Genomic DNA, 72,089 nt, shown 5'->3' with positions numbered 1-72,089 from the left:
TAAAAAGGGCAAATGTTAGATTCCGCACATGGGACAGGGCAACTCTGGTGGTGTGTATAGGCTGAGGAATGAGAGGCTGGGGAGCAGTGCCACAGAAAGGGACCTGGCAGTCCTGGCTGATGGCAAGCTGAACGTGAGTCTTTGAGCCCTGCCAGCCAGGAGGGCCAAGCACCTCTGGGGGGGGTCAGGCACAGCACCAACAGCAGGGCAAGAGCGTGGGGGATTGCCTCTCTCTGCTCTGCACTGGAGCAGCCTCACCTTAAGCATTGCATGCAGTTTTAAGCTCCACAATATAAAAAAAAAATGTACTAAACTATTTGAGAGCCTACAAGGAAGGGCCACAAGGAGGGTGAAGGGTCTGGAGGGGAAGCCATATGAGGAGCAGCTGAGGTCACTTGGCTTGTTCAGCCTGGAGGAGACTGAGGGGAAACAGAGTAGCAGACACTGATCTCTTCAGTCCTGTGACCAGTGACAGGACCTGAGGGAACAGCCTGAAGCTATGTCCAGGGAGTTTTAGGTCACAAATCAGGAAAAGGTCCTTCACCCAGGGAGTGGTTGGGCACTGGAACAGGCTCCCCAGGGAAGCAGGCACAGCACAGCCTCTCCAAGTTCAAGATGCATTTGGACAATGTTCTCAAGCACGTAATGTGACTCTTGAGCCAAGGGTTGGACTCAATGATCCTCATGGGTCCCTTCCAACACTGCATGTTCTATGCCTCTGTGGTGAATTGCACTGGAGTCATTGTCCACTTTCTTTTCCAAAGCAATGATCACGCTAATTTTACATGCAAAACTATGCTTTGACTTTTCTATTAAAAAAAAAAATCTATTGAAGAGAATAGCCTCTCCAGTAAGTAATATGCAATTAGCCCAAACACAGCCAATGTCTCTGCTAAAAGGTTGTAATAATATATGTCAGATATTGCTTCATTGCATTTCATTAGAGCATTGCATTTCATTAAACATTACTTCCACTGCAGTATTTACTTATCTCAATGTGTAGAAATAAACATAGGCCAAGCTGCTAGAACATATCATTGACAGAATGATTGCTTCAATCATTAGTTCACAGACCCCATAGCTTCAGGCTAGAAGTTCCTTCTCATTACACCTCTGTGCTCATAACAATTCAGAAAACATTTACCCCTACACTTCCACAGGAAATATTAGTTCACACTACATGAACAAAATTTGTAGCAAGTAAGTTTATTACCATAGATTCAGACAGGAATTAGAAAATTATCTTGCAACATTTACCACAAAATAATATTCTGCAATGCAGAAGAGAAGTGCTCTTTGCCTTTAGTTACTAGTCCATGGGGTTAAGTTGCTACCTGCTTTTTCTACTGACCTGTCCACACAGCATAATCTACAGACAGAAAAGAAAATATTCCTCTTCCCTCAAAGTCGCACAAAGCAACTGTCAGCATTCAGCTACACAGTTAGTGTGCAGCAGCAGCCAACCAGGCTTCAGAAGCCTTTCTGGTAACCATTTGGACAGTCTTTGAGGTACTGTGAAGGACATGTTGGCAATCCAGAAATTGATGCATTAGTGCTGTCTCTTTACATACAGCTTTACATGTATTGACATCAACTACCCATTCCAGGAAATGCAGGCTAAGACCACTGCAATGAATCTATCATCTGTCAGGTATTTTTTCACTCTGCCAAGCAACTGACAACACTTCATATAAATCCATGTTTATTGAATAAAGTGCACTGGCCACTAAAGAAAAACCTGAACTGCAATTTAAACTTTCCCATACTTTGGAGTTGGACTCTTGACTACTCATCTTCAGCTGCTGCTTCATATCATGGTTGGTTTTCAACACTTTTTCACCTAGTATTTTGTGAGGAACAGAGGGAGTTGGCAACACTAAGTGCTGAAGAAGCAGCAAGCCTAAGGCCAGGCCCTGTGGTTTGTCTGTAGGATGATATGAAAGATCTTCAGCAACAGGATTTGAAAAGTGACCATCAGCCTCCTACACAAAGGCAGAGATGGACAGGGCTTCATGCCAAGAAATAGGGCTTGTGGAAAATAATCTATTCTTTTATCTTGCCAACAAATAATCAGAGATTAAAGGGAAGTGGCAAAAAAAGGATTAATTTTTTTTTGCTCACCTAATCTCCTTCAGTCTACTCACCAGCTTCTGTATATTCTTTATGAAGAACTTTGATCTGCTCCAGGTTAAAAGAGACTAAAGGCATATGAAGTGAATACAAATCAGATAATTTCATTCAGAGCTAACCAAAGGAAGAGACAAAAAGCCCTAAAAGTTCTGACCATTACAAAAAAACAGCTTCAGTTTTCAATGATTTAGTGGATTTGATATCAAGGCAGACTGTGATGGACCCAGAAGCTAATGGGACTTTGAGAAAGAAAGTCCCATTGTCTAGGTGGGACACAAGTCCAAGTTTTAAACTTCTTATGACTTTTTTGCCTTTGAACAAGTAATTTCAGATTTTACTCAGGATTCACTGCAACATTTAAAAGCAAGAATTCAAACAGAAACTTGAAATGCTTTAGAGGACTAAAGAAGACTGAGACTTCCAGCCGGTGTCCAAAATGACAGGGTTCTATCTGCTACCTGTGAACAGAGGAGGCCTGAATTTGTCTACTGTGTAATTCAAATTACAACTTAAGTTTTTTCTAGTACCACATGGCTTGGTGCAATCTGTTTAGAGTATTGTTACTCTTACCTTTTGGTTAGGTATGAGAAATTAATGGCTGAGAAGTAAAAGACTCTGAATCTTATTCCGTGTTCCCCAACTGTACTAAGACCCTCATCCATAATTATTATATGGATGGTAATATATATGTCTATATCCCTGTGTATTTTTATACAAGAATTTATTTCTTAAGGCAACAAAGTAATCATTTCAGGGAAGAAGAGAAGTGACAGGTGCTACATACAAAATCATGAAGTTTTCCCTTCAAAGATCTAAAATTCTACGCTCATATATACGCAATTTGGGAAATGACAGCATTCAACAGAACACATCAATTTAGGCAATGACCTCTTAAAATAATGTTACAGATGTAAGATTGCTGCAGCTATTTGGAAGAATAGCCCTCCGAAGACCAAAGTATGCCTTCAGGACTTAGGAGATCTTGTTATAAATCCCTCTTTAGTCAGAGGCTCTCTGTAAACAGATTCACAAAATTATTTAGTAAATCCAAATCAATGGAATAAAGACATTTAAAAGCATCTCAGCTTCAGTGCCTCATTTTTTTCAGTGTTCTGTCATCTAAACATTCTCCCATTTCACCAGTGCTGGGAGGGAATAAATATATCAGAGAATGAAAAGTGTTCATATCCTTGTGGACACATTATTTTTATGTATAATAATAGGAAGAGGCATTACATGTAATTTGGAATCTTACACATGTCCCAATGCAGAGGAAATAGCAATTAGAGCCTTACTGTGAAATGCTGTAAACAGACAAATAACAATATGGTTCTCTATTAAAGAATTCCCAGTGCCAGATGATGCTCCTGCCATTATTTATGCACAGCCATAACTCTAAGAACATAAGTAGTCCATTGACTGATTTATGACTACAACAAGTGTTTCCACAATCAAACCCAAACTATTTGATGACAGGCAACAAGTGGATTACCACCGAGACAGGGAAAAATAATTTCTGAATAACTTCTGAGCTGAAGCACATTAAAACATTTAATTTTGATTAAAACATTTTCATTTTGATTTCCCAAGAGACTACAAAGTTAGGCACCCAGGTTTTGATTTAACAGGATTCTACTAACTAGCAGTCTCCCAAATGCAAACATGGAATTCTCTAGCATAGAAGCTAATTATCCAAAATACTGCTAATTGTGACTTTTATGCTATGCTAGTCAAAACGAGTTCTAATTAATTCGTATTGCCCTGGAACTTGTCTGCACAGAAGCAACGAAGGAAGGAAGATGCCATATAGCACCAATGAGCATGAAAGGAGAATTACAGCACCCCCAGCTGTTCATCCACAGACAAGCTCTGCTCCTCAGGACACAATGCCGCATGGGGACTTGTCCTCTGACACTTGGTTGACACCAATAACACCTTTATCCTCCATAACTGATCCTCAGATGTCAAAGCCTAACAAATCTCATGAGGAAAGAGGCTAGGAGTTCTGTTAATAAGACTCTTTACTGCTCTATTTATACTCATGAAGAATGATGCAATCCCTAATTTTCACACCAAGCTTTTTCAGTAATATCATTGTAAAACTAACATACCTTCACATCACATAAACTACAGTCAGTCAATTTTCATAACTTTTAAATGCATAGATGTTTTATTACTTGTCACAGGGAGCTGTATTAGTGTATTGGTTCTGTGATGCTTCAGATACAACTCAAGAAATTCTGTAACACAGAGGTATCTAATAGCATCCATGTACAGATGCTTCAGGTTAGTTTATGTCACCAGGAACAAGGTCTTCAATTTAAGCCAATTCAACTGGTCTTCCCACAGCTTTTCATCACCAACTCCATATGCTTCACTTTCTCCACCTTTTCAAAATGTAGCTCACATAAAGCTGTAACTCAGCCTATCACATTAAGGCATTTCCTTGCTTTCCTTCCTGTCTTTCAAGTCAGGATTTTATCCTAAATAATTCAAAATACATGATCATCTTTTTTTATTGTTTCCAGTGAACACAACAGAAGGTCTCTAAAAATAAGACCTCTAGACTTCCATCTCCAAGTGTGATACTTTAAAAAACAAACTCACTCAACTCCTGTTGCAAGATGCAACCAGTTTGTGTATATGACTACCCACTGAAAATTTTTTCATTTATATTTTTCATACTGTTACTGCTTTTCGTGTAGACTATTAGTCTGTTGTTTTTCTAGTATTTACTTCTCAAATTACCTCTTTTCAATTAAAAAAAGTTACTGAAATATAAGGAACCAGGGATGGAGAACCATCATACATCTCAATATACTACTTCAAGGGTGCGTTTTTGTTAAAAAAAAAAAAAAAAAAAAGAACAACTACAAGTAAATAGGTTACTCCAGAGCTGTTAAGTGCCTTGACAACACAAACACACCAGGCCTTCCTTTTCCTATGTTTTCTCTCTCCCTGTTTGGCAATTTTACTTTACAGACAGCTACAGAACCACATCCATGTGCAGCGTGGTCACTGCAGTGGCTGCACAGGTCAGCAAGAGAGGACCCCAAATGTGACTTCAGGACTCTCAGATGATTCAGGACAAACCTCCCTGGAGCTCATTCTCGTGGCTTCTGGTGCACCATGGGCTACATCTCAGTGAATCCAGTCTCTGCTTTGGGACACAAATTAAGCACAATTCTGTGCTTACCAAACCTTGCTGGGACTGATGTTTGTTCTGTTACTCACCTCAAATGCAGAGCTGAGATCTTGGAGTGCCTGTGGCTAAGAGCCCCCCAGATTCCTTAGCAGCATGCTTAAATCAATCAAAACATTGCCATATGCAGAGAACAGAATTTTAGGGCACTCAGCAGAGGGAGTATAGATAGGAATTGGGCTCTACATCTCTGTAAGAAATTTAGAGTGTGGAAAACTCTGCAGCTGACTTAGGATCTGTTGATAAAAGACTAGAAAGTCATGGAGAGACCATTCTCTTTTCAACCTCAAGATTTTTGTGCATTTAAGTGGCAACAACTTAAATGTTATAATATGTTAAAATAATTACACCCAAAAGTATCAAATATATATTATCTTGATAAGACAGCAAGTTTACCACATGAAAAATATTCACTGTAATTTTTCCAAAGAACATTCTTGAAAACATTATAAATTAAGTATGTTTACAGCTGAAAGGTGCCAAAGCAAAACAGAGCAGAAAGGTTATAAAAGACTAGCAAAATTAAGTCCTACCAAGTACAGCCAGTAGAATCTCATTATTTCACAATTTTTACCAGAATTTTGAGCTTTCTAGTGGGGAAACAAACCACTATCGGATCTGGACATTTCAGAGAGCGCCTTCTTTAGTCCAGAACTGATTTCTACTATTTGTAATTATTCCATCCAAAGATCTCAGTAACATTTTCTGGAAATAGTGAGTTCTTAATATGCCTCTTCCTCTCCCAGGCAAGCAGAAAACCATGAGCTTCAGTAATCAGTTACATGTTATGACTTTGTTGCATTAAAAATTCATTCCTTGCAACCAACCCTAATAAATCTTACCTTCCAGTATGATCAAACCATGGTCAGCTCCAATTTCTGTCTGTTATCCAACCTCCCCTGGTGTGAACATCCAGAAACATTTAAAATTCCACCCTAGCTCACTAACCAAGTGAGGAATACAAGGCCACAAAAACTGTAACTGAAAAGTAATTCAGTACTAACACTGACAAATAATCACAAAGACCAACACAAAACTTCCACCTTCTTTTATCCATGGACAAATACAAATAAACACACCAAATATACACTATTTTAGCTGCCTGCTGGCACACCACAATCAATAATATACCACAATGCACAACATTCAACACATACTCTGGAGCAACCAATGGCAAACTCCATCCAAGTATTTGGCATAATCTGACTGCTGTCGATCAAGCTGAACTGAGACTTAAAAATGTGAGAGAAAAGCCTGTTTGTTTTTAAACACTTCATTTTCTTTGCATATTTATTAAAGTCAAAATGTGTTAGGTAGTCATTCAAACATGGAAATGAAATATGCAAGGAAACCTGAGCAGCAGAGTAGGTGCAATCTGCTTTGACATGCCCCTGTCTTAGGGGGGCATCTTTCTGAGGAATACAGGTTGCTTTAATTTAGTTCAAAACTTGATAAATCTGGTAAATAGGTGATGCAATTCCCATTTCTTACACAAAGTAAAACTACATTGAAAAAAATCAGAGGTCAAATTTATGTATTAGCTTTATGTTTATGTTTATGTCAAAGCATAATACAACCTGAAGCTGACAGTGCTTATCTGACATACTTTTAACATGTCCAGGGGAGCAGAGAAAAATACATTATTATACTGATTTTTCAAACAGTGTTCTGTTCTCCTCTCCCTCCATACTGCAAGGGACTTCACAAAGACAACATGAAGGAAAAGACTACTAACTTTCCATGAGTCTGGATCAAATCTCACTAAACTTTCACAGTCTTTTGCTACAAACTCCACAGCAATATCTTTAGAAAGCCAAGAAACAGCAATAAAACCATTTTCCCAAGTCACTGATAGCCAAACTCAACAGCACTGGAGAAACAAAGAAAACAGTAAATCAGACTCTGTGGGTGAGAAGAAACACCTGAGTTTAACACGACTTTAGCACAACTACTGATATCTTTTATTCTTTCCTTTCAGCAGCATGCAGCAGTTTATAGAATCAGAACCTGAGCCAAGGATAATGACAAAATGCTGTTGCACCAATCACATTTTGGCAGAAGGTCTTCACACCTTTTCTTATCAACTTAGCCCAGATTCTTGGCACCCTTTCTCACAGGCTCTTTTATATTACATTTCTCAGCTTATCCACTACTATTAAAAAGAATCATCCCAGCTGCAAGCTCCAGCTGAAGGTCTCATTGAGATCTATTTGCTTTACACCACCACTAGGCATGAATTCATTAATAGCAGGGATGAGAAAGCAACCTGTATGTGATCACCAGTACTAACTGTGTCTTGCGACACTTCCACATTCCAAGGCAAGATGACACCACGAATATGACTTAAATGACTCCACACTTTTACTTTGTGTGGAGTCTAAAAGCACCCAGCTATGAGAAAGCAGCAAAGCAACACTTTTTTTCTAAGCTACATGTATAGAGAAGAAATTACTAATAAATTTAAAAGGCTGTCATCTACAGACAAAAAAAGGTAAAAAAACCACCACCAAAACTGCTGTATCTGTATGTGTTCTTTTGAAAAAACGCATCTCTAAATTTGAAGATTTGATCAAATATCCCACCAGCTTTACACAAGATTTGGCAATTACAGAGCCTGAAAGCTGCAGCAGATAAAAAAAATATCAGCATTATTTTGTATTTTACACCTCTTCTGAGAAAACTCAGTTTGTATCTTCCTTGTCTGAAAACTACCAAAACCCGTGAAGTCTCTTCAGGAGACTCTTCCTGGGAATCAAAACATTCTTTCTCAGAGTAGTAGAGTACTTTGGTGGTGGAGCAGGGAAGAATCTGGATGATAGGTGTGTTATTTTAAAGTTTTTTATTCCTACCTAAGATCTAGTCAAAACTAGGTTCCAATTTTCTAGCAATTAGGACATTTAGGATATGTTTTCTTCCCCTTTCCTCCTCCCCAAGACACTATGTGGCTAGTTTTCTTCAAGCTTCCAAGTCCTCAGCTGAGTGGCCATGCTATGCCAAGTAAACTGCACATAATCATTTTATGCAACTCAAAAGCAGCGAGGTGATCCATCCTCCCTATTCTGCAGGAAAAATGAAATATAACGTGTAGTGTATAGTGGTTAACAAGTAAAATTTCCCTACAGCATTTCTATCTCAACACAAGAAACAACAATCGAAGATTGGCCATGGCTCCTGGTAACATAGGAAACATGTTACCATAGGCTTTATTTGGATAGGTAGACTAGCAACCAAGTACTGATTTCATTTTTACCTCATCTGTCCTTTTGAACAATAAGCACTTTCAGCAAAAAGACTGGTTTATTTCCAAAAGGGAAAGAAGGAGTAAAAGCTACACAAACAAAATGAGGCAGTCACTGGACAATGACCTTATTTGGTCTAGTATTCTTTATGACCACACTAGAGAAATACCCAAAACCTATAGTCATGGTGCCACAATATCTGTTCATTGCAGCACACTGCTTCAGTGGAATTATTTCCATGCTTCAATTTGAGTGAGGGGATGCCTGACTGATCTCTCCCAAGCTGACATTCTACTCTGTCTGTGCTCTCTGGACAGTTCTGCTCACATTAAGCCAATTGTGCTATGCGTAGCTGTGTGGGTGCAGCTTCCAACCACAGCCTGTGTACCCCTGAATGAGGATTGTTAGCTCAGTCTCTGAGCCACCATCATGGAAGGAGATTGGTTTGGACAGCTTGAAGGGCACGTGGGGTGAGACTATCTCCAGGCAAATAACACCATGGACAGAGTATTATGTTAGATTAAGACCAAAGATCTGGCAGATCTACACTCTAGTTTTCATACATCTTGCCCCACAGGCAAAACTGTACATACATCTAGAGTTTATAGATGTAAAGCCTTCCTTAACAATCTTGGAAAATTACCTGTCAGTCCCAGGACAAAACTCATGACGGTCTTAACTTTCTTGCTGGAAATACTAATCAATCCTATGGCTATAACTTATATATTTTTAAATTTCTACCTATCAGTTACTGCTCAGTGCTGCTCTGTGCTATCAGAATTGCAGCCCTACCCTATGAAGAAGTTTGTCGGAACTCAGGAAATTCCTCTGGCTGCCCTGGAGGACTCGGGTCCCTTCCCAGAGGGCTCAGAGACCTTGGCACAGAGCCCAAAATGCCTGTGGTTTTGATTTAGCCCTTGGAAAAAACAATTACCAACCTTATATGAAGAATTACAAGCCACGAAAATTTAAGTAGAATGATAGCGAATTTATCACGGGTGAAAAATAGATTTTTGGGGGGTTTTTAGAATGGGGGTTCAGGGGAGGGGGCAAGATGGAGGGAACTGGGCATGTGCAGCTTCTCTCCTTCTTCTTGGCCTCCATCTTCTGCTGTGATGCTGGCAGTTACAGATTGGTTTAGAGTAGAAGCTCACTGTCTAACATAGGTGATGGGTATTGGAAAGCAATTGTAAACATTGTACATGTAGTTTTTATTATAAAGACATAACACTGCCCTGGGGGCAGGCAGAGTGCCTTAGGCTGTCTTGCTGAGCGGACCTCAGCTGGACAGGAGAAAATATTTTATAGATCGGGAACAATAAACAACCTCAAGACCGAGAACTGAAGAGCTCTGACTCCTTCTTTGAGCACCTGGGCTGGGAAAACAGACTTTGTAACTTTTCTCAGGGTCACTCTGACCAGCGAGAGGCCCCGAGAGAGATACACAACCACATGTATCTCAAATTCAAGGAGAGCACCCAGATAAGCTTATGAGTCCCTGTTTGATTAAACAATCACCATGATCCACACACGACTAAAAAACTGCTAATTTTGTTTAGGGAAAGTTTGAACTTGGAAGGATCTATTACATCAATTTCTCTAAATTAAGGAGACAACATAATGCACACCAGCAAAAACTTTGGCATTGGAAACAAAAAAACCAAGAGGTTTAATTCAGCAAAAATTTTTAAATCATATAACAATCAATCAAGATAATTAAGGACCTAAAAGACTGCATTAGTGAAGCTCAGGAAAATTTAAGAATTGTCTTCTTTCAGCTGGTATTCTAATAAATTCAGCGTGTTCATAAACAAAGTCAGGATCCATACTATTATCCAAAAAAAAAAAAAAAAGCTTGGAACTAGATTTGCACAGAAAACTTAAGCTATAGGTGTAAAAAAAAAAAAAAAAAAAACACAGCAGTCACCTGATGCTGCTAGTGCCATTTCTCAGTGTGACAATCAGATTAATGTTCCACACATGCAGAGAACTGAGCAAGGCAGTTCAAAATTTTTGTACAAAGCCCAGGCAGTAACTGTGAATTTGCCTGCCACTAAAGTCCTCCGTGAAGTCTCATGGGGAAAAGTATGAAAGGAAAAAGAAGATACATTAAATAGATTTTTTTAATTATAGGGAGAGAGTGCTTTCTTCTATATTGATCTTCTGTCAGGGTTCTTTTATTCTACACCAATTTAAATTCAGAATCAGTTCTTAGCCCTGCCAGAGCTGACTATAAGGGAGACACATTAAATTCACTGCTGAGACTCATAGGCACAGATGGGACCTGACATTTTAAAAGCAAAACAGAAGTTTAGTGTGTTCAAGTGCAAAGGCTTCAGGACAAGCTTAGACTTAAGCTTACACCCCAAACATCCATGAAAGATACAGCAAAAGCCTCCTCTCCTCCCCAGCAGAATTAGGGCTCTAAATTATGCTGGGAGACTATAACCAACACAGCTAAGAACAGAAAATAATCATGTCATTCAAACTCAAACCAACTGAAAGTGTTAGAAGGCAGATATTCTCTAACCAGAGCACAGCTGTGGACCGAAGAAAGGAAGACCAGGAAAGAATCATCAAATGAATTCTCACATCATAATGGTACAAATAAATAACATCTGGCCACCCAGATCTGATTTTTGTGGAAGAAAAATGTTTTCCTTCTAAATACTTTCCCCAAAAAGAATAGTGTTCATATCTCTTTTAATGCTTCTTTTATGTTCTGTGACAGCATTCGATATTTGTACAGACAAATCAAGGATCCTCAATATTGGATTAAGGGATTACGTGCAGCAGGTTTTGCAACCATTTTCATTTTCTCACTCCCATCATACCAGAATTTGCCAAGCTGATGTGGGCTGTAGGCAAGTTCAATTTCCATCTCTGCTCAGGGGAGTGATTAAATTTAGCTGATACTGAGAAAAGGAAATTCAGTGTGATGAACATAGCAAGACTTGACTTGCAAGCCTGTGAGACAGGATTAGTCCACAAGCAAAGCAGAGCTACTAAAACACCAGCAAAAAATATGGGGACTTACACTTAAAAATGACAGGGCAAAGTAGGAAGGAAATAGAAATTTAATCTTAAAAAAAAAAAAAATCAAACCCCAAACACTATCAGCCCAGGACTTAAGCATATTAAATTCAAATCTGTATTTCAATATCAAAGAGCATTCCAGCAAAATTTTAGTTTCATGAGAATCCCCTTTAATTTTGAGACAGTTTGGAATACAATGTGAGCTTTGGATTGTGTGGCTAATACGCATTTTTTAACAGAACTGAAATGGAAATCTAAGTGGGTTCCACTAGTGTTTGGAGCTAATTCAAATTTTACAGGATTTATTTATTCCTGGCAATAAGACATTAAATAGCTGCCTCTGTTAGGAAGAACTATTCAAACATTTGCTTGTAGCAAACTGGAATAACCTTTCCTATAAACTGAAACTTTCCCACCAACTGAAACAGCAGGCATCTCTTCCCTCAGAGAGATGAATGAACACTTCAAAATTAACCATGGCACAAAAAAAAATTTCTACTCATACAGCCAACTGTACACCTTATTTTGGAGTTATATATTAGTCCAATTCCTTTTTTTGTAACTTAAATTCAGCTGAGAGCACCACCTTGTTGAGACTGACAAAAAAAATTTACTGACCCAGCACAACTATAGTCAAAAATTTTCACCGCTTTTACTATTTAGAGCATGGTGTCATTTTAACAACATGATGTTATCCCTCTTGTCAGAATGAAGGATTAGAATGTATTTTCCAAGACTGAATCAAACATATGGAAAGAAGGGATTTTCTTGTTTTAAACCCTGCTTTTCCTCAAGAAGGAAAGCACAAAGGTATTTTGGGATTCTCTTAGCTTTTTTTCTTTTTTATGAAAACAAGCAGATCTTCTGGAGCTGAAGCCTGTTAACTTGAGTAAAAGCTAAGGAATAAAACAGGTCCAAAGTTATTTAATTCAATTTTCACTAACTGTTGATTTTGAATCAGTTCAAAACTTTTCAGTTTTGCATTAGGAAAAAGATATAAGTAGTTCAGCTTAACTAAAATATAGTTATATATTATGTAATATTTTTTATATTATTATAACAACTATGTCAGATACCAGCGCATTAATATCAACAAAATAACCCTGTTCATCACAAACTGCACAGAACCATTTCTACTTAAAAGCAGCTCAATTTGATAAATTACCATCCACAATATGTGTGTGGATTTGTGTGTGCTTTAGAGAAGGATCATATCCACAACTAATTTACTAGTTCCCTGGTTTAATAATTTTAACAGTAAAACTGTATTACTGCATGGCCCACCTGCCCTAAGCAGAGTTACATTTTTTGTTTTCATTTATTCATTTTAGCAAATTCACTTGGTATGGGAAAAAACAATTAGCAGAGAAAAATGTTCCGTTCAGCTGCACCTTCCAGATGGTTAATGTTAATATCAGCACATTGATACTATCTGCTCTTCACTTAAGACTCAAGAATTAGACTTGAAGATGCTCAAAACATTGACCATTGATCAACCATAAATCAATTCTTGCTACCGTTCTGAGAATCTTGCGCTCAAAAGTAAAGCTATTTCACCTGAAACTACCAGACAAGTAACAGAAATTATATATATCAAATATAAAATATCTTCTATAACAGGAGCTGAGTATATTAGAGCATAATTACACAATCTCAACACAAGAAAATGCCCCATGCTAACACAGGTGCCAGTTGGCCCAGCACCTGCTGTAAAAATGAATTCCTACCTTCTACAGGCAAGATGTGGGCTGGTGTTCCCACCTGCATGCACATTACCACCAAAGAATAAAGCAAATACGCCTGTAATCACAAGACAAAACTGCTTAATGACAAAAGGATAAGAGCTCCTTGATTTTGCATGCAGAGCCATCGCAGAAATGATGTTTGTTCTTGCAGCTCACCAAAAGCTACAGAGTTTTTCTAACTGCCCTCTCTATGAAGTTCAGAAGTACATCTCTAAAGAAATGTCTCTAATTTCTGCAATTCATCTTGTTGGAAAAGAATAAAATATTTCAATAATGAATTCCCTAGTCACAAACAGCACCATCAGTCAGATCTTTCGCTCCTTATTTTATCTCACCAGTGTCTCATCAGACAGCATCTAGATTATATGCCATAAATATATAAATCCCAAGTAACATAAGGAAATCTCCTTTCACTTTTCCCAGGAGGTTGAGTGAACTGTCCACTGGTGAGGTTTTTACAGCATAAACATTTGTGACATCAAACCAGGCAGCGAGCAAATGCTGCCCGGGTGTGTGATATTTACAAAAAGGTGAAGGACAGAAAACATTTATTTAGTTTCAGATTTGCTTTCAATTTCCAAACTCATTCAGTCACAGCAGAGTCAGCCCACACTTTTAAATCTAGAACTAGAGCTAATCCTCACAAGGCTTTACTCTCTTTGGGAATTCAAATCTCCCATACAAATAGGCATACAATTTGCCAGCTACTCCTTCATATTAAGCAAATGGGCAGTGTCCAATCTTAGAGAAACCCAAAACAGCGATTACAATGAAGTCAGGGAGGGAACTGTAAGGGCAAACATTCTAATTGGCTAAAAATCTAGACTAAATAAAAACTAAAATAAAGGCTGACATAAAATCCATAACAAGCAAACATTCTCACACATAACTGTTTCCTGTCATATTTACTCCTGTGTATGTTAAATGAAGATTGAATACTTCCAAGCAGCTGATTTCTGGGGTTTGAGTTTTGGGAATCAAATAATTTATTTACTATTCATTTGTTAAAACATTTTCCACTCTTTCCCTAAAGGTATTAGCAAAACAATCTTTCAAGATTTTCCTTTCAAAGGCCCTTCTTCATAGATGAGATGTAAAAGCTCCATTAGGACAAGCTTTTGATACACAGAAACTAATGAGCTATTATTTAACTTCATCCTAAGTGTCAGAAGCCTAAAGCAAAAAGGCTTAATTAAGATGATGTGTGCCCCAAGTCTTCTCCCAGGAAACAGGTGAATCACAGCAGATTCCCTTCACTGCCAGATACATGCACAGAATTATCTGAACACATCTGTCATCAATATATGAATGGCATGACACCTCCTGCTGTTAATTCAGACTGATTACTTGTTAAACACATTTAATTGAGGCAGAAGGGAGCTTAACTGATGTTCACATAAATATATTTAAAATAATGGAGAAAAAGTACTTGCAGCATTTAAAGAGAGATTGAAGGACTGTTTGAACATCAGATCTTACACATGTTCAGATGCAACACATGAAATAACCATAACCAGGTAATAACCAAATTACCAGGACACTAATGTTTCCTTTTTCTCTTTTACTGTTGTGTACCTACTGATTTAACAGATCAGTAGGTACACAACAGTAAAAGAGAAAAATGTTTGAATAATATAAACTAGACATGGTAGACCCTTTATTGTTTCTGACAAGAAATAAATTATATTCCTTCATCAAGCAATGACTTCTTCTAAACCCTATTACTTCACTCTACAGGCTGTTTACAGAAACAGATGCATTACTAGACAAAACTTATGCTCCTGAAAATACATTACACCTAACTAGAGAAATGTTTTCTAAAACTTTTGTGTCCTGTGTTCATTGCCCTTCCATTCAATCTCAGAACTAGAAGGGATCTAGCAAGCTGAAACTGAAAGACTGCAAACACTCAGTGAGAGTCAAACCAGGTCTTTTTCAATTTTTGTAAACTCACCACGATTTTGCCTTGATCCGTCTGGGAAACCTACCAGAAAAGTCTCAGCTTCCTCTCTGGTAACTGTTGTTTATGTAGAAAGCTCTGATTCAGGAAATCCATTTTAGGAACACAGCTATTGTCACTGCAACCCCAACCTCTTTCACCAATGTCCCCTCTGGAATTAAAATAACCATTGCCTTTATCTGCTGGCTTTTAGGCAGAGTGTTTCAATGTCTTCTGGAATATTATTAGTCAAATCTGTTTGCCTTTCCTGAGACTTAATCAACTTCTTGATTAGTAAAAACATCCATTGCTTTTGCCCCTTGAATCTTATCTGCTCATCTCAAAACACTCTTGATCCTTCATTTTAGAATTAAAATAGGTCAAGAAAGTTGGAAGGGAAAAAGATAGCAAGACAGTATTAAGAATGCCACAGATATCACAAGAGAGATTTTCATCTACCAAAGGGAGACGAAGTTTTACAGATTGCAATAGAGCAGTTCAGATTCAAACCTGTTGAAAATAGCCTTCTAAGTACAGCTGTATCCATTAAGAAATTATTACAGCTGTTTCTCTTCCTCTCCCTATCTTTGTCCAAAATAAAATGTATAAATTAATTTCAGTTACAAATGGGACTTATTAAATACAGTATCTTCAAATAGTGACACATTTTGTGGTTTTTTTGCTAAGAAGTGCTCTTCTCTTTTCCCCATAATTCAGGCAGTAACCTCTGTATAATTAAACTAGAATGAAAATAGGCAAGCTTTCTGAATGATTTTTCTGTTAACACTGGACCAAAAATTTCAGATCAGGGCAAAATGTAACTTGTGACCTTACTGCAGGAAGAGACGAGAGAGGACAAACTCCATATCCGAGTAACCCAGTTCCCCCTAGCAGGAAATTAATTATTAAGCTTCCATTCCTCTTCCCACAGACCCCAGGTGAATAGAGCTCACAGACCCTGAGTTATAAGCTCTCAGACTCAATCGAGGGCAAGTTCCACAGCCAGGAAGAGGAGATGGAATGGAAGATAGTTGTTGGTAAATGAATTTATAGCACATGCTTAGAGGAAATGAACAGCCTATCAGCTGCGGATGGAAGACACACCTGGGGCAAGAGAGGCAGCTTTCAAGAAATGCCGAGGGCCACAATTGAAAAGGGGAGCAGGTAAGGCTTGGGAAAGAAATACAACTTCTGGAAAAATCCAGAATTTCAGAAGCTACACTGTTTCCCAAAAATTAGATACATGGCAATTTTGCCATTACTGTGTCTTGATTGTTATTGTATTTGGATTTCTGTGTTTCTCATAACACAGTCAGAAACCTGTAAAAATGTTAGGATTGAGAGATGTAAAATTCAAAGTACTAATACTTGTATTTAGAAGCCTTCCCCCCCCCGCCCCCATTTTTGTTGTACAGCAGTATTAAGCAAATGAAGAGTAAGGCAACATGAACTATACAATTTAATACTGGACCTGATTTTTTTTTTCAGCACAACATTAAAATAATCCCATTTTATTACTAATAATAATCCAGTTTGCTTAGTTATCAATGGTTAACTTTCTGATCACAAAATTATTTAACACACAGAGTGAAAGGCTGATTAAGAATAAATTGCAAGAGTTGCTCAATTAATAATCATACAGATCAATATAAAATCTAAACGTCATTCAAATAAATCTTAAACCCTGGATTACATATTAAAAGAAGCTTTGAGTCTCTAAGATCTCAGGCTGAAGAAATATCTTTTAAAAACAGGTCAAGCATTCACAAACCTGGTAATGAAACCACCTGGACATTATTGTCATCCCCACAGAAAGAAGAATACTTATACAATGTGCCTTCAAGTGCTGGATAAGTTAATTCAGTGTCATATGGTGCACAATTAAACCTGTTAACTCAGAATTCCACAGCCATTATATTCTTTTGAATACAAATAACAAAGTGTCTAAACCTATTCACAAAGGTTTTGATGCTTGTCTCAAAGCAGCAGGTAAAGCAGCACCTCACAATACTCAGTCGTATTTATTAATAATTATCTCAACCCAAAGCACCAATTACCATGAGCTGTCAACAAGAATGGAAATGCAAGGTAGCAGGCATGTTGAGACTGCTGCAAGTTTTCCTGTTATGATTTATTTTCATCTGTAACTACACCACATGGTAAGTAAGAGGCATGGTTTTCTTTTTTTAAACTCAAAGCATCATTCTTATTGCTTCACACTTATTTATGTCTGTACAAAAAGCTAGGTTGTTGTTTGTTTTTTTTAATGCATGAGCTTAGTATGTCCTTCTGTGAAATATCATAAATGAAAAAAACATAATGCAGATTCCTTTCAGACAAGATTTTTGAGCCATAACTGTCTCTCTGAGATAACTAAGGAACTCTACAAGGCAGTTTGACTTTCTGAACGAAATCATGGTCACTTCAGGAAGCAAACCACTGCTGGACTAACAGACAGTGCTTGGGTCTAAATCCCTTACAGAGAAGTATAAGCTCTATTGTGAATTATTTTATTGCCTGGACTTTTTGCTCCCCATGTTTTCTCCTCACAGTTATGACTGTATCCTGGAAAACCACTGTTGGCTGTCAAGTATTAGCACTCATTGTTTTCATCTTGTCCCTGATGGTACTGGAATCTACTAAGAAATCACTCATACCTGTAGTCCAAGGTCATGGTTTCACTTCATCAAAGATGAAAAGAACAGCTTGGAATATTAAGCTAGGAAAAGGCTAGCAGAATTTTGGAGTGTACCCAAGTTCCCCCCAACAGATCCAGTTCCCTTATTTAGATGAGAGGAATATGGTTTGAGTCTTAGCCTGAAGGGAGCTGAATTCAGGTCCCTCCCCTAGTGAGCTCTACCCAGGCAAACGTAAGGGGTTTGTGCCCCAGCACCTGTTCTTCAGAAAACAAGCCTTACTCATTTCTTTGGACAATAAAGGAAAAGGCAGAAAGTTGTCTTCTCCTTCAGCAGAATATCAATAAATCTGGAGTCTGAAACAGATAATCATGACCCCTTTCTGTTATAGGGAAGGTGACTGAAGTCTGAAGAGATGCATAATTTATAGCATACGATGACAATTTCCCAATCATTCACTTAAGCAATCCTTGCTCAATGCATGGATTGTAATGTCTTTTTAAGTTCCAAACGTTTTACCCCATGCATGCTAACTCCAAGGATCAAAGAGTTCTCAGTCTCACTCCAGACAGCTATAAGTGAAATGTCACAGCCCCAAAGTTTTACATACTTAAGCGCGTGTTTTCCGATGCTCTTACATTTTATTACCTGGAAACAATGTTTTTTCATATTTTGACAAAGGAATGCAAAAAAAAAAAAAGTTATGGTTTAATATGAATGCTTTGAAAACTTATTAACACTGGCAGCTAAAGAAGCTGTTTGCATCAACAAAGCGTAGATGGAAACAAGTTTCAAATGCACGTGAGCAACATACTGTTTAGAATGGTTCTATAAATATTTTGCAAGAAAAACAGACTAACAGAATCCGCAGTACTATCTAAATTCACACTGTATTTTCTATGGAAAACGTATTTATATGTAAAACAGGATGGAAAGACAAAACATTGCAAAGTTGTTAATATAAAGTAAGGAGAAACATGTCTGAGACACTTCATAGGCACTCTTGTTTACTTCCCCTAAATATAGTACTTCGAATGCTGATGCAAATTTTTGCTTTGTTTATCTTGTGCTTTTCATAGAGGAGAAAAAGGACATAGTGACTAAACAACTAACAGAAAATAAAAGCTGTATCCAACATAATAAAAAGGAAAACAAAGAAGAAAACAAAAGCAGTTTTCAAGTGAGCATGTTTGTTACTAGGAGAAGATTGTTTACAGGAAGTTCTACAAGTCTGGAAAAAAGAAAATGGGACAAAATTGTCTGCAACAATGGATACTGATCACAGACATCAAATTACAAAGAAAGACTATTTGAATTTGTAGAAATTATTTCCAGATAAAATTACTGATCTAATGGCATTTCATGAAAGCCCAAGGATAAAGATGGATTTCTCTTTAGTGGAAACCAAAGTCAACTTTATAGGCTTACTTCCCCATTATGCTTTGAGTATTATTTCCAATTAAGAATGCAATTGCATTATTAACTCAGTGAATACAATTTAAGCACACTATTTTGACTATAGTGCTATCCTCAAACACATCACGCAGTCAAAACACTGTAATATAGGACAACTTGATTGGGTGTTTGTTGAAAAGGAACATGGCCTGAAAAGTTGAATTGTTTTAAAGGCATCTTCAGTAGCATGGATTTCATGACAGGACTGCAATATGAAAATGGATTTTTGAGTAGAATGTCATATTCATGGAGTCTAACATGGCAAGCTCCTCCTGTTAAGAATTAAGCTGAACTTACATGTGACGAATGCTATTGAAATACTTAAACCTCTTCTATATATCCCTAACTTCCACAAAACCCTGTAGCCATTTATTTCCAGTTTCCAATGGAAACAATTCCATCTACACTTCTGAAGGATTCTGGTTTTAGAATACTTATTTTATAATTATTTGATAAATAGCAAAGAATATGCTTCTCTCCTCCTCCTAATAATCTGAAAGGGGAAAGTGACAGGATATTTCCCCATGATTTAGATAGTTTTGGTAAAATATTGCTGAATCATAATACCCTGTTCTACACCACTACTGCAAACTAGAGGGCTTACCATAGTAGGGGTGGAAATGAAAGAATCCATTCTCTCTACAATGAAAGTGCTGTGACACACAACTAGGGAAAACCAAATAAGGAATGAAGTTTTTAATCATCTTGAAGTACTTGCACTTGCTCAGCTTAATGTAAGAATAAAACCTTTATACATAAACATGGTAAATTGAACACAGTATCTAATAAATATAAAATACAACTCTCAGAAATACAGCAGAAGTTCCAGATCTGCAAAGCAAAAAATGAACCTTCCTTCCAGTAATGACAATTAATTGACTCTTCACTGAAACAAAATTGCCAGGAATTTCCACAATGAACAAAACCTCCCCTTCCCTCTCCCATGCCCCTATAAAGGAGAAATTCACACGCACAGCAAGGAGAAAAGCCTGGTAAGGTTTCACAAGCCTGCAAGCAGAGGAGGTTATTTGAAGTTAATTCCACCACACTACTGCTGCAGCAAAGATCCTAAACTCCCATAGTCTGGTTTTGCACTCTTGCAACACAATGATCTTTAGGATCTCTACTGCTCTGAGGAACCAACTGGGTGTCCTCAACATGAACCACAGGTTCAGTTGAGGTGAACAGTCCTGCAACACACAATTATGCATAGTCAGAACTTTCTGAGGGAAAATCCCATCCTACCAAGACATTCAGAATTCTCTGCACACCAGTTGACAAAAACACGTAGCAGAAGCTGAGCTGGCCCTATGTGGATCCAAAGCAGGCCCATTTGAACCCTGTACCATGTCTGTAACATACTAGTAAGAATCACTCTGCCTTTCTTCCCACCCCAGAAAGTGTCACACAACTCCAAAATCTGCAGTTGTGATCTAAGAGACTTGTAGGAAACAGACAGCTCTGAGCACCAGCACAAAGCACCTCGGCTGGAAGTGGTTAAACTCAGCATTTACTTAAAAGTTTGATGCACAACTGCCATACCCTCTTTGCCAAAAATTTCAGCTTTCTCCTCCTAAGTATCAAAACCCACCATGCTCTGATAGTACCAGCAGGTAAGAAATGATACATCAATGAAAATAATTACAAATTAGACACACAGCATTCCATGAGACACTAATCATGCTGTCCCATGCAATTTTTAGCCAGTTCTACAGTGACCAAAGCCAGAGAAATGCCATCACCTTCAGCCATAGAAATCACATACCAAAGACTTGACATGCCAGAGTCTAAAAATACTATCAGCATCAATTTCCTGCACTTCTCCTAAAAGCTCCTCACCATGTCGCTGTAATAACACAGTTTGAACAAAAGCTTACCTTACAACAAAGCTTTAGAACTCAGATTACCAGGTGACTAAAGAACGTTTTTCCCCTTGAAACTTCCCTGGTCCATGCCAATGCTGCTGCCACTGCACCACCACCTGTAACTTGTAGCGATTTTTTGAACTCAGGGAATGTAAAATACAGAATTCACACATCAGGATGCAAAGTCACACTCCACATTAACCACAGGAACTCTCTACCCTAAGTCAGAATTAAACCCAGTTTGTCTCCCAGCATATATCCTCACCTATGTTGAAACATGAAAATGAAATAACAAAAGACCTAATCTCACTTTCACAGAAGTCAACAGCAAAGCTTCTACTGACTTCAATAAGAGCAAAAGCCAGTACTAGATCTCCAAAAATCATTATTATTTCCTTCAGAGCACCAAATGCATTTCCTATCAGTCCTGTGCCAGAAGGATGATGGTCTCTCAGCTTTCCAATAATATTGAAAAGCTCTCATATAGAAAAGCATCTCAGACTGCCAGTGCTAATCTAATGTCTATGACCACCTGAGGAATACAGTTTGACTTCAGCACACAGCCCAAAGAAAATGAAAGAATCAATCTCCCTATGAGAGAAGAAAGATGTATGCCTGCAGTACTGACTCTGTGAAAACTTTGGAACCAAAAGAAAAAAGTTTGCCATATTTTAAGGAGAACTTGTATGAATATCTTTTTCTCTCTGCACCATAAACATTTAAGATTTGGGGACTAATATTTACTTTTACAGATACAAGAACTTCCTTAGATATTTAGCAGGAAATTGCTATCAGAAGTGACATACAAAGAAGAACTTTGACTCGATGGAAAACTATGAAAAAGAGAATAAAAAGAAGTTATGTAGTTAATAGACTTTTAACAAGAATTAACAAAGGTAGCAAGACAAGATCTGTACTTTTCAAGTACCTTTCTTCTTGAAGTCATTTGGAAGCAGTCAGAAAAAGCATAAGAATTTAATCCCTAAATACAGTGAAAAGCAAAAGCTAAAGATAATCTTCAGACCCTCAGGAACTGGAGTCTTGACCACAGCATGCAGTTTGAAACCTATGCCATGGGAAAGCCAACAAGAACCTACTCATTATGCCATCCTTTTAAAAGAGCTGCCAGCCCACCTGCAACTACTTGATGGAACAAGCTCAGAGCAGAAAGCAACAGCAGCTGCTTCCTATTATATAGGCTGGAATTCAGTTACATTTGCCTTGCCAGCTACACAGAGAAACCAGCTTCACCTCATTACTTACAGGTGCTACTTAGTGGTCTGGAGATGAAGGCATTCTTCTAAGAACACATTCAAAGACCTGAATCTGGGCTTTTCAATTCAATACTTGTTTGCAAAGAAATCAATAGAGCAGAGAAGGACTATCAGCTGAAAAGGGAAGCTTTCTTCACTATGCCTGTAACTCCCTTCCCAGTGCAAACTTCACAAATTAACCTGTATGGAAATGTGACAGCTGTCCAGTTCTATGTGTAACTTTTTTTGGACCTCCATTTCAAAGCCAGTAACAGGTAGGAGTTCAGTTTAGGGAAAAAAAAAAAAAAAAGCCTACTGAAAAGTAGAATTGAGTCCACTAGACAAGAAACAATGGCTACCTGGCCACAGCAGAGACAATACAAACCTCCTTTGGAAAGGGAAAGCGTTACTACCTTAGTTACTGTTCTGCCAATTAACCCATGCTACTGACAATGATCAGAGTATGATTATGCTGCAGTACTGCACATATCCATTTCCTACTTTTGTCTATCAACAAAAGACCATCATAGCACCTGGGTGAAACCTCCTTCTGCACTGATGAGTTACCTGTCCTGGTCCCTTGCACATTTCAGATGTATCCTAACTTAGACAACTGCAATATAGGTGGCCCCAGTTTTCTTTCTTTGCTGAATAAAATTGAAAAGACAAAGCACTTGCCTTTTCTTGAGCAGCTACTTCACTCCGCACACAAGCAGAAAGCTAACTTAGTTCATATGGTTTTAACAGAATTAAAGTACTAAACAAATATTCCCTCCAAATACAAGATACGGAACTCAAATAAAAAGGAATCCACAAGTAATTTGCAAGTACTGTATCGCCCTCTGCAGTCAATGGGCAAGTTCTGCAAAGTGAGCCTGGGCACATTCCTTGCAAAGATCAATTTAAAAATCTCTACAAGTAGAAACCCAGCAGAACTAAGTTTTTTTATCATGTCTTACCTGTTGGAATCATAGGAACAGAATGCAGAAACTTTTTAGTTCTTGATATAAATGCTCCACTCATTAAGGATATGGAAAAGTATGTTCTGCTGCTCTTCCACAATGGGTCAGATTCCTCAATGACACTTCTAGCATTTACTCTCTTGGAATGTAACAGAAGATTGCCATAGCTATTTCTTTTTTTTTTTTTTTCTGGTTGCTTCTAATAAATAATATCATAAATAATATTATTTAAATCTAAAATAATCCATGCTTTTTAAAAGTTACATTAGCTGATCCATCAATGACAGAGAAGTGTATTTTATAGTTCAGGTATTGCACTACTTTATTTAACACAACTTATAACATTCACAGGGCACTCAGCTGAGATTTTTACAGCACTGTATTGGTTTCACTTTGGCTGGATGACAGGTGCCCCCCAAAGCTGATTTTCTATCACTCCCTCTTTTGAACTGGAGAGGGGAGAAGAAACACAACAGGTCAAGATGAGAGCAGGAAGATCATTCACCTATTACTGTCACTGGCAAAACAGACTTGCCTTGGAGAAAGACTGAATCCTTTACCAATGAAATCAAAGTAGCACAATGGGAAATAACACCAATTCTTTGAACAGTTTGAATACCGTTGCAAACAAAAGTTAACTCAGATTATGGCCACCTGTTGCCTTAATTCTTCACTTTCTTGACCTGTGACAGGACTGGAACAAACAGCATGGAGCTGAGTCAGGGGAGGTTTAGGTCAGATACCAAGAAAAAGTTTTCCACCCAGAGGGTGGTTGGACATTGGAACAAGCTCCCTGGGGAAGTGGTAACAGCACTGAATCTGTCTGAGTTCGCAAAGCATTTGGACAATGCGCTGAGGCACGTGGTGTGACTCTCAGGGTGTCCTGTGCAGGGCCAGGAGTTGGCCTAAGTGATGGGCCGCTTCCAACTCAGTAGATTCTATAATTCTCTTATTAACACTGATTATGCTTTCTATCCAAGCACCTTCATTCCAACTTAACTGCTTGGGGTCTTTTACCCTTGGATCCAGGAATAGAAATTTTTTTCTCTTAAAAGAAAAATGCTTGTACTCTATGAACAGCATATCACCACTAAAACACACATGAAAGCAATGAAGGCAAATTAACAACCTTTCAAAACAAGATTAAACTTTTGAAGAACCACTCTTTTGCTCTCAGCAGACAGCTGAAAGATTCATACCACAAACGTTCACGGGAAAGTATTGACAGCATTTCATAGCTTCACAGAACAGGACTGGTTTGGGTTGGAAGGACATTAGCCATCACCTACTTCTCACCTGATGCCATAAGCGGGGACGCCATTCACTATACCAGGTTGCTCAGAACCCCGTACAGACCAGGCTCAAGCACCTTCCTTTCACCATCACCCCATAGGTCCCGGTGAAAGTAGCGAAGAAGGGCTCAAAAGCGCTCTGGCAAGGGGCGCGGCAGCTGGGGCGGGTCACGGGGCTGCCCTCCCTGCCCGCGGCCGCGTTCCCCCGGTGACGCCCCGCCCGCCGCCGCCGTTGCCGCTGAGGGCCGCGCGGAGTCCCCGGGCTGGGCCGGGCCGCACCCCGGGCCCCCAGCGAGCCCCCGGCCAGGCCGGCCCGCGGGAAGGGCCGCAGCGAGCCCGCCTGTGCTCCGGACACAGCTCCCACACTGCTCACCCGGCCCAGCGCGGCCTCAGGCTGCCGCCCTCCTGAGCCCCAGACGTGGGAACCGGGACCGGCTCCCTGGGAATAGCGGGAGGTAAGGCGACGGCTGAGGGGAAGCATCTCTCAGCCGCCCCAGGACCTGCACCGAGCGCAGGAGCGCAGGGGACGTGTCGGCCGGCCCGGGCAGCACGACAAGCGCGGTGTCGGTCACCGAGCCCCGGTGTGCACCTCGGCCCCCCAGGGCCAGCAGCGCAAGGCGCTGAGCAGCTGCAGGTGCCAGCGCCAGCCATCAGCCAGAGACGCGCCGGGACAAGGCTCCCAGGGCACCGGGGGCACGGCACAGCATGGATCCGTCGCCAGAACCAGACCCTTCAGACGAAGCACTTAGTGCCCACCCTGAAGATGCCTATGATGGTGGGCATGGCCCTTACCAGCCACACGAACCGGGTTATGGTCTTGACCAGCCCGGATACAGCCCGTATGAGGATGAGATTCCCGATGCACAAGCCCGGATGCTGGCGATCGAGAATGCAAAAGCCTATTTACTGACGACCAGCACAAAATCTGGCCTGAACTTGTAAGTCTGAAAAAGGATCACAATCAAATAGGGTAGGAACTATGAGTGGAGAGAAAGGTAAAAGGACAAAGGAAGGTACATATAGAATGGGATAATGTTATACATGCAATAGTTCATCACTAGTGATACTTGCATACAAGTGTCCAACATCTTTCAGAAACAAAATCCCTATTGGAATTTTATAGAGAGTTCAAAAACAAGTTTATATGATTGAGAATAAGTTTAGATTCAGATTCAGCTCATAGACAGGAGGAGTATATACTAGAAATGGAGGATGGGAATACTCTTAAGTATAATCAGACTACTTTTAACCCTAATTTGCCTCAAGGCTCCATGATCCCCTTTCTTCTGTTCCAATGATTTCTCCAAAGATCCAGATGATTAGCCTTTACCTTTTTTACTAAAAGTATAATATTCTAAGACTTTTGCATAGTAAGCCAACAATATTTACATTTATATGACAGATATGATCATTTAGCTACTATACTGACCAAGATCCTGGATGAACAGCCCGCAAATACAGTAGACATAATTGAGACTATCAGCCAGGATGTGAAGTGGGCACAGTTTCGGAAAAAAATGGACACTCTTCGAGACGAACATCTGATCCCTCCAACATTTGAAGCTGCAGAAAAGTGTAAAGCTTTGTTCATCAAGGAAGCTGGAGAAGAAGAACATGAAGAACTAGATGAAGAGATGGTGAGTTATTATCAGAGTGAAACAGGTACCAAATATACCAGGGAAGGGGTGGGCAGATGCTGTGAAGGGGAAGGAGAAAGGAAGTTGTGCTCTTCGGTAGTGCTGCCTCTCCTGACCGTACAGATAATTGCAGTCACAGCACCATGTAACATCTTCACAGCTGAGCTCGTCCCATGTCTAGTTCTGAAGAAAAACCCATCTGCTTACTTAGTTGAGATTTTTTCCTGATGTAAATCTAATATCCTGAGCTGTTATAATCAGGGATGTCCTAGAGGTGATAAACAGAAAGTAAGGTTTGTGACATCGCCCATATGCCAGTTCAGTACGGAATATTGCATCCAAGTTAATTTCTTTTTATAAAAGGAAGGTTTCTTTACCTAAAGTGACCATAATTCTTGATATATTCTTTGATGTACATTCTTCTTGGAGATATATTCTTATTGACATATTCTTTGACAATATTGTGCACTGCTGCTGCTGTAAAATACCAGAATGCAGAATGTTGTGATTCTTCCAGCTCCTGGTGCAGTTCCAGTCTGTCCTTCTCCAACTAAAACAAAATAGGGTTTTCATGGACAACTAATACAATTTAAAAGCCACTTCTTAAAACAGGAGTTTTGATTATTTAGTTGCTTATATGCAGAAGCATTTGTACCCAAGGAAAAATGAGAAATCTTATAATGAGAAATAAAAGAATATAAATAAGAATTATAATAGCCAAGGGAAATCATTCAACAAGATACTGATTTTCATATGAAGTTAACCAGTATATATTCAAATGAATTACCATTGCAGAGTATAAATACCAACCACACAAGAGATAGTCCTTCATCTTTTCCATAGCTTGGTATGTATCTTACATTAACAGTATAAGATGCTGAAAATGGGAAAAAAGGTAGGGTATTTCAGAAAGGAATTCTGATTTTTTCATAATCCTATCAATCTTGCTTTTTTATAAGAAACCTGTCAGATACAGAGAAATTCCATATGAAACTAGTACTAATTCTTCAAAATTCCCTACCCTGTCATGTCTGTCTGTGTTATATGATCACCTGCCCCCATAAAATGAGAGATGGGTGGTACAGCAACTGGTAATACTTAATTATTGGCCTAGTTCTGCTTCCACTGAAGCCAGACAGAGTCTTACAATAGACTTTGATAACAGAGGGGGCAATAGTTTAAAAATTGCAGGGAGCTGAATGCCAAGCAACATTCACCCCAGAGAAATGTTGTTGCTCTGGTGCCTAAATATATAAAATCTATATTATCTACAACACAAGGCAACACAGTGTCACCGTTTGCAGGCATCAAAGGCCTCTTAGCTGACATGCCCTAGCACTGAATCCCTTTTAAATCTTGTGTAAGAATGCTGACTTTCCTTATTTTGCAGTAATTAGGAGTTTAAATTTTGAAATCCTGCGTTCTAAGAGCTGCCGTTCATCTTCTCATCTTTACCACTAAAAGACTTTTAATTTTTCTAAATGATAGTAAAAAAAGTAATGAATGAATGAATGTCTGCAAAGCACTTTGACATGATGAGTGGCACTACAGGAAAGCGAAGTATAATTATCTAACTCTGAATCTTCTTTCCTAGGGAGAGCCTGCTCTACCCAATGTGATGGAAACAGCCTTTTATTTTGAACAGGCTGGAATTGGCCTGAGCAAAGATGAATGTTATTACATATTCCTTGCCTTTAAAAACCTAATTAGTGTTCAGCCAATCCAGACCTGTCGCTTCTGGGGCAAAATTTTGGGTCTGGAAATGAACTATATTATAGCTGAAGTACAGTTACGGGAAGGGGAAGAGGAGGAGGAGGAAAGAGAAGAGGAAGAAGAGGAAACTGTTGCAGAAGAAGAGAAAGAGATGGGTGAGGGTGAGGAAGAAATGGAACAGAAAGAAAAAGAACCTGAACCACCAAAGTCCACCTATAAACCCCCACCTGAGATCCCAAAAGAAGCAAACGGGACTGGGACGAATAAATATGTCTATTTTGTCTGTAATGAGCCAGGCAAACCCTGGGTGAAGTTGCCTTCAGTGACACCAGCCCAGATTGTCTGTGCCAGGCAAATCAAGAAGTTCTTCACTGGTCGCTTGGATGCTCCTATTGTGAGCTTCCCTCCTTTTCCTGGAAACGAGGCCAATTACCTGCGCGCACAGATAGCGCGGATCTCAGCGGGAACCCACGTCTCTCCCACCGGCTTTTACCAGTTTCCAGAGGACGAAGAAGAAGAAGAAGGAGGAGATACGTATGAAGAAAACCCTGAGTTTGAGCCTCCTCCTGTGGCTGAAATGGTGGAGTCCCTGGCCATGTGGGCACACCATGTCAAGGGCATTCTGAAGCAGGTGTGTCCAGCATAGCTTGCATGGGCTTGGATGCTGCTCGCACTGCAGTGCTTGTGGGGTAACAGTGTGAGTGACACTCCTCACCTGCACATGCAAACTATTCACCAGAAATGGTGTTGGATTGAAAGATTTTTATAGAGAAAATGCATTTTATATCATATATAATACCAAAATATCTTACACATAAAACATGTACTTTTATATGTTATATAACATATAACACACATATATATAAAACATATATACATGTTATATAAGGCATAAATATCTTGCATGTATTTACATATACCATCTATTTTTATGTATGTATGTATATATATATATATATACACACACACACATATATATATGTATTTTGGAACCCTCTAGGTTTAGTACTTTTTCCAGTGATGTATGCTTCAGATTGAAACCTGTCTTTAAATAACAGTATGGAGCTAGGTCCTGATAGATAACAATCATTTTTTGCAATCTTCTGTATTAGGTGTTCTGCTCTGAGATCCTTATTTGATTAAAATGTTTAAAATTCTCTTTTGTTGGGTAGGATGCTAAAACCCAGAGAGCTTGTGGTTGTATGCTAAATGAAATTTACATGGTGTTTTCCTCTGGTTAATTTTTTGTTTTATACTTTCTGCTGTGAAACATTTGAATGAAAAAAACTTTAAAGCATGTTCTATCAGACTAGTGCTAGAAAGAGGTATTACTAATTTGGTTTTTATTGCTGGATGATTTGATGGCCAGTCTACCAATTCAAGAATGCTAGTGTAAAATAACAGCAAATTATAGGAAATAAGATTTAAACTTACTACCAGCAAAACAGTAGTTGTAAAAAATAAAATTAGTATGCAGTAGAATCTTAAGAACATTTTGTTACATTTCTCTGACTGGCAGCCAAATAACAAGGCATATTTTAAAAAGAAGGAATCAGTCCATAGTTTGCAGTAACTAGTAATCTAGCAAGGATATAAACCAAACTGGCCAGGAACTGAAGAATACAAAATGGCAAAAAGCTGATGACAGCACTATAAGGTTATTCTCAAACAGTAAGCAGGAGTGAATGAGGGGAACATTCTGCTAAGAGGATACAATATTTTGTTAACAATATTCCAGTTAAGGAATATGTATTTTTCTTGTCCGTATCCCTTAGTTGTGTGTGAGTCTGAGCCAATTGTTTTAACTAGTTTTAACTTGCATTCTTTCAATGATTGTTACATGTATTTATTACTTTTCCACATCAATTATAGGGTCGCTGTGTTTGGATTAATCCTGCTCAGAAATCAGAGGAAGATGAAGAAGAAGGTGAAGAGGAGGAAGAGGAGGAGGAAGAAGAGCGCCAGGAAGAAACAGGACTACCCCTTCTTACTCTGATCTCTGAAGATGAAGGTATTGTTCATGGAATATGAAGTTTATGATAGAGAGTAACTAGGAATGTTGTCATTTAGCAATAAATATTTGAAGTTAAACTCTGACACTTCTTGGAGCAATATACTTTGCCTCTCTAGGGTAAACACGTTCTTTCACAAATCAATCAAAACCAGAATGGTTAACAGTATTGACATTAAAGCTGAAATAATCAGGTTTACTAGGCAACCATCTTGTTGAGATTAAAAGGAAAAAATAATTTAGACTTGTCATGTTATTGCAAGTTCAAAACAGCTTACTACATGAAATACACTCAGCTATTTTTATCTCATCTTTTTAGGAAAAAAGAAAAATGTATGTTTATTTGTAAGTAAATGGAATAATTAATATGTACACACATACAGTGATATACGTTACTTGTATAAGAATTTAGATCTTTTAAGATATCACTGCAGCAAATCACGGGAATAAGGGAGCCGCAATATTAGATTACATCAATATTTGATTATTTGTCTACTCTCCATTCTTTAATCAAGGTGAAATATAGCTATACAATTTATCTGCTAGTGATAGAAAGTCCTTGACAAAAGACCCAGGGGTGAATGCTACTGAATTTTTTCTGTACGTGGGGGGGTCAATCAGCATCCTTGTGCAACCTACCCACGCATGCAAACTCATGTTGGAAAATAGTGCCTACACTTAGTGTTTCTGACTTCTGGCTCTTTCTGTCGTGCAACTTAACATAAACCTTGCTTGAATTCTGTGCAAGTCTTGTAGCTCAGTCATAAGTATTTTGTAGAGGCTCGTCAACTTCATTTATTCATAGACAGTATGTGTTTGGCTGTCTCCAGGCATGAAAAACATCCCTGCTTGGACAGCTCAGGCTTCTACAAACCTGATCCCAGAATATTCAATTGCAATCCTGCAGTCTAACCGATGGCCTGGAGCTTATGCCTTTGCATCTGGCAGGTGAGAGTCCCCCTGACATAGTTACAACACTGACTGTATGTGCTACACACAGGTGCCTCTCTAATGCAGGCAGAGTTACTTTATTATTAATTCATTAACTGAGTTCCAGCTATTCCAGAGACTGATGGAGAAGGCCACCTAAATATGCACAGCAATAGTAAATAGGTATTTAAGACTGAAAACAATTAATTATTGGAAAGGCTGGCATAAAGTTAACGGATGTAAATGCTGAATTAGTATTTGAGCACAGTCCTTGATTTAAACATATACTCTTGTGTTTGTGAGACTTTTTACAAAACCAACTGCATTCTGTGGTTCTAATGTTTGTTTGCTTGCACTACACGTGGTTATTACCTCCATGTAGATTTCCACGACACAGTCATTCCACTACACTGTACTGCAGTGCAGTGACACTTCATCATTTTAAACAGAAGATGTATTAATAACCATTAGGGCAGTTAAAAAGAGGTGCTGTGCTTAAAATTCTTCTGCTATAGGATATCTGCACCACAGTGACTCCTTGCACAGCAGAGTAAGGATGCCTGATGGTCTCTCTGCTAATATTTTGCCAGGGGGTGAACATGTGATCTGTCACTTCTCTTTCTCAGGAAATTTGAGAACATCTACTTTGGCTGGGGTCACAAATACAATCCAGAAAGCCACACTCCTGCGCTGCCCCCACCAGCAGAAGCAGAATTCCCCATTGAGCCAGGAATCACTGAGGCAGCAGACCCCACTGTGGAAGAGGAGCTGGCTTTCAAGGCTGCGCAGGAAGAAGCCTTAGCCGAAGCTGAGGAAGAGGAAGAAGAGGAAGGGGAAGATGATTAAAATATGGAAGAAAAAAGATTGTTTTAAAAGTTTGAACATAAAAAGAGTTTTCATAACGTAGTCATTTTTTTGCTGACCTCAAAAGAAATTATTTTTGAGTGTGCCTTCTTTTTTGACTTCTGTAGGCTTTTCTTTGCAACTAGATTCCTCTCCTTCCCCACCCCTAAAGCTGTCCACACTGGCATGAAAGCTTTTTCTGTTTGTTTGACTAAGCAAACATAGTCTGCTTCCTAAAATGATGCTGCTTTGAACAAAGAACTACCACCCACAAGATGTTCACACTGTTTTTCTAGCCCTCACTTCAATACGTATATACATTTTACTTAAATAAACCTTTTTTTAAATCCCATGACAATGTCGCTCTTATGTGTAAAAGCGTACTATTCAGAGTCAGTGGGCAGCCTGTTGAGGCACTGGGGTCTGAGTGCACGGCAGTGATACCGCTCATCACTGACATTGGGGGCTGCACCTCCAATCCTGGGCTCAGTTCTCGGCGCCTCGCTGCAAGAGACATGGAGATGCTCGATCGCATGCAGAGAAGGGCAGTGGAGCCGGGGAAGGGTCTGGAGCACGAGTCCCGTGAGGAGCGCTTAGGGAGCTGCGGGTGTTTAGCCTGGAGGAGAGGAGGCTCGGGGGAGACCTCATCCCTGTATACAAGTGCCTGACGGCAGGGTGTAGCCGGGTGGGCGTTGGCCTCTACCCCTCAGTCACAAGCGACAAGAGGAAGCAGCCTCAGGTTACACCAGAGGAGGTTCACACGGTAGATTAGGAAAAAATCCTTAATGGAAAGGACTCCCAGCCTTGGGACGGCTGCCCAGGGAGGCGGCGCAGTCACCGTGCCTGGGGCTGTTTAAAAGGCCGGCAGCTGTGGCTGTGAGGACAGCGTTCGTTTCTCCGGCCGCTGCCATCAGGCAGACGGGGGGGGGAAGGTGTCTCAGGAGAGCTCGGGGGCTGCTCACCCGTCTGCTCCTGGCCGCGCTTCCCTAAGCCGCCCCCCCGCACCTCCCCGCCAGTTCGTGCGAGTGGTGCGCTCCACGCACAGCGTGCGTCCCTCGCGGCCAATAGGGAGCGGCTGCAGGCGCCGTTCAAACTTCGGCGGCGGTTGGGGCGGGTGCTCCCGGCTCCGTCCCTTGTCCTGGCCTCGCTGGTCCCGTTCTCGCTCCGTCCCTTGTCCCGGCCCCGGTGCTCCTGTCCCGGGTGGGCATGGCGGACGAGGGCGCCGTCACGGTGTGCGTGCGAGTGCGGCCGCTCATCTCCAGGTGAGCCGGCAGGGGAGGCTCCCTCCGCAGCCCTGGGTGCCGCCGTCCCCCACAGCTGGGCAGTTCGCGGTAAGGGGTCCGCGTTTTGGGGGCAGAGTCCTCGCCCAATAAACGTAACACAATGTTTCTTCTTTTAGAGAAAATGCCTCAGATAAAGTGTCCCTGCACTGGAGAAGTGAGAATAATACTGTTTCCGACGTGAGTGGTACCAAAACATTTAGTTACGGTAAGAATGTGAAAGCAGTTGCTTTACGAAGATGCTTATGCGGAACTTTGCTACTGTTCTCTTCAACGTGCAGACTGTGGTGAATGCCCTGAGCTTCTTGAAATGCCCCCCAACCTTCCCAGCTTCATAATGCCCAAGGAGGGTCATTGGGGCACACAGGATTTCCTGGTGCAGGCAGCACTGGGATGTGCTTTTGACGTCAGCTTCCTGATGGACCTTACTTTCTCTGTTCTGGTTCATGCCATATTGGCTTTGGAACACATTTTATTGATCTGGAATCCAGTGACAAGTGGACTAAACAAGGGCTAGTCCAGAGCATTTAGGGGGAAGGGTATGGGAGAACACAGTCCCAAAAGTGACTAGTGTCAATGTGGGATCCTCATAACTAGCTGGCTCCCTTTGAGTCTTTTCCTACTGATCAACTCTACTTGTTAATATGAGCGTAGCCACTAGAAATATTTTTCACAAAATACAGATTCAGTAAAAGCATGCTGGAGGCTAGGAGTTCAACAATTAACCTGTCTTGTCAGGCTTACCATCTTTGTAGATAAATTAGCCAAAACCTTTTAGGATTAAATAGGATGACTGTTTAACTGTATTCATCATTCTTAGGGTTTTTTAACTTGTCTATTATCTGTGCATTGTGTCTTTTTTATTTTGTGTTTAATATTTATTTTAAAACTAAATTTTAAAAGCTTGCATTAGTGCTACTACGATGATATTTATATTGGAGCTAACCTGCAGATGATTATGCAAATGTACTGGATTTGAAGTCAGCAATACTGATTGACAGCTTGTTTTGACTTGCAATAGAGTGGATTCACATCCTTTTTTTTTTTTTTTTGTTTTTAAGATCGTGTCTTTCACTCAAGTGACAACACTCAGCAGTTGTATGATGGTGTAGCTGTTCCAATTATACAGTCAGCTGTGAGAGGCTATAATGGTAAGTTTTGAAACTGTTTAAAAAACTTTTGGAATGTATTTCAGAGATACTTAGTAAAACTTAACTATCTTTCTAGGCACAATTTTTGCTTATGGACAGACTGCTTCAGGGAAGACTTACACAATGATGGGAAATGAAGATTCTGTGGGTATTATCCCTAAGGCAATTCAACATGTGTTCAAAATTATTTGTGAGGTGAGCAATTCTATTAAATTGAAGTGACTGAAAGGGCTAGTAATACTTGTGATGGTTACATAATAATTAATTTTAGTATCAAGAGGCTTATGAAGGAACTTAACTTATATTGGACTAAATGTAGCAGTTACTTTGCCAGCCTGGCAAAGAAGAGCCAGGCTCATCTTTTGTTTTCAAACAAAAAGCTGATGGGGACTCTATTAGTTAAAATCAAATCAGAACAAAACTGAGGAGTGTTCTGAGACATGAGGAGTCAAAAACTTAACTTTGAGTAGAACCTTAACCTTCCAAATATGTAAAACTGATTACAAATACAAATATGGACTTGTCAGGACCCAGGACATCCCTCTGGCTGTCCTGAGCAGCCAAGACCCCTGCCAGGGGTCTCAGAGACCCTGGCACAGAGCCCAGAATGCCTGTGGTTTTGATTATGACCTGTGAAGCAAATGGCCAACCTTATATGAAGACCAGCAAGCCACAACAGTTTAGGTAGAATAACAGTGAAGTTATCACAGGGTGGAAAAGTAGATTTTAGGGTTTTTGGTATGGGGATTCAGGAGGTAAGATGGAGGGAACTGGGCGTGTGCAGCCTTTCTCCTTCTTCTTCTTGGCCTCCATCTTCTGCTGTGATGCTGGCAGTTACAGATTGGTTTAGAGTAGAAGCTCACTGTCTAACATAGGTGATGGGTATTGGAAAGCAATTGTAAACATTGTACACGTAGTTTTTATTATAAAGACATAACACTGCCCTGGGGGCAGGCAGAGTGCCTTAGGCTGGCTTGCTGAGCTGACCTTGGCAGGCCAGGAGAAATTTTTTATACATAAGATAAAATAAACAACCTTGAGACCAAGAAATGAAGAGCCCTGACTCCTTCAAGCACCGGGCTGGGAAAAGAGACTTTGAACGTCTCTCAGGGTCACTCTGACACGCTAATGATCCCGACAGGGACTCACTTATTAATGTGGTAGATAAGATAATGTGAAGCTTTGTGGTTATTCTGGTATTTTAAAAGTCTGAAAAACTAACAATTAAAGACTTTTTTTTTTTTTTTAGTGGGAAGACTATGACACTATATTTACTTATTTCAGGCTTACGAAAGAATTGCTAATTGCTCAATATTAATAAGAGTAAGGAGAAAGTGTACATTAAAACAGTGATTTCTAAAACATGATTTGCAGAGTGCTTGCTTCTGCCTAGAGGATTTCAGGTAGTTGTTACCAGTGAAGTGAAATGGTCACTGCTCCTTTAAGGAGGTGCAGAGTATCCTTAGAGGGTTTATGGAAGTAACTAAAGGCAAGAAGATTTTTCTGGAGTCCATTGTGCAGCCTTTCCTCATTCCAACATTCTCTACCAAGGAGGCAGGGGAAGAAGCAGCAGCAGCAAAGTAAATCCAAGCAAGCAAAGCGAGAGGACAAGGTTTACAGAGAGGAAAGAGCCTAAGCAGGAGGAAATTGGTTATGGAAATGGCATTTAAGTAGGAGAACTACTGTCATGCTTCTGTTGGGCAGTTAGCTTAATTTAATAACCTTAGAAGTGGTATACCATTAATGCAGCTGGAAAGAGGTGAGATAGAAGAAAAATTATTCTGTCTTGTTTTATGCTAATGTATAGCAAGGATGAAGGGAAAGAAATCTCTGAAACAATATCCAAACTTTTATCTCAAATTTAAGAGTATTTGTATTAAAAGATGTCCATCAGTTAGTCTGTTAATTTGTTTGATTTTTCCCCCCCCCCCCCCCCCTTTCAACATTAGATTCCAGACAGAGAATTTCTGCTAAGAGTGTCATACATGGAAATCTACAATGAAACAATTACTGACTTGCTTTGCGATAATAGGAAAAAGAAGCCCCTGGGAATTCGTGAGGATGTTAATGTAAGTGGATGTTATGTATAAGTACTGTATCTGCTTGGAGTAAAAGAAGTTTGGAAAAAAAGCCTTCAGAAGCACCCAGTGGAAAACTTTTCTAGGACAAACTGTGTAATTGTATCTTCAGCATTAGTGGAAGAACATTTGATGTAGCAGAATAACAACAGTGACTTTGGGTTTGCTATTGCTAATTCATCTTTGTAAATCTTTATAAAAGTAGACTTAATCCTCAAGGTTTCCAGGATGATATATTTTATTTAATTTTGACAGTAAAACCTCAAGAATTGTTTAGTTAAGCTCTGTGTGTTTCAAGTTTCTGACAGATATACAGAGGTTTACTTTAATATCATCTTTGTATCATCTAGCAAGTGGTATACTGCTGTGATCATAGAATAACCATGTGACTAGAACTATTCACTAAGATGATCACTATAGAAAAAGAAATCTGTATTAATGCCATCTTCAGTTTCTTTATAATGTAAGGTTTTGTAGGAAATAAAGATTGTTGGTTTGGGTTTTGGGGTATTTTTTCCTTTGGCTCCCTTAAATGGTCATGGTTTTGGAACATAGGGAGAAGGGAAATTTATCAGTTGTATAATACGTTCTTATAAGAATTACTGAGAAATATACTTCTAAATTCCCTCAGAAAATGACAAGGATATTTCACACAACCCTTCTGTTTTTAGGAAACTTTCTAAATCTATTGTTTGATTCTCTAGACAACAGTTGCCTTTGACAATTTTGGTCAAAGTCTAAACTTTACCCATCCCTTGTGTTTAGAGAAAAAAGACATTCAGCTGTTGAATGAATACCATAATAATTGCTGGTAATGTTTACTTTATGTATTGAAGTGTGTTTTGGAGTTCAGTAAAATTTATTCATGTGCTTATTCTGTAGAGGAATACATATGTAGAAGATCTGATTGAAGAAGTGGTGGTTGCCCCAGAACAAGTTATGGAATGGATCAGAAAAGGAGAAAGTAAGTATTTAGACAATGGCAGCTGATAGCATTAAAAAGTTTTGGCTAATCAGGTATACTTAGAACCATGGGATATCCCTTTGGCTTTATATTCATAAACCAAAGTTTTTCAGAGAGTTTTAAAATTGTGCTTTTTGTCTATCAGATTATAAGCAGAAGTATTCTAATGTTGCTTTTTGGCAGGAAATCGCCATTATGGAGAAACAAAAATGAATGAACACAGCAGCCGTTCTCACACTATCTTCAGAATGGTAAAAACTGCTTCACTACTGGGAGTGGTTTTATTGTTTTCAAAGTAACAAAAACTTCATTGCACTTCATTGTATTTCTAGATCATTGAAAGCAGAGAACGAAGTGACCCTGCAAATGCAAACTGTGATGGAGCAGTCATGGTTTCCCACTTGGTAAATATCTATTTAGTACCTTCTTGGAGTACAGATTAACAAGAGAATTTGCTGTTACTGCTTGTTTGAGAGACTAATGGTACTTCATAATGTCTTACAAGAGCTCTTTGTTGTTAACTCTGACAGATGTTTCTTAAGTATAGAGGGAGACTCCTGTGGCATTATCTAGAGCAGATGTTCCCACCAGAGGGAGTTCTACATGAGAATTACTCATGCTGGATTGGGTAGTGTTATGTGTTATGATCTTCTTGGAGCATAAGGGACTATGTCAGAGTGCTCTTGCATTTTGTTAAATAAATCTTCCCTACAATTGTTTCTGACCACTGACAAGTCCAGTGAAATAACCTGTAAAATGGGTAACCTTAAGACTTCCCTTATCCTCAAATTTAGTTTCTTGTTAAAAGAACATATGGCCTACATCTGCAACGGCCAAAAGATTAATTTTTTTCAGCAGTAACACCTCTTAGCATCTCTGTGGTCTATGAAATACCACAAACTGGGGGGAGTACCACTGGACATATCTAGAGTAATGTTAAGCCTTTTCTACAGCCTTTTCTTGATTCTTATAAAATTATCTGAAACAACAGGAATGGAACCAATATGAAACTATTTGAGCCTGCTAAAATCTGATGAGCACTCTTACTCAGAATTGGAAATAGCATTAAGTTAATCACATGCATTGTGGAGAGAGCTTTCTGTTCTGGCTTCATGTGAAAAAGATCTGGGGTCTGAGTGTAAACACTGCTCGTGCAGTATCTCAACAAACTAATACCTACTTTTTGTGCTTACCATAACTTAGGGTATCCACTCTTTCTGCTCTGCCCTTCTGCCCCATCTCAGTTCCAACTGACTTTACAGTAACCATGAGTAACAGGGGTGATGGGAGAGGGATTTTGGCCCTCTTGGTCTGCTGCTGCTTAGTGGAGTTAGTACAGGATTTTACTCCTCTGAAGCAAAAATTAAAGTGAGGGCTAATTGCTCATTATGGAGTGCCATAATGTTCTAGTTGGCTTTTAACCAGGTTCAGAGTGAGGCTTTTCCTCTGGTAGTTCATTTATTTTCCTTATCTCCACAATGATAGGCAAGGAGAGACACACAGCCAGCTCAGGACAGGACACTAGATCATCTCACCTAGGCTCTTTCCCATGAAAGATTCCTACAGCTGGATTAGTAGTTAATACTTCTGTATTGAGAAACTGTTTCTCTTTTTGCGACCAAGGGTAGAGGTTGTTGCACTGCGAGTTTGAAGCACTATTTGGGGTGGAATAATAGAGTTCATACAAACTTACTCCACACCCTTATGTACCTTTGAAAGTATTGGTTGTGTGCAGTAGCTATGCATTAATTCCAGTAATGACAGACACTTTACTTTTTTTTTTTTTTGAAGGTTAACTTTAGTTTATGAAATTCTTAGCAGAGATTTAGAATTATGAGGACTTAAAGTGAATTGCCTCAGAACTAACCAGTGAAATATTTAATGCATTTGCAGAACTTGGTAGATCTGGCAGGCAGTGAAAGAGCTAGTCAAACAGGATCTGAAGGTGAGTATTAAATGAGGCTCCACTGACAACAAAGTCTGTTAATTAACCCCTGTGAGAAACTATGATAGGAAATTATTTGATCCATGTGCTATTATGTTATTTACGGTTTATAAATAAGGCCTTTTCCCCTTGGTAGGACAGGATCTACTCAGGAAAATACTGTAAATGCTGTAAAGTGCAAACAGTTAAACAGTAATATGCCTTTTCTAGAATTGCAGGCCCAGCAACAGTCCTGCACTGAGCTAATACAATGGGGATGACTGAGTGAAGATGCACCTGTAATAACAAAATCACAATAAGCTTTTTAGGGACCTGTGTGTCAAGGTGAAGAGGGAATAGATGGCTCACTCTTTAGTTGAGAGGAAGCTCCTCTGTTAACAGTGACAGCATGAAGCTGCACAAAAATGCCTTCATCAGAAAAAAGTGATCTGAGAGGGACACAAGTAGTAGTCTCTCTCACAGAGTGACTAACCTAAAACTTGTATCTAAGTCAGGTATGTTGTATGTGTAAATGTGGGCATTTGCAAAATTTAAACAGGAAGCAAAATTGTAGTTCTTATGGCCTCAGATGCTTACTCTGTAAAAGTTCCAAATGTTTATTTTTGGTTACTGTTTTATTTCAAAATTTGGCTATCGTATTTATTTTGGCTATCATAAAGGATTGGGTACTGCCTGCTACTGGGTCAATAGTGCATTGTGGCACTTAAGGTTTAACTCTTGGACAACCAATCCCTCTGAGCATAACATAGAACAAAAGCTTGACAGGTTGCAAATGTATCTTAGTATTGTTATAAATTTAAAATAGTCCTAATAAAATGTGTGGTACCTAGGTGTTCGACTGAAGGAAGGCTGCAATATAAATCGGAGCTTGTTCATTCTGGGTCAAGTTATCAAAAAACTTTGTGATGACCCCTCTGGGTAAGCAACTGTTTGTACACCTATTATAAGATAAGGTGCTGCTAAACTAAGCACCTTAAAGTAAATTAAAATCCTTTCTTTATAACCTTATGTAGATAACTGTTTCACATAACCTATTACCTCTAGAAAATGTATTTATCATGTTTATGCAGAAATCTGACCTGTTTTGTTGTTGTTGCCTCTTTTTTATTAGCTTCATAAATTACAGAGACAGCAAGCTGACTCGAATTCTGCAGAACTCCCTTGGAGGAAATGCTAAAACAGTTATTATTTGTACAATTACTCCTGTTTCTTTTGATGAGACACTCAGCACTCTTCAGGTAAAGCTTCTCACCTCTTCTCCAGCACTAGTAATTGTAGACAGGTTTAAGGAGTGGAAATGTAATATGCTGGATCTTTAATGACTTGGTTCTTCAGAAGGGCTTCTGTAAACTCAGAATTTGAAATACTTTTTTGTACACAGCATCTTTTCCCAATCATCTTGTGCTAGGTTGTCTACCTAGAGCTTTTTGAAAGTTGGAACTTCCAAAACTCAAAGCTCCTTCTCTCACTTTGCAGGCAGGAGATAACTACTTTTATCTCATTTGCCTTTTCCAAACCTAGTTAGAGAAGTCTTTGCTAGCACAAGATGTTAGGCACTACAGGAATTGAACTGTTAATAAACAGTATACATTCTGTAGGTAGGATTGTCCCCCTTTTTGATGATCTTTTGAGATTTTTATTAAATAAAATAACTTGGGATACTCTTACTTGTTATGCCTCACGTTTTAGATATTAATATCAAGAAGGGAAAACTTCACCTTTTCAAAGCTTAGAAGACATTAAAAATAAGCTAATTCAAATATTTGTGTCCTATTATATGTTGCTCTTTATCTAATAAACTCTCCTTTTAATTCTGTTGGGAAATATGGGACAAAATAAGTCTTTAGATATTTGTTCTTCAGCTATTATCCATGAAAGACTGTTCTTCCAGTTTGCCAATACAGCCAAAGGAATGAAGAATACACCAAAAGTCAATGAAGTTCTTGATGATGATGCCCTCCTGAAAAGATACCGCAAAGAAATTCTGGACTTGAAAAAGCAGCTGGAGGAAGTATGTAATAAACTTAAATAAATCAATCCTTAGTATTGATAGCTATTTGGAGACTAGCTGTTTTAAACCAAAACCAGTTAAATTTGGAGGAGTAGGTGAACTCTTTGAAGTGGTATTTGCCATTTTTATTAAGAGAATAAAAATTGAATAGGTGATGAATAGTCTAGAACAACTAATGATAGTCAACATCTGTGTGCAGGCTAAGGCTGAATGAGATCAACTGACAGAATTGTTAACTGGTCACACCTAATTAGTTGGTTAACATAATTAAGAAATAGAAATTTGTGATGCCTTATAGCACACTTTAACTGATCAATAGAAATAACAAATCATATAATTAATGATCAAAACAAATCATATAACTAATTAATCTAAGAAGTGATTGAATGTCTAAGATCCTAGTTTCATATTATTTCCTTCCTTACTGATGTCTAACTTCAGTTTGAGTTGCAGGAAGTTGCAACTGCATGAATATCACTGGCAAAATTTAGGTCATGTATAGGTGGAAGTTGCATTTAGAAAATGAACAATAGCAACATCTCACCAAACAATGTAGTCTTTGATGTTTTTCCTTCTCTAAAAATCTATGGAGCTGCGAAAGAATCTTGCAAGTCTTGTTAGACCACAGATAATAAAACAAAGCACAGGAAAACGACAGTGCTGACTGTACTGTTCTAGTGCATTAAATCAAAGAATCCATGTTTTTTGTTGTAAACTATAAATATCATTAGAAAAAATTTTTAGAACAATTATTTCTTATTTTTAATGATAATGCATTTGCAACATGAACTTGGGAGTATGTTTTGTATCTTCTGTGATAGCAGGTAGCAGTTATTCTTGGGAGAATGCTCTTTTTATACCTAGAAAAATCTGAGGCTGTGTTGTTTCTGGGAGTTTTGACCACTTTTAAATACTAAGTCTACAGTCAAAATGTAGACTTAAACTACAGACTAAACTGTCGTTTTCATTCTTAAGGATTAAATACTTCTCTTCCAGACTTAAAGGAGTATATGTGTGTAGTTGTTTTTAAGTATCAGTAATTGTGTATCTTCTGTAGGAGTGATTTCTGCTCTTAAGATGTCAGTGTGATTACTATTCCCTTTTTGGAAGGTGTCTTCAAAAACTCAGATTCATGCAATGGAAAAGGACCAACTGGCCCAGCTGTTGGAAGAAAAAAATTCTCTTCAAAAAGTACAGGAGGACAGAATACGAAACTTAACTGAGATGCTGGTGACTTCTGCTTCCTTTGCCTCAAACGAGAAAGTTAAAGTAAGCACCTGTTCAGATCTTAACCTGATAACTCTGAAATACTTCGCAAAAAGTGACATTACATACATAGGTTTATACTGACAATGAAGAGTAAGTGTATGATGGGTGATTTTCACTCTTTTTTCATATTTTTAAAGGGCTAGTTTTTAAATTCTGTCAATTCCATGTTGCCTTGTGGTGAATAGACTGCAGGGACTTTTTTTGCTTTCCAACTAATTTTGAGGAAATGGCAAAATGCTGTCTAGTTAACTGGTGATACAGGTACTGATACAGAGCTAGCCTGAGGCAACAGTTACTCTCTGCCTAGTGGTTTGGTTTTATCCTTTTTTCTGTAAATATTTTTTTAAAGGCCAAGAGAAGAAGAAGAGTTACTTGGGCTCCTGGTAAAATAAACCAGGCAAACGTGAGCTTTTTTGAAGACTTTGAAAATGCAATGCCAACTGAAACAAAGAAAATGAAGTTGTCTCTGCCAGCAGTACCAGATGTGGAGGATTGTAAGTAACTACATGGTCTTTGAGGTCCTATCCAACTCAGACCATTTTATTTCATTTTCTGTAGAATTCCCAATAAATAGCTTTGCAAGCCCTGCATTACATTTCCCAAAGGGAATAAGTTGATCCTTTGATAGCACAAATTAAAAAACAAAGTAACCAGACTCCAAGGGTTGATGTACACTTTTCAATGAAAAGTGCTTCTACTACCCCAACTTCACTTGATATTGAGCATTTAATTCTTTAAACCAAAGGGGAGAGCTGTGAGGTAAATGGCAGGGTCTATGAACACTTGCCATGCAGCCTTCCCACACCCCCTAGTATTTTGGGAAAGTGTTCTTTAACAGACTATCCATTTCAACCCATGTTCTCTTCCCAAAAATGGAGAGGTGTGTGTAAAATCCCCCAATCCTAAACAAGAATAGGAAGTCATTACTCAAAAGTCAGGTTGAGACAGAGAAATTCAAGGATTCATAAGGAGTGAACTGAAAATTGGAAAAGAAATTTTCTAAGAAGATTGAACTGAAGACAAGAGTACAATTTAGCAGTATTGTTGCTGAATTACATCTTACATCCTTATTACCTCTCCTGTCAAACATGTATTTGCTTGTAAGTGGATTGTTCTGGGCTTTTTTTTTCTGTATGAGGGTGGGGTGCTTTTTTTCCTTATATCTTGCAGGGTATTGTTGAGTGGTTCTTTCCTTGTCACTCAAACTTCTCCTAGTCTGTACTTAAGCACATATTCTGGATTTGATTTAGACTTCGTGATGAGATGGTCAACATAAGCGTAGGGATTGGACTTCAGTGGTGTTCCCTTTCAAAACAGAAAATCATGAGAGTCAGAAGTCTTACCTTACTCAGTGTGCTGTGGTTTTGCCATTGAATGATTGTTTCCAATGTGGTAAAATTATTTTAGGAGAAAATTTTTGATGCTTAGTTTAAAATCTACTGGTACTTTTGTAATACATCTTTCTTTTCAGCTACCTTAGAGAATTCTGGGTATGACAGCCATTGCCTGATGGTTCCTGATCAAATTTCAGAAGAAGATTGGATTGCTGGTCCTAACATGAATTGGGTAACATCATAATCTGTTTTGACTTTTGGATACTTCACTTATGCCTAATATGCTTCTCAGTAATATCAGCCTTACTCTTCTGTAGAACAGCAGTGTTCTGTGTCTGCAGAATTATTGAAACTGGCTAGAAAGTCTCTTGGAATCTCTGTGAAGCTGTGGTATGGTTCTGTGCTTCTCTGGGTTTGTGGCAAATGATCCAGTCAACGTTGGTCTTCAAACAGAATTAGCTATGTGCAAAGACAAGCAACAAGGAATATAATAGTCCACTTGCTTGATCTTGTAGATCTGCTAACTGAGGGTGTTTCTTTTTCTAGACCCAGAAAGACTTTGAAGAATCTGTGCAACTCTGTGAAGCATTAGCACTAGAAAAGGTAGGTCTGTTCTGAATTTTCTAGAAATAAGGCTGGTATTGCAGAAACAGCTTCTAAAGTTTCTTGTGCCACTTCTTCAGGATATTGCTGTAAATGAGGTCAACGTCCTGCAAGCTAACTTTGATAATCTAGTGCTGGAAAATGAGCAGTTGAAGTCAGAAATAAATGAACTAAAAGAGAGACTGAAGGAAAAAGCAGAAATAGATGAATTTGAAGCACTGGAAAAGCAAACACAAAAAGATCATGAGGTAAGGTGCATTGAAATAGAGACAGATGAATCCTCTATGCCCAAATCCTATCTGGAGTTTATTCAATGTACATGGCCTTGCATGCTGATTCACAAACAGATGGCGTTATAAGCTACATTCAGCAACAGAGTGAATGAATGAACCCAGGATTTAAACTGGATTTACCTGGAGTGTAGAATTCAGACAAATTTTTGGAGACTTACATACTGAAGCCTGGTTAAACATGAATTTATGTGTATATGTATATGTTATTTTTATACATCTGTGATCTGAATTTCACTCTAAACTTCTGTGTGGCAGTTATTTTGCTGCTTAAATACATTTTAGAACTGTTTTGAAGTTCAGGTATGGTTGCTGAACCGTATTTCCTGTATTTCTTGTGTGAAACATCTTGTCTTAAATTCCAAGATATTTCATTTTGGTAATCCATGAACTACATGAGCATTAACTTTGAACATATTATTTAGCTTAGTCATGAAATTATTTTAAAACAATAGTAAGAATTAGCAATAGTAAAAGCAAACATTGTATTTTGTGCCAGGAAGACAAAAAAATGTGATGTTATCTACTAGATAACTTAGAATATAGGAAATGCTGACTTTCAGTTCTCTTCACTTTTTGTGTGGTTACTAGAGATGTTCCTTGTTTATCCAAATGTTTATGCTCTGATACTTATAGCCTAAGATACTTATTACTTGTATTAGGTTCTACCTGCCTAAAGGCTGGACTGTGAAATAAGTTATGGCAAAAAGAACCCCAGACAAAACCAGTAACTTGAGGTCTTGAGACGTGGATGTATTGTTCCATTTCTTTCCTGGTACCTTTCTGGACATTACTTGTGCACATTAGTCTGTGTAATATCTTCTGATCATGACACTAATGCTGAAGTTTGTTACATCCTTTTGCATTTTTATTTCAGGCTACAATTTTAAAATGTCACTGCTTATTTGCATTGTGTTCCCTACAGTGATTTACAGATCTTAAAGAAATTGGCTCTATAAAATATTACCATTTAGCTTGTATTTAAGATTCTATTTAGAAGACCCTTTCTATGTGCTATCTTCCTTAGCTAATGTTTAACAAATCCTAAGTTAGTTTTCCCTGCAAAGTTTTTGGGTATGTAATAGACACCGAAACCCAAAGTTTTTGGGTGTCTAAAGTAGCTTCCATTGCAAGAACTGATTTTTAAATTATTTGTTTGCAGATATCTGATGACAGTCCATAAAATGTAAACATTTATTGATACCCATGTAGTAGATTACTTGTAGCAATATGGATAGGTCACATACATTACCAAATACATTAGATTAAATATATCAGTTTATACAGGTAAACAGCATAGGAATGCTCACAGGAGGGTGCTTGTTTTAAAGCTTTTCACTAATATTAAATTTGCAGATTGAATTTTCTTACCTTTGCTTGTGACTATACATAAGTACTTGTAGATGAGTGCTTATTGTAAAACTTTCCTAACAAAGACCAATAGAAAGAAATGGAAAAAGCTCCTAACTGAACTTCTATATGTGGCTTCTTTCAGAGAATGCCACTGAATGTGTTCATGGCTTGTTTAATTCCATTTTGGCATCTTCTCACTTCTGTCAGTGAATAGATTAAATCATAAATATGTGCACTGTGTCATAAAAAGCTGCTTAGCATGACTGGAATTTGACGTGTTGTATCTGTACAATTTCTGCATTAATTGCTTTGATCACATTGCTCTTGCTTGTCAAACTATTGCAGATTAAATTGTACTTGAATCCTTTCTAATTACTGGGGAGCTAAAACACAGAGCTTTGCATCTCACATATCCACTTTGAAAGAATATATAGCGTCTTGCTTTGTAGCTGTTTAAGTAGATGTGTGAGTATACACTAATAAAAAAGAAAACACAAGATAGACTGGCTTGTTTTCATGGTGTTGGCAGCTAAAGCTACTGGTGTGGGTGCTTTTAACATCCTCTGCAATTTCGCTTTAATTTGCTCCACAGATTCAACTAATGCATGAAATTACCAACTTAAAGAATCTAATTTCAAATGCTGAAGTGTACAATGAGGAACTTGAGGTGAGCCTCTCCATGAATTTACAGATAGTAAGACTTGTGTGAAATGTGCTTGGGTTGTTTAGCTTGAAATACCATATCTGCTGAGGCCAAGCTAGACATCATTGTGCTCGGGTTAATCTTACCAGCTATGGTGGGGGGATATGGCTAAGAACCATGAATGCTTTCTATGTAGGTTTTCATAAATTTGGATCTGAAAATCCAAACTGAGCACTCCAATCTTCTTTCCTCCTTTCTTCCCCTCCAACTTTTAGGCAGAAATAAATTCCAAACTGGAACAGCTGAAGGAGAAAGAGAACAAAATAAAAATATTACAGAATCGTGTGGAAGAACTACAAAAAGCAGAAGTGGAAAAAAAGGAGACATCTTTTGCACTGGTAAACTTGATTTTTCTGCTGGGTTGAGAGACTACTTTGTTCTTCTGAGTTGGATTAAATTTAGGTATAGCCTTGGTATGATGAACATCTGCTTCACTACAGGTCTTGGGAAATTTTGTTTTACGAAGTTGAAAATGTAATTACTACATATCATACAGCAGTAGTCTGGAGGAGTCAAGCTATGAGAAATGCTGCTGTTTATCCTGTCTCTCAAGCAACCTGCTACTCTTCCTCTTAAAGTAAACTTACTGAGTTTTCTGAGCCTGCACTTGCATCTTAACCACATTAAAATGAGCACATTAAGTTTATTATGGCTCTATCATGTTTTGCTTCTTTGAGTGTTGTCTTTTTCAGGGAGATTGTGATAAACTAACTGAAAAAATTCAGCAGCTGAATAAATCCCTCTTAGACAGTGAAACCATAGCCTTGGATGCCAAAAAAGAATCTGCTTTTCTCAGAAGTGAAAATTTGGAGTTGAAGGAGAAGATGGCAAGTACATGTTGAACTGCATTTATAACTGCACCAAATGCTGTTAAGGGCCTGTCTGCTTCCAGGCTTGTGAAGGAGGCCATCAGTGTGGTGGAACACTCATCATTAGCTTTCTCCAAATACTCTTAAGTAATACTTTTATTATGCAATTTGTGCAAAGTGGGTCTTCAGGAAAGAGATAAAAAGAAAGTAAAGGCTTTTTCCATAGGAGTGGGTGGTTAGTTTTAAGTTTACCAGGAGGGAGAGAGAGACATCAAAGAAGCAGTCTTTAGTGCATTATTAGGACATAAGACTTCAGACCTAATTTTACCAGAGAACAAAGGAGAATAAGAGATGTGGACTTTGAGCTTTCCAACAGTAAAGACAAAATAGTAGCAGCAGTTATGGCCCTGAACTTGAAGGCATGTTTTCTTAGAGGACTCTGACAGGAATGCAATTAAATTGTGCCTTAGTCTGCCATATTTATCAAGGTCAAAGCTGGTCAGAGTGACAACAGAAAATGTACCAGATGCATTATTTAAATGTCAAGTACATAGACTTGTACTCTGTGTGACTTATCTGTTGTATTGTTTTCCTGAAGAATGAACTCTTAAATGACCATAACCAAATGCAAAAGGATGTCCAGTTATATCAAAGCCAAATAGAAGCAGGAAAAGCCAGTTACCGAAAAATGCAAGCTGACTTGCAGAGAGAGCTGCAATCTTTATTTCAAGAAAACACAAGACTAACTTCACTGATGGAGGGTAAAGTTCCAAAAGGTACTGGTCCAAGTGGTGCCTTTTCCCTGCTCCCTCTCTCCTCCCCTTGCCCTGTAATGGTGGGAGGATAGGCAAGGCATTGGCTCTTGTCTTCTTCAATATATGGAGACTCTGGTTGGTATAAAGCAACCAAAGTATCTGGTATTGCTGGCATGGAGGAACTACTTGAGCACTTCCTTGAACATTCTGGAAAATTGCAGCTTGCAAAATATTTTGCACTGTCAAGTTAATGAAGATTGTTAGAGAGAATCTAAGATTAACTGGATATCAACCTAAGAAGTGCTGACTGATTTTCTGACCAGGAGCTTTGTCTTTTAATTGTTGGCAACAGTAAAATGTACTTTTCTGGAATTAAAACAATATAACATCCAGAATGAAATATAAATATTCTGCTTAAATTAAAATATGCTCTTTTCTCTTGCGCTTGCTTATTAGTTTAAACTTCGTTTTCTAGATTTGCTTTCTCATGTGGAGCTGGAAAAAAAGGCAGCTGACTTAAAAGGAGAACTAGAAAATGCTTTGAAAGAGAATGCACTTCTACAGAAACAAGTAAATGAGCTATCAGAATTTCAATCGCTACCAAATACAGTTGAGATACAAAAGAAAGAGGTAAAAAAAAAAATCTAACTTTTTTTCCTGGTTTTGTATTGTTCTTCACTGGTAATGTACTAATGGAGGCCTATTGGATATGAAGCTTTAAAGCCAAAAGTTGTCATGAGTCAATCTGAGATTTTACAGTTAAGTTTGTTAAATTGTTGCTTCTCAGATATTTAATATTTGTACTGAGGAATAAGTTTGTTTAGTTTAATATGTTTAGTCACTGACTACTATAATTATGCATTATTTTCTAGTCCAACCTTGCATGTCTATTTGCTGTGGTCACCACTGACAACTGAATATAGAAATATAATGGTGTTTGATCCTGGGCACTATTTTAGGACTGATTTTTTTTTTTTTTTTTTGTGTAACTGGACAAAGAGAAAATGTCAAGATCTCATAGCAGAAATTCTGCTTGAGAAGTTAGAGATGTACCTTGCAAATTCTGGAAAACTTATTAGGAAACTTTTATTTCCTAGCAGGTAAGGGATTAGTAGACTAAGTATGATGTAAAGGTTTTAAAGGGTTGGTGTGCAAACACTTTCTAGCTTTCTTTGGTCTAAGAACCACTTGCACATGAAATTACTCAGGGCAAGTAATCTACAAAGTTATTAATGCTTTGTCTACTTCCACTAATCAACAAAATGTAATTAAATGTTAACAACTTTCTCTATATTGATGCCTTAAGGTTTTAGCATTTATATTGTTCAGATTCTGTACTGCATTAGTGTATAACTCTGAACTCTATATCAAACACTAGTTAGCTGTCTTCACATTTTGGTCAGACTGAACAATCCTTCTGGGCTTGGGAAACAAGGTCACACCACTTACCTCAGGCCCTGGAAAATATAAACAAAAGTCAATCATGGAGGGGAGGCAAAAGCAAACCAGGGGAATGTGTCTTTTACCTGAAGCTATAGTTGGACAATTAACTTCTGTTATGCAAACAGATCAAACTTCTGTCTGAGAAATCTTGTGACTGTTGTTCATCTTGGGTGTAGCCTCTGCCAGGCTTTTGCACTGCCCAAGGTGAATCCTTCAAAGCCCTTTAATAAATACCTACTTTATTCTCTAACTCTGTCTTGCCTCTGTTCTAAGTAGCCAGTCCAAGGCATCAGTATCATCAAGAAAGTATTGATAAACGTAAAAATTCAGTTTAGGAGTCCAGTCTTAGCTCAAACATAGGAAATAGGAAGTATTGAAGAACATCTAAAGAGTTAGAAGAGAGATTTCAGGACTTAGGAATCCTTCTCTTTTAAAGATTCTTTGCTAGACAGTTCCTCCCAACAGAGCAAAACCCAATGCATTGTGTATGTTTGCCTGCACTTTATTTCCTACATCTTCATATGTACCTGGTTTTTATTATTTAGTTCTGACAAATACTGATTTAGAAACCGCTATATATTAATATTGATTTCTGTTGGCAGATTGTTGAAAAATGTGAGGAGTTACGCTTATTAAAATTGGAAAATGAAAAGCTGCTTTCTGAAGTAGCTGATAATGAAACGAGACTTAAACATATGTCTGAAGAAATTGAAAAATCAAAAGACAATCTCACAGATGTACAATTGAAATATACAAAGTGTGACGAGGAATATGTAGCACTTAAACAGCTCCATGGAGAAATAGAACAAAAATACATTGCTGCATCAGAAACTAATGAACAAATGAAGCTCCAAATAGAATGCCTATCTAAAGAAGCACAAGAGTCTAAAACAATTTTGGATGAAGTGAAATTGGAGGTCAGTGTCAGCTTGCTCCTTTTTACATATGAGACTTGAGGAATTAATTTATAGTGCTAAAAAAACCTGTATAAAACTTTTTTGGAGAAATACTCTGAAAGGTATAAATGACATGATCACTGGCTTCCTCTGGCATGAGTGGGTGCTACTTACTCTGTGCCAAGACTATTGAAGGCTTAGTCAGCTCGATGGACTCTTTTTGTAGGAAAAGAAATGTAATTGCTCTAGATTCTTCCGTAATTGACCTTTTAATTCTTCTTTTTCCATTCTTAAGTAATACCTTTATTATGTAAGTTTTTTTCTATCAGTGCTGCTCTCACCTACTCTATATAAAGGCATAGAAACAAAGTTTCCTCATTGGGAACTGGTGACCTTTTAGAACATGAATTCTTTCAAACCAGAGGGAACAGCACAGAAATTGACCATTAGGCCAGAATGGAAAAAATATGAAAAAATTTTAAAGACGGGGAAGTGAAGCATACATATTTTTGACAAAGCTTTGGGCACTGCTCTGGCTGTCATATTCCAACTATGGTTTTGATAATTCCTAAGCTATGCTACAGTTTGATGTGTATGTTTTAGTAAGACTTTTGCTACTAAGGAGCCATCACAGGAAAGTTTCATAAACAAATGCTTATTAATAGTGGGCAAGAGTGTAAGTAGTGACTTACAGAGAAATCATGACCTTGCTAGCTAGCATCTTTCTTCCTTTCTAAGTTCATAAAAGCTCGTTATATGTACTGTGAGAACATGTACATATAATGGAGTTCTGCATCATAATGCAAGTGTCTGTCCTTTTCCTTTGCACACTAAAGCTCTCTAGCAAAATGAAAGAACTGGAAGAGAAAGAAGCAGAGCAAAAACAACTTCTTGAGCTAAGAGAAAATCTTGTTCGGACTCAGGAGAAGTTAAACGAACTGGAACAATTAAAAGAGAAGGAAAGGATTAGTGAAGTGAGACTGGAGGCCAAAGACTTGGAGATCCAGGCAGTCTTGCAGCAGCTTACAGAATGTCAGGAAGAAATAAAAACTCTAACCCAGGAAAGAGATGACCTGAAGCAAAAAGAGGAGTTTCTCCAAGCGGAAACAGAGCAACTCAGAGAGGATATAAAGGACACTGTTTCAATGGTAGGAGAAGGACTTTTAAATTATATTAATATTTAGGAGAATATAGGAGTGGGAGTTTCTGTGGTTGTTTTTAATCAAGGAATGCTTACTAATATTACAAAATACATGTATTTTCTTTGTGGATTTTCTCTCTTGTATTCTAAAGAACATCTTGGCACATGAAGATTTGAGAAATACACAGAATTCTCTGAAGGAATCCCAAAAAACTGTCAAGAAGTTGAAACAAACTGTTTCTGAAAAAGAATCTCAGATTCTGAGTGTGGAAGAGGCACTAGGGAAAACCATTAAAGAACTCCAAATACAGGTAAAACTTTATGCAATAATTAAAACAAGGCCAGTTAATCTGCTTCTAGTCTCTTCTGCATCTCTCTTTCTTAAAAACATTCTGGGCTCTTGATAGCGAGTGTGCAGGAAAATCCCAGTCTTGACCAGCTGCTGCTGTTTCTGTAGAGCTTCAAGGGGTAATGTACAGTCAAATTAACTTTTGCTTAACTTGTGTGCCCCATGGTTGTGGATTTGAGTGGTGGCATTGGATAGGAAATGGAAAAGGAGATGAGGGTTACTTAAGTGTAGAAATGAGGCTAATTTATATTTAAAATAGAAATTTCATTATTTATAACAGTCCCAATGAGAACTGTAAGACATGATTGTCAATGGCAACTCAGATCCCAATATATCACAGAAGCCTGTTATAAATACTGTAGGAGAGTGAATGAAACAAAACTTTGGCATTTAATTTTATATTGAATTCATGAAAACGCTGTCTTTGCATTTTTTTAAATAGATCTCAGAAATGACAGAAGAAATTAAAATCATCGCATCAGAGAGAGATCAGCTTGCTGAGGAAAAATCAGAAAGTAATACCTGTAGAGAAAGTGATCAGCTTCAGGTGCAAAAGGAACAAATCATTTTCCTTACACAAGAGAACCGTTCCTTGCAGGAGAAGCTGGACAGTTTACTTTTGAAAACAGAGGAGTGTGGGGAAGGAACTTGGGTAATTATGCTAAAGCTCTAATGGGAAGCTTGCTTATTTAAACTTTTGCTTGAGTGAAAAAATTGCAAAACACACTGCAGAAAAGGGTCGTGGTACTTTACTGCACCTCATTAAACTCCAAGTTTATTATGGTTTACTTGAGATATAGGCCACCCATATTTTTTACATAAATAAATGTGTATATATACATATATCTGGACATCCAGTAGGAGAAGGACTATAAATAGAACATTAACTTGATACAGGATAGTAATGATATGTACTGTTCTGCAAAGGAATGTTCTATAAGTGAGTAGATGAAGCTAAAAACTCATCTGAAAAGGGTGGATTAGCTGTTCTAAAGCAAAGGTGGAACTTTTTCACTGACACTGAAAGGGACATTGCACAGACCACTTGTTGTAATTGTAATTGGATGTGCTGATTATACTTTTCTGTGGGTGCTTTTATAGCAGCGCCTCTGAGTGCTGTACATAATCAACCTGTCAAAGGTGTCAGATACATTTTTCCTAAAAGTACTTCCTGCATGTGTTTCCTTGAATCTCTTATAAAATAGATACCACAGATCCAAGGACGATCTATGGAGCAAGAGTTATTGCTTCTGAGAGAAGAGCTGAGCCAGGCACAACAGAAATTGCATGAAATGGAGGAGGCAAAGGCCAGTGAATATCAAGGGGAACCTGAAAAAATGGAGAGAACAGATGTTATTCCAAAACCACATGACTCCCAGGAAGTCAGCATCCAGACTGAAAGAGATGATGATGAATTTAAAATGCAACTGGAAACTCTCCAGAATGAGAGAGATCAGCTAAGAGAAATGGTACAGGAGACAATTAGCAAGGTAATAAAAGTAGCTCTCTCCCCACAGGAGAACAGCTCTAGTGGATTTCTTCCATTTTTGGAAGGGTGGTTCAGGTGTCAATGTGTTAATGTACTTTTATTGTGTCCAAAGAACTCAGAGATACAGGAGGAGTTGAGATGTACTCGTGAATGTCTTGCACAGCAGCAGGAGAAGATTGTGGAGCTGAAAGGAAGTATTTCAGAGAAAGAAAACCAGCTCTCCAAGGTGCAAGGGGCATTGAAGGAGAAAACTGATGAGCTGCAGCAGAAGGTCAGAAGCAGTTTTGTCAAGAAAATTACAAGTTCTGCTGGGTTTGGTACTCCATGTCTACTGCACACTTCAGTTTCTAGAGCTCCAGTAGATGTAATAAAGAAACCCATTATTTATAACTATGGATGTCTTGGTGCTAAATGAATGAATATTATTTAGTATCAACAATGCACTTTAAACTCTCTCTCTTCTCAGTCTTACATTTTATACATCCCAATAATGTCATTTAGCTATCTCATTCTGAAGATCCTTGGGCAACTTTAGGAGAGCTTAGCACATTCTGTAATTTATTACTCTATTATCAATTGGTTCTCTCCTTTTTGTTTTCATGTCTGAAGCCAGTGTGGATTGTAGGCTTCATTTTTAACTCTCAGTAATGTCTCCTGTCTACTATGGATAGAGCAACCGAGGCGTTTTTATGGATTTACAATGTCTTGCACCACATTTTACTTCTGCCTTCCACTGAGACAGAAGAACTAACATTTGACTGGCTCTTAAGCAAAATTGGGGTGGTTTTTTTTGATTTTTGGCTTACTATATCTGGAAACCACTGGGGGTATTATTTTCCTTAAAACAATCCATTTACAACAACCCATATGTACAGACACTGCTTCTTAATGATGATCCAACAAACTCTTCAATCTAAACTTCATTGCTGGGACAAGAAATCTTAGGAGCATATAATGTTACTGGTTGTACTTTCTCCAAAGCATCAACTTATTTTTGCCCATGCAAGAGGTGATTACAAATACCAATCCTGCTTTGGATTTGTTCTTTGCAGCTCACTGAAGTCACTGAAAACCTGACTCGTGTCTCGGCTGAGTATGGCGACCTCCTGGCAGAAAAGCAGCAAACTGAAAGGGCAATGAGTGAGCAGCTTGAGAGAATCACTTCACTTAACAAGGAGAAGGATGAGCTTCAGCACCTGGTAGAGACTTGTAAGGAAAGGGAAGAACACTTGTTACAGGTTCAGAGGCAGTCAGAGGCTTTGAAGGACAGCCTGACAAACAAGGTGAGGAGTTTTGGTGTTTAGTCACTACTTTGTGTTCTGATGTTTTCTCAATGGTGTGCCAAACTCTTTCTCCACCTAAATTCTATTTAATTGTGATTTCTCAGAGGATCATTTTTGTGCTGGCAAGCAAACATGAACTTGGGTGAATGGTTTTGTCTAAGTTTGGTTTCTACTGATATTTAGCAATAACATACTCCACTTGTCTCAGCCTTGTAACCCATTGGATTGGTCCTTCTTTGGAATGAATGTGAATTTGCCTGAGTGCCTATTCAATACACTAATCAGTAACTGATCACGTATTCCACCTTTTTGAAAGGCACTGTGTAGACAGCATGAACCTAACAATTTTTAATCCTTAGTGCTTTGCATGCTCTTTGAATAACAGGTTTGGTTTGGAAGATGTTCTAGTTTGGTTGTACTGGTTTAACATTATGAACACTGTAGGAGAGTGAATGAAACAAAAATTTGGCATTTAATTTTATATTGAATTCCTGAAAACACTGTCTTTGCATATTTTTTTAATAGATCTCAGAAATGACAGAAGAAATAAAAATCATCACATCAGAGAGAGATCAGCTTCAAGGGCAAAAGGAACAAATCATTTTCCTTACACAAGAGAACTGTTCATTGCAGGAGAAGCTGGACAGTTTACTTTTAAAAACAGAGGAGTTTGGGGAAGGAACCTGGGTAATTATGCTAAAGCTGTAATGGGAAGCTTGCTTATTTAAACTTTTGCTTGAGTGAAATATTTTGCAAAAGCTGCCGACCAATAAAGAGCAAATTTATTGTTTACTTGAGGTGTAACTCCCAATATATTTATGAATGTACGTCTGGCACCAGAATGTGACAAATGTTTTTCTGTTAGTAAAATATTGACTTGATTTAGGATGGAGATGTTCTGCATTGATCTGCCCATGGATATAGTTCTTATAATCAAGTAAGGTGAAGCTAAAATTTGCTCATCTGTAGAGTAATTCTGCTTTTTTAAAGCATAACTAGAATTGACTTTGTCCTTTTTTAATGGAAGGGACATAGCAACCAACACTTTCTATAACTGCATGTGCTGATTGTACCTTTGTGTGTGGGGGAGTGTGTATATATATATATACAAACACAGGCACACGTATATATAATGTAAACCTCAAAAGAAAAGTATTGTATGTGCATTTATTTTTAATATTGAAGAGGCCTTGGACAAATTTCAAGTAAATAATTTTCTGGGCCTACCTAGCATTTTATACTTTTGAGACTACAAATAGAGATAAGGTCTCTAGTTTTAAGATGGGAGAGGTTTGTTGTTGGGCTTTTTTTTGCTTATATTCCCTCTATGCTTTAAGTACGATAGTGAAATACTACTTCTGATAACTTCTTTTAGAAGTTTTTGCTTCAAGTTTTATTTTCACATGTCTCTTATTTTACTAAAGAAACTTAAATTTAACATGGGCTTTGGTCAAATTTTAATACTCTAAGAGAAGTACAAATCTGTCTAAAGCAGTGTTGCTGTCTATTGTACATAATCAACCTGTCAAAGGTGTCAGATACGTTTTTCCTAAAAGTACTTCCTGCATGTGTTTCCTTGAATCTCTTACAAAATAGATACCACAGATCCAAGGACAATCTATGGAGCAAGAGTTATTGCTTCTGAGAGAAGAGCTGAGCCAGGCACAACAGAAATTGCATGAAATGGAGGAGGCAAAGGCCAGTGAATATCAAGGGGAACCTGAAAAAATGGAGAGAACAGATGTTATTCCAAAACCACATGACTCCCAGGAAGTCAGCATCCAGACTGAAAGAGATGATGATGAATTTAAAATGCAACTGGAAACTCTCCAGAATGAGAGAGATCAGCTAAGAGAAATGGTACAGGAGACAATTAGCAAGGTAATAAAAGTAACTCTCTCCCCACAGGAGAACAGCTCTAGTGGATTTCTTCCATTTTTGGAAGGGTGGTTCAGGTGTCAATGTGTTAATGTACTTTTATTGTGTCCAAAGAACTCAGAGATACAGGAGGAGTTGAGATGTACTCGTGAATGTCTTGCACAGCAGCAGGAGAAGATTGTGGAGCTGAAAGGAAGTATTTCAGAGAAAGAAAACCAGCTCTCCAAGGTGCAAGGGGCACTGAAGGAAAAAACTGATGAGCTGCAGCAGAAGGTCAGAAGCAGTTTTGTCAAGAAAATTACAAGTTCTGCTGGGTTTGGTACTCCATGTCTACTGCACACTTCAGTTTCTAGAGCTCCAGTAGATGTAATAAAGAAACCCATTATTTATAACTATGGATGTCTTGGTGCTAAATGAATGAATATTATTTAGTATCAACAATGCACTTTAAACTCTCTCTCTTCTCAGTCTTACATTTTATACATCCCAATAATGTCATTTAGCTATCTAATTCTGAAGATCCTTGGGCAACTTTAGGACAGCTTAGCACATTCTGTAATTTATTACTCTATTATCAATTGGTTCTCTCCTTTTTGTTTTCATGTCTGAAGCCAGTGTGGATTGTAGGCTTCATTTTTAACTCTCAGTAATGTCTCCTGTCTACTATGGATAGAGCAACCGAGGCGTTTTTATGGATTTACAATGTCTTGCACCACATTTTACTTCTGCCTTCCACTGAGACAGGAGCACTGACATTTGACTGGCTCTTAAGCAAAATTGGGGTGGTTTTTTTTTGATTTTTGGCTTACTATATCTGGAAACCACTGGGGGTATTATTTTCCTTAAAACAATCCATTTACAACAACCCATATGTAAAGACACTGCTTCTGAATGATGATCCAACAAACTCTTCAATCTAAACTTCATTGCTGGGACAAGAAATCTTAGGAGCATATAATGTTACTGGTTGTACTTTCTCCAAAGCATCAACTTATTTTTGCCCATGCAAGAGGTGATTACAAATATCAGTCCTGCTTTGGATTTGTTCTTTGCAGCTCACTGAAGTCACTGAAAACCTGACTCGTGTCTCGGCTGAGCATGGCGACCTCCTGGCAGAAAAGCAGCAAACTGAAAGGGCAATGAGTGAGCAGCTTGAGAGAATCACTTCACTTAACAAGGAGAAGGATGAGCTTCAGCACCTGGTAGAGACTTGTAAGGAAAGGGAAGAACACTTGTTACAGGTTCAGAGGCAGTCAGAGGCTTTGAAGGACAGCCTGACAAACAAGGTGAGGAGTTTTGGTGTTTAGTCACTACTTTGTGTTCTGATGTTTTCTCAATGGTGTGCCAAACTCTTTCTCCACCTAAATTCTATTTAATTGTGATTTCTCAGAGGATCATTTTTGTGCTGGCAAGCAAACATGAACTTGGGTGAAGGGTTTTGTCTAAGTTTGTTTACTGATATTTAGCAATAACATCCTTATCTTGTCTCAGATTTGTAACCTTGATTGGATTGGTTCTTCTTTTGAATGAATCTGAATTTATCTGAGTATATATTTAATACAATAATCTGTAATTGCAGATAGATTCCCAACTTTTTGAAAAGTACTGTGTAGACAGCATGAACTTAAATGAGCTTTGAATCTTTGGTGCTTTGCACGCTCTCCAAGGTGCAAGGGGCATTGAAGGAAAAAATGAATGAGCTGCAGCTGAAGGTCAGAAGCAGTTTTGTCAAGAAAATTACAAGTTCTGCTGAATTTGGTGGTTCATGTCTACTGCACACTTCAGTTTCCAGAGCTCCAGTAGATGTAATAAAGAATACCTTTATTTATAACTATGGATATCTTGATGCTAAATGAACGAATAGTATTTGGAATCCACAATGCACTTTAACCTCTCTCTTTTTTCTCAGTGTTAAGTTTTATGCATCCCAATAATGTCATTTAGCTATCTCATTCTGAAGATCCTTGGGCAACTTTAGGACAGCTTAGCACATTCTGTAATTTATTACTCTATTATCAATTGGTTCTCTCCTTTTTGTTTTCATGTCCGAAGCCAGTGTGGATTGTAGGCTTCATTTTTAACTCTCAGTAATGTCTCCTGTCTATATGGATAGAGCAACCGAGGCGTTTTTATGGATTTACAATGTCTTGCATGTTTTCCCACATTTTACTTTTGCCTTCCACTGAGACAGGAGCACTGACATTTGACTGGCTCTTAAGCAAAACTGGGGTGGGTTTTTTTTGTTTTGTTTTTGGCTTACTACAGCAGGAAACCACTGGGGGTTTTATTTTCCTTAAAACAATCCATTTACAACAACCCATATGTACAGACACTGCTTCTTAATGATGATCCAACAAACTCTTCAATCTAAACTTCATTGCTGGGACAAGAAATCTTAGGAGCATATAATGTTACTGGTTGTATTTTCTCCAAAGCATCAACTTATTTTTGCCCATGCAAGAGGTGATTACAAATACCAATCCTGCTTTGGATTTGTTCTTTGCAGCTCACTGAAGTCACTGAAAACCTGACTCGTGTCTCGGCTGAGTATGGCGACCTCCTGGCAGAAAAGCAGCAAACTGAAAGGGCAATGAGTGAGCAGCTTGAGAGAATCACTTCACTTAACAAGGAGAAGGATGAGCTTCAGCACCTGGTAGAGACTTGTAAGGAAAGGGAAGAACACTTGTTACAGGTTCAGAGGCAGTCAGAGGCTTTGAAGGACAGCCTGACAAACAAGGTGAGGAGTTTTGGTGTTCAGTCACTACTTTGTATTCTGATGTTTTATTAGTCATATGCTAAACATTTGCACAAACTCTTTTATTTTTATTCTCAGCCTATCAGCTTTATGGTTGGTAAACATACATGAACCATGGGCAATGGATTTTGTCTACATTTGTTTATTGATTTTTAGGAATAACTTTGTCTACTGATCTCAGCCTTGTAACCCGTTGGATTGGTCCAGTTTTAGAATGAATGTGAATTTATCATATGTGTGCATTTTTAATATAATTATCAGAAATTGAACATGTCTTCCACCTTTTTAAAAGGCCCTGTGTACACAATGTGGACTTAACTGGGTTTTGAATAGTTGGTGCTTTGCACACTTTCTGAATGCCAGACAATGTTTGAAAATCTTGGACCTAATTCTGGCCTACTCATGCTTTTCATATTGTTTACTTTGCAGCTTTTCACCTGACAAATTTTTCCTTTGTAGATGAAAGAGTGTAATTGAGGATTGCTTCAGTTTAGCAAATATTACTCTCCAGTTGAGGAAATATAAAGATATTGTCCATCTTTTGTGCTCATCTTCTATTTATTTTAATTTTCTTATGATATAGACATAGGTTGATTGCCTTTTCCTTTGATTCCACTTGTTTACAGAAAACCAAAGTCGACTGATCTAAACTTATTGGGTGTCATGCTGTTCCTCTTCCTTGTAATTTTTTTTTCTGTGTGATTAGAACACCAGAATTATTTTTCAACTTTTTTTTCTGCTAGTGTGATTTTTAGTGATTAAGATTTGTGATTTTTGTATTTGACACAACTGATTTTACTACTTCATAGGGGTGTATAAAGACCACAACCACCAACTTGTGATTTGCGTTTTTCTCCACTGTTCATTGTAGATTCAACAGTTAACTGAGACATTAAATAGTGTCTCATGTGAGAAGGACCAGTTATTAGCTGAAAGAACTAATCATTCTTTACAACTTAAAGAACAAATCTCATCAGTTAATCAAGAAAAAGATGAGCTACAAAAACTTCTTCAGGATGTCAGGTCTGAGCGGGACCAGCTCAAGACAGAATTGCAAAGAAATTCTGAGATGGTGAGTGTTGCAATTTGCATACCTGAGTTATTCCTAACTTCTCATCTCAACTGGTACTTAAATATGTTTTTATTTTAGTGTGTTGAAACAAAGGCAAAACTGGAAGATGCTTTAGAACAAATGAAGCAGAGAAACCTGAACAATATGTCCATTCAGGTAAACCCAATGGATATTGCAGAGCAGGTGGCCAATGACAGCTTGACAGACAAAACATTGAAAATTAAGGTAAGCTTATTTTTCTGTTTGTTTTAAGGATGCGCATAGAAACTTAATGACACTTGTCATGGAGCATAAGCCTTTTGTGCATTATGTATAAAGTGGTTTGAATGTCTTGCTAAGGTGCTGCCTACCATGGGATCATTTGATTTGCTGTTGTTGTTCAGTGGTTGCACATCAACTTAATGCTCACAGAATATCTCACTTGCTTTCATTACTGTCCAGCCACCCCAATGAAAATAACTAGTCATACAGGCTTATAGAATCATTTAGGTTGGAAGAGACCTCTTAGATTATAGATTTCAGCCCTTAAACCAGCACTGCCATGATCACTGCTAAACCATGTCCCTAAGTGCCAGGTGTACACATGTTTGAAGTAACTTCAGGGATGGTGATTCCACCACTTCCCTCGGCAGCCTGTTCCAGAGGTTGGCAGCCTTTTCAATTCAGAAATTTTTCCTAATAACCAGTCTAAACCTCCCTTAGTGCAACTTATCACATATTACTGGAGACAAGAGGCTGACCCCAAAGAGGGCTATACCCTCCTTTCAGGCAGTTGTAGAATGATAAGGTCTTCCTGCAGTCTCCTTTTCTCCAGGCTGAAACACCCCCAACTCCCTCACCCACTCCACAGGACTTGTGCTCCAGACCCTTCCCCAGCTCCATTGCCCTTCTCTGGACATTCCCCAGCACCACCATGTTCTTTTTGTAGTGAGGGGCCCAGAGCTGAACACAGGATTTGAGGTGTGGCCTTGCTAGTGCTGATTCCTTTTGTAGTCCTGCTGGCCACACTTCCTGACACAAGCCAGGATGCCCTTGGCCTTCTGGGCCACTGGGGAACACCCTGGCTCACGTTCTGCCAGCTATTGACAGCACTCCCAGTTCCTTTCCTGCTGGGAAGCTTTCCAGACACTATTCCCCCAGCCTGTAGCACTGCATGGGGTGTGTTGTGACCTGGCAGTTCAGCTGTTGAACCTCAAACAGAAGCACTTTACCTGGGTAATTATCTATGTTTGTGCCTGGATTGGTGTTTTTGTCATATCCCCATGGCAAGTCAAAACTCAAGTCTTAATCATATTAACTTTTCCTGTTGTAAAACCAGTACATACTGTAGGGGTTAGTCCTGGAGTCAGGCAATTTATTTTATGTTTCTGTTTATAGCTAATCACACTTTTCCTCATTGTGAACAAATTAATCTGTTTCTCTTGCATTTAGGAGCTTCTTGAGAAATTCCCAAGTATGGGGAAGAGATATGAATGTCTCTCTACAGTGTCTCTTAAGCTGAAGAGTGAACTGAACAGTCAGAAAGCACTGCTAGCTGTGATACTGCCTCAGCTTCCCCTGGAGCAGAGTAAACAAGTCAAAATGCTTCAAACTAAAAATGAGGATATTAACACTCGACTCCAGAAATTATTGTCCAAATTGAAGGTACCAACTTATAATGCTGAATATGTGGATGCTTCATATTGTTTGGATTTGGGTTTGGGGTTTTTTTAAGTAAACTCTCAATGGTAACAGCTAGGATTTTATATACTCTAGCTTTGGGTTTTGAGAATCCATACATTGGAGAAAATAAGCTGAAGAGTAATTGCTTTACAATCATGGAAAATGTAAATCAAACTTAGTTTTTAACTGTAGTTCAGCTGCTTTGCACAGAATTATTTCATTAATATTATTCCATTTTAATTGGAAAATGGAGTTTCCTTTCTGTACTCTATAAATCAAATGATAGATGACTGTTTCTCTGTGGGGGAAAGAGACATGCAAGATGGCTTGGAGATGCACCCTTACTCTGCGAAACTGCCCAGGTAGTTTGATTTTACAGCCTTCCCCAGTTTGGAATCAGTTTCTCCATTGGGCTAAAATTATTAGCAAAAAGGTTAAGGGTAATTGGGGAAGAATTCCTGTTAACGTATGCAGAGGTACAGTGAATGACATTTTTTTCTGTTTCTTTTATTTACCATGAAATACTAAGGGCTGGGGGTTTTTTTGATTGGAGCGTGGAAACATGCACAGGCCTAGAGAGAGGGGCTGAGGTTCTTGAGAGTCAGTGATGTCTACAAATAACCATTAACTTGGAAGCTGAACTAATATTCCAAAGGGTCTCATTTTATAACTTAACACAGCCATTGTATGTTTGATTTTTTCCATAGTTGGCTTTTAACTTTCATGGTTAAAGATGTTTAAGATTCAACTAGTGAGCTCTGCTGGAATAAAGTTTTAAATCAGCACAATGATATTATTCTTATAGATCATCTGTACCTTTCACAACTCCAAGAGAAAATAAATATAACAAAGAACACTTTGTTTTTCAAAGTTTAGATTTGTGTAAGACTGTCTAGGCCTTTTAGACTTCTTGGCTTTTTTGGAGTCTACAGCAAATAGCGTACTGGCCAAGTGCTCTCAGCTAAAAGGCTTACATGCCATTACTATAATGCCCATGTGAACCTGATTTTCTTAGTCATGTGTTAGTTATCCTGGACATTTAGAGGCTCAGAGAGTAAGGAGATTGAATTATAAAATACTGTATTTTAGCTGGATGCAGGGTACCATATTAAAACAGGCTCACTGATAGATTCTGTGCTTCTGCAACAGCTTCTCTTCAGCTCTGTTTGCACAAAGAGAAGAGAATATCACACTACTGTTCACAAGTATGAAATGGAATTGCTGGAGGAAAAGAGAAAACAAGATCACCTACAGTCCCAGATTCAGTGTCTCAGGAAGATTAATTTGAAGCAGAATGAAGTATCATCTCAAGAGTTAAACAGCTGTGAAGGACTGCAGAGTTTCTACTTGGATGCAGAGGTAATATTTGGGGAAAAAAATAGACAATAAAAACCCATTCCAAGGCATGGGGTCATGTGGTGGTGGGAATCTAATGGCATTGGCTTTATCTGTTAAAACTTCTTTTAAGGGAGGGGTGAAAAAATAGAGATATTTTTTATGCTGCTAGTTCTATAATAAGAAGGTTTTGCTTCATAAAGCAGCTGAAAATAAAATGATTAGGTTAGAAAATAGTTGTGACTGTTATTTACTAAATTGCCCTCTACATTACATACTATTCAATACCAAGATGACTTGTTCTAAAACAATGGAATAAACTTTTGCTAATAAGCACTTTTTTCCCCCCCCTTTCCACCTGTCCCAGGAACATGGATTGTCTTCTTGCTTTCCCAATAGGGTGTAATTTTGAGTCTAGCAAAACTCCTTTTACATGATAATTAGATGCTAAAACAGACTCCCTGCTATACTGATAAGTGAGAGGACAGAAGGTATATTTACACATGTGATAATCAAACCAGTACTTAAATTTTAATTCTCTTTTTTTTAAGAGCATTCTCAAAGATATATCAGAAATGGAAAATGAACTTCTCTGCATAGAAGCAGAGTTAGACCAGGAAGCAAGTGCTAGAAAAGAAACAATACAGTTCTGGGAAGTTTGTTCAAAAATTCACTGGGATACAGAGGAATTGAAAGAAGAACTAAAGAAAGATAATGAAAGACTCCTGCAAATCTTTAAATTCTGGACTCCTAAAGTGAAGGTAAAATTAAATGTTACAGAATCAGAGATCTATTTTGTGTAAGCACTGCAAATGCCTATGATTGAAAACAAAATACAAAAAAGGCTCTTAAATCATCATTCATTTATTATCAGCATTTACTCATACTTCAACTGTAAAATGTAGGAATATTTAAAAGATTTTCAAAGGTTTTTTAAACTTGAAAAGTTGCTTTCTAAAAGACTTTCTAGTTAATAAATGGGAATAGGGTTGTTTATTTGGGGTTTTATTACTCTGAATTCTGAAAAATGTTGCTTTTCTTGCCAAACTTTATCAAAACTACTATAGCCATTTTTGACTCAGTCAAATTTATATTTGCACTCCTTTCTTTCTCATGCTTACCGCTTGCCTCTTTTGGAAATCTGGAGAGCATTTTTCAGGATTTAGTGCACTATGAACAGGATTTCACAAGATTTCATCTTTCTGATTAAATCTTAAGTTTAGCCTATTTTTATAAGTTTCTTCTGTAGAGTCAATAGTCTGTCTTGACACTTTTAGGATTTTGCAGTGTTGGCAAGTTTTTCACAAGAATTCCCTACCCTAATATTATGTAGATCAAAGCTTTTAACAAACAAAAATCTAGTAAACATTGTCATTTCCTGACAATTGTGAAGTTTTTATTTATCTGACATGTTAAATATGTGGGTTTCTAGAATAGTCCAATGTGCAGGTTTCATTCCCTTTAGTCAGTGAATACATTCTAGTAAGGAAAATCTGTGAATAATTAGGTTTTCTCTAGCTGACTTTCAAGAAGTTTTCCCATTATAGTTCATTTTGTTTCTTTAATATTAGAGTTTGAGTTAATGCAGAAATACTTGTAAACCTGCAATACACTATCATTGTGTCTTGTGCCCCTTCCTGCCTCCTGTTCTTTTGTAAATTAAACTGTTCTTTGAGTGATAATGATACTATTTCTGACAGCAAGCATTGTCAAATGGGGCACTGAAACAAGAATGTGATAATAATGCAGGCTAAGGTACTTCCTGTTTCTTCACTTGCCATATTTCTAGCAGATTAAAAAAGTATTCTGTGTAATGCTTCTGATTTTCAGATGCTCCTTGAACTTTCTTCAGAACTGGATGCCAGAACTGCTGATTATAGTAAAAATGCTGATGTTGAATTAAAACAGAGAAAAGAGAAAAATGAAGAGTTGCTTCAGGATCTAAACACTCTAAAAGAAAAACTGGCCCCTGGTGGCTCTGCCAGTCTGGCATTAGAAGAAGAAAATTATAGGCTTCATAATAAATTAAAGGCTGCAGAACAAGATAAAAAGGTACCAGTACTTGCTTCTAAGGAAAGCTTCTTTAATGCTTACTTTCTAAGGGAGAGTACTCCAAACTGAAAATAAGGATTGATGGCAACTGTAAATCTATGCCACCACAATACAAATAGAGTACCCTTTACTTCAGTAGCTCTTTTATTTCCAAAGTGGAATTTTGAGCTCTTGCCTGTAACATGATTATTTTAATGGCCTGATTTCTGTACACAAATAGATGTTGAGTTTAGAAATTGATATGAAAGCTTTTATTTGCTTTGGAAGTATTGACTTCAATAGGGTGATACTCTTGATGCTTCCTGTAAGTATATGGTATTCACTATACATGAAGCTGGAGAAGAATTCTCTATTTAATCACAAGAATTGAGAATTCATTTTTTTATGCCACAGTTACCCTTCTCCAAAACACTTTCTTTTCTTAGACTTGAGTGTTCTAGACTATTAAAAGGTGACATAAAACAGTGACTTGGACATTAAGAGTTGCTATAGAGCCTGTAGTGTTGGGATTTTTTTGTGTGGTTTGGGTTTTTGCTAGTTCTTGCTAAGAATATGACCATGTGCTGTTACTGTTACTGCTCATAACTGACTGATTGATGTATCTCAATAGGCTATGGAAGTCAAAATTCACAAGTTAGAAACTGTAATAAATGAAGTGGGAGAAAGTATCAAAGAGAGAGATGACAGGATAAGCAAGTTACAAGCACAGATGAGAATAAGAACAGAGACAAGTGAGCTCACCCAACTGCAAGCCAAACTGAATGAGATGGATAATTGCCTCAGGACTGCCTTAACAGAGAAACAGAGTCTTCAGGTATGAGCAACATACTTCACTCTTCTCTTTCTCCTCTGATTAAAGACACAAAGCAGGCTTGACAACAGTTGTAGGTGAAACATAGCTCTCCATATCTCCAGTCAATGTATTTATTCTGTATGGCATTCCTAGAGTAAATTCCACTTGCTTGTTTAGCAGCCAGTTTCACATTCTACCAGTGCAACCATCAGTGGCAACATTTAGAATCCATATTACAATACTATAAACTAAATGTGTCACTTGTACGTGATGCATTTCTGAAGCACTTGAAACATCTTAAAACTTTTAAACTGAAGCATGATCTATTTACTCAACATTTGCATGCTAATTTAGAATTCACAGATTTATATCTGCACAGAAGTCAGCAAAACTTCCTAAAATATGGTAGCATGTAATACACCAGTGTAGGACACCAACTGCTACTATAGTGCTAGTTGGTAATGTGAGCCACCTTAGTGGAAAATAACTTCCTGCTCCTGGTCTTGTCCTGCAAAATCTAGCAGATCTATAGTAAAGATACAAGGTAAACATCCCTTAATTTCATTGCTAACCAAAAAGCCGTTATTTGTACTAAATATTTTATTTTCAGGCAAAATTAGATGAAGGTGCTGAGCTGTACAAAGAAGAAATTGACCATCTCAAAACACAATTGGTGAAATGTGATCTGGAAAGAATGAAACAATCTAACTCCTTTGAAAGGAAGTAAGTTCAAATTTTATCTTACAATTCTCAACTACTTCATTCTTAGCTTCTACTTTGCTCTTTTCCTACATAATAAGTAGTTATCATTCAGTTTGAGGTGTTGTAAGTTTTTATAGTGGTTAGAGAAAGTAAAATCTCTACACACCTTGGGTTGCTTACAGAACTTCTTCCCTATACACCCACCAAAATTTCTCAATCAACTGTGTTCAGCCATATATGAAATAACTGTTCTCACAAAAGAAGGCAAGGGGAAAGCAATAACTGAAAGCACTCTCTACTTCATTAGAGAGAAGGATACACCAAAAATAATTAGTCCAGCTTTTGGGTGCACTTTATCCAAAATCTAACTGACAACCAGGTTTATGTAGTTTTTTTTGTAAAACATGGCTGTGTCTTGTATTTGATAGCTCATTGGAATTCAGCTGAAACTGTAATAATTATTAAACTGAGGTTTTCTGTGGTTTTTTTCCCCCTCCCTTTCTGCTTCATATAGACTTGCTAATTATGAAGCCCTTGCAGAACACCAAGAACAGCAGTTAACAAAGCTAAAAGAAGAACTGAGGAGAGCATACCAAGAGCAAGATGTTACTGGTAAATTCAAGATAAATAGAAGGGACTCTTTCATGTTAAACTCTTGAGTTTTGAGGCTAAATCTTTGAAGATGAGATTGAGATGCAGGCCTTGTACTCAAAGGGTATGAGGAGAACTGGGTGCATTGGAAGATGAGATGGAAAGTAGATTCCATCAGCTGCATATGAACTGCATTACAATCACAGCAGTTCTTGTGTTTTTCTCCAGCCACGTTTGCTCTTGTGGAGGAATAAGCTGCAGTGGTGGTAGCTCATGTTGCCACTTTCTCCTTGACATATGAATACCTAGTTCTAATGAAAGCTATGACATACCTGGAACAATAACTAGTTTACCTCTAAATGGCCCAGTGAAGAATCTGTCATGTTTCTTATTATCTCCCTGGCGGTGTGAATAGTGGGAGGTGTATTTTTTGTAGAAAAAAGAGTAACTGTTGGAATGGCACTTGTAACCCCGTGAAGTTTGACATATAAGATCACAAAAAGGCATAGGCTAAAAAATGTATTGGTTTGATTTTAAGCACTCTCCAAATTATGCACACACATTTGTATAAATCTATTTTCTAGTGCTGAAAGAAGCAGATCCTCAGCAACCCCAAAAACCCCTTACTTGTGGTGGTGGCAGTGGTATTGTGCAGAGCACACAAATACTTGTTCTAAAATCTGAACAAGCCAAGCTACAGAAAGAGAACTTGCAGCTGAAGAAACAAAATGACCTTCTATTGAGGTAAGTGGACAGCTGACTAGCAGCATGTCAAATCATTTATGTACATTTATGTATTTATGTACATCATCAGTGTATGTTTCTGGGAGACCTATAGAAACGAGTAACCATTGATTTTAGATTTCACCTCATGAACTTTTATTTAAAGCTAGTGTTTTATGGCTTATAAAGCCATAGAGGCCTTTTGAACTTTAAATTGCTTACTTTCTTAAGAATCTTTTAAATTATGGAAGCTACACTTGAATTGGAAGGAATTTCAGTCTAAAAAGAATCCTCTGAAATCAAGATACACAACTATTATACTGCCATGTCTGTCACACATAATCTGAAAATACAGGAACTCTCTGTTCTTCAGGAATTTTTTCTTAAAGAAATTGCTTTAAACTTAATTGAATGCTGGGGTTCTTTTCTTTGCAGCAATGAACTTCAACTGAAAGAAGAACTCAGGAAATGGAAAGAAAGAGCACTAAAATTGAGAGAACAATCCTCAAGAGAAACTACTCGAGAGACAATACCAAAGTCTCCTAAGAAGGCAGTGTCATACTTCTTCAAAGAGCAAACACTTTCACCCTGTAAGGAAACTGTTTCTCAGGAAACAGTGACTCAGGACCTACCAAAACCTCTAAATCCGACTCGTCCAACAAATTTCTTTGATAATTCCAACTTGGGTGTGCTAACAGGTACGTAACACAGTGGTAGTGTCCTATAAGATTTGAAGATGCAAAATGTAAGGGATGGCCTGAGATCTGAAACTTGCATGGTAACAGTGTTCCTGAATGGTTTGTCATATGACTGTTGAAAAGCAGACCATCTGAGCTGTGAAGCTTCTGTATGCTCTACAGAATCAAAATACCAAAATGAATCCTTCGCCTGCTGAAGAATATACAAACCTTTTTTTCCTTTTCTACAGTGGAAGTGTTGATGAGTGACTTTTCGAAGTGAATCAGCAAAATATTGTTATTAGATAACTGGTGCTCTAAAATGTTTTGCTTTTTTAACTTTGCTTAAGCACAGATTTCTGGTAAAACTATATAAAGTTAACTGGTTAGCTTTTTTCTGAAGTTTTTCAAGATGGTAGACTTTAGCCTTTGATGTTGCATTTGCTACTCTGCCTGGTCTCAGCTGCAATAATAGCTGTTTTGATGAGAACTTCTGTTCCTCAGCATCACTTCAGATTTCTTGTATCTGGCCTGATGACTTTTAGTGACCTTCTGCCCTCACGCTTCTCACAGCTTTCAGAAGGCCCCAGCAGACATGTTGAAGAGTAGCCAGGTTTTGAGGCATTAGTAGCAGGCTTCCAGAAAGAACATGACCCATTAGTTGGTTTTGTGATGGCCACTTGGTAACAGCACAGCTTTCCTCACAACACATAGCTCCCCAGAGGGAAGCTTTCATAGCTGACAGACAAAACACTAATCAAGATTAAATCACTGTACTCCTGCTGCTTGTCTAACTAAGAAAGGCTTTAATGTTCTTGTCTTCTGTACAGATACACGACCTGAGGGCAGAGAGTCCACACAAGAACATCTTAGGCACTTCTTTGGGACTCCAGACAGAGATAAAGCCCCTGACTGCAAAACCCAGTAAAGATGCTCTGTTGTAAGCTGCCCTTACAGTGCCTACAGCCAGGATCTGCATATACAAAAGAAAATTGCTTCAGGTTAAAAACCATCAGCTGCTTCCATCTTTGCTGTCTTGGAGTTTCTACTTCTTACAGCTGGGAAAGCTGGAATATGAGGACAAAGATGGAAAACCAGATGTTGCCCCACAGCCTGCTAAGCTGCTGATGTTCTACTTTGGTGTTTTGGTGTGGATTTTTTTCATAGGAAAGGGAAGCTAATGTATTGAAAAAAAAAGGGAAAAGTAATGGTTCACAAACTAATCTACTGTGAAACTTCTCAGTCTCAAAGTTTTCATTCTGTCATTCCTAAAACAGCCCTTTTCTGAGGTGTTGATATTTCTATCTTCAGAGTGCTGTTGACTTGGCAAGAAATATTCTTTTTGTTTCTTAGCATGTGGTTTTTATACCATATATTCTTTGGGCCAACAAAAACTGTGTTTTCACCACCGTCTTGACTTCTTAGGTCACTGCAACCGAAGTTACTGATCTTGTGTTTGTAGAGCACACAATCAAGGGTTCCTCTTAAACTCCTTAAAAGTTTCTGCAGCTCAGCCAATTATGGTACAGTGAGTAACTTTGAATTTTGCATCATTTTTCACTATACCTGTCTGAAGTTGTCTAATTGCACTTTTTTAAAATAGGAAGCAATGGACTTGACACTTTTCTGCTTCTCTAGTGAAGGGAAAACAAACCAGATCATTGGGGCAAGATGGACTTTTATTAACCTACTTATCTGTATTGTGAGACCTACATTTTGTATGTTTTATATAAGAAATTTTGACTTGACAATAAAGTTTGTGTTAAATATGTAAAAATGGTTTTGCTGTTCACTTGTGCTATGGTCCAGGGATGCTGACTGCAACATTGTGTCTAAATGTTACCAATTTAGTCTTTTATACTGATTTCATCACTTCCATTATTATTATTCTTCTTGTCTCCATCCTCTATAACCTTCTGCAGTAATTACTTGTGCAGAAATTTACTATTGTCAAAGTTTTATTTAATTCTTTGGGTCTATCAGAAAATGGTTGAAGTCTAAAATATAGATCCTCCTCTCTTTCCTGCCCTCCATTACCAACTAATAGGAATTGGCCACTCAGAACCTGTGATCAACTCCATTAAGGATAAAATCATTACCATGAGATGAGAAAGTCATACCCTAAGGAAGATACCTGCATCAAAAGCATCATCCTTATTTTATAGGAACAAATCTCTGTGATGCTAGGTCCTGTTAGGATCACCCAAACTGACAAGCAGATGGCTCCACTGACATGTTCCTGAGCATTCAGCAGTTACTGGAACTGGAGGAGGCACACAAGGATTATATACCTGATGGAGTTACTTCTTTGGTAAAGAATCAGCCTATTTACTTTGAATGGCTGAAAACTGCCAACTACTTTTCCTGTAAGCTGCAAGGATTTATCTCAATCTCTAGCCTGGAATGTGTTTTGGAAAGCTTTTAAAGGCATGATGATATACAGGTTCCAAATACCATTACAGAGTCGGGCACTGCAATGTCTTATTTCTGACCACAGCCACAGGTATTTATTTTCTGACAGGGATAAGGATAAATGCAAAGTGTTGGTAGGTCTGTGGTGTTTTTTTGTATGCTTGTTTTTGTGGGGGTTTTTTGTTTGTTTGTTTTGAGGTTGGTTGTAAGTTTTCTGGGTTTGTTTTGGGTAGGTTTTTTTTTGGTTGGTTTGTTACTTTTGTTTTTCCTACTATGATGAATGAGATTTCCTTTGGCCACCAGCATTTTGTTGTTCTAATAAATGAATTAGACTGATATTTTTTCTTCCAGAATTGGGAAAGAAGGTGTATATATATATCTACCTCTTCTATATACAATTTCC

The 72,089-nt window shown here is 38.2% G+C and overlaps 2 protein-coding genes across 2 annotated transcripts; both read left to right on the top strand.

Annotated features, from left to right (window-relative positions):
• Positions 1-25,140: 25,140 nt before the first annotated feature.
• On the top strand, positions 25,141-32,190 carry LOC128950682 (radial spoke head protein 4 homolog A-like). The gene is made up of 6 exons (XM_054295582.1): positions 25,141-25,692; positions 26,157-26,391; positions 27,986-28,735; positions 29,977-30,115; positions 30,946-31,063; positions 31,672-32,190. The coding sequence occupies exons 1-6, from the start codon at positions 25,460-25,462 to the stop codon at positions 31,889-31,891; spliced, it is 1,695 nt and encodes a 564-aa protein (XP_054151557.1). The 5' UTR covers positions 25,141-25,459; the 3' UTR covers positions 31,892-32,190.
• Positions 32,191-33,094: 904 nt separating this feature from the next.
• CENPE (centromere protein E) lies at positions 33,095-70,202 on the top strand. The gene is made up of 45 exons (XM_054295622.1): positions 33,095-33,150; positions 33,288-33,376; positions 34,230-34,319; positions 34,396-34,514; positions 36,269-36,388; positions 37,280-37,361; positions 37,545-37,612; positions 37,694-37,765; positions 39,255-39,306; positions 40,137-40,224; positions 40,418-40,544; positions 41,198-41,317; positions 42,428-42,586; positions 42,936-43,080; positions 44,058-44,152; positions 44,467-44,523; positions 44,604-44,771; positions 46,759-46,833; positions 47,085-47,207; positions 47,562-47,696; positions 48,277-48,454; positions 48,909-49,063; positions 50,479-50,793; positions 51,609-51,920; positions 52,066-52,224; positions 52,705-52,914; positions 53,468-53,752; positions 53,864-54,022; positions 54,804-55,034; positions 55,560-55,721; positions 56,631-56,915; positions 57,027-57,185; positions 59,419-59,649; positions 60,539-60,739; positions 60,818-60,964; positions 62,171-62,383; positions 63,551-63,760; positions 64,288-64,497; positions 65,567-65,788; positions 66,399-66,602; positions 67,192-67,304; positions 67,798-67,895; positions 68,459-68,618; positions 69,033-69,295; positions 70,105-70,202. Exons 1-45 carry the CDS (start codon positions 33,095-33,097, stop codon positions 70,200-70,202), a joined length of 7,020 nt encoding a protein of 2,339 aa, XP_054151597.1.
• Positions 70,203-72,089: the final 1,887 nt, after the last annotated feature.

This window comes from Melozone crissalis, unplaced genomic scaffold (assembly GCF_028551555.1).
Source record: "Melozone crissalis strain CALT ecotype California unplaced genomic scaffold, PUWL_Pcris_2 ptg000006l_1, whole genome shotgun sequence".
In the NCBI taxonomy this organism is placed as follows: domain Eukaryota; kingdom Metazoa; phylum Chordata; class Aves; order Passeriformes; family Passerellidae; genus Melozone; species Melozone crissalis.
This window is presented reverse-complemented; position numbering and strand designations above follow the sequence as displayed.

What these genes read in the sequence shown, in the direction of transcription:
- CENPE (XM_054295622.1), top strand. Translation starts at nt 33,095, where the DNA reads ATGGCGGACGAGGGCGCCGTCACGGTGTGCGTGCGAGTGCGGCCGCTC. An exon ending in AGCTGTGAGAGGCTATAATG is followed by an intron (nt 34,320 to 34,395) that starts GTAAGTTTTGAA and finishes CTATCTTTCTAG; the next exon opens with GCACAATTTTTGCTTATGGA. An exon ending in TTAAAGAACTCCAAATACAG is followed by an intron (nt 52,225 to 52,704) that starts GTAAAACTTTAT and finishes TTTTTTAAATAG; the next exon opens with ATCTCAGAAATGACAGAAGA.
- LOC128950682 (XM_054295582.1), top strand. Translation starts at nt 25,460, where the DNA reads ATGGATCCGTCGCCAGAACCAGACCCTTCAGACGAAGCACTTAGTGCC. An exon ending in ACAAAATCTGGCCTGAACTT is followed by an intron (nt 25,693 to 26,156) that starts GTAAGTCTGAAA and finishes TTTATATGACAG; the next exon opens with ATATGATCATTTAGCTACTA. An exon ending in TATGCCTTTGCATCTGGCAG is followed by an intron (nt 31,064 to 31,671) that starts GTGAGAGTCCCC and finishes TCTCTTTCTCAG; the next exon opens with GAAATTTGAGAACATCTACT.